This window comes from Hemitrygon akajei, chromosome 32, assembly GCF_048418815.1.
Source record: "Hemitrygon akajei chromosome 32, sHemAka1.3, whole genome shotgun sequence".
NCBI lineage: Eukaryota > Metazoa > Chordata > Chondrichthyes > Myliobatiformes > Dasyatidae > Hemitrygon > Hemitrygon akajei.
Window position 1 is genome coordinate 8,444,511 of NC_133155.1, and position 72,089 is coordinate 8,516,599.

General features: G+C 41.0%; 1 protein-coding gene across 4 annotated transcripts; it reads left to right on the forward strand.

Moving 5' to 3' along the window:
• The first annotated feature begins 3,521 nt into the window (after window positions 1-3,521).
• LOC140719699 (trafficking protein particle complex subunit 3) lies at window positions 3,522-37,864 on the forward strand. Of its 4 annotated transcripts, XM_073034502.1 has the most exons (6): window positions 5,482-5,547; window positions 18,595-18,642; window positions 24,020-24,117; window positions 28,098-28,197; window positions 29,915-30,097; window positions 32,825-37,864. In XM_073034502.1, the coding sequence occupies exons 1-6, from the start codon at window positions 5,494-5,496 to the stop codon at window positions 32,942-32,944; spliced, it is 603 nt and encodes a 200-aa protein (XP_072890603.1). In that variant the 5' UTR covers window positions 5,482-5,493; the 3' UTR covers window positions 32,945-37,864. The 4 variants fall into 4 exon arrangements, with proteins under 4 accessions (XP_072890605.1, XP_072890603.1, XP_072890604.1 ...); XM_073034504.1 differs by lacking the exons at window positions 5,482-5,547; window positions 18,595-18,642 and adding an exon at window positions 3,522-3,648; XM_073034503.1 differs by lacking the exons at window positions 5,482-5,547; window positions 18,595-18,642 and adding an exon at window positions 15,019-15,152.
• Window positions 37,865-72,089: the final 34,225 nt, after the last annotated feature.

A 72,089-nucleotide genomic window follows, 5' to 3' on the forward strand; every position in this document is an offset into this window, starting at 1 on the left:
GTTCTGTTCCAGCCAGGCACGTCGCACCGCACCTCGGAGGCTCCCTGCGCGCTGAGCGATCACTCTGACCCCCTCATTCCTGCAGCAGCACCAGCGGGGGGTTCAGCCCAGTCTTGGCTCTGCACAACGGTCCGGAGAGCAAGGGCTCATGTCCAGAGCCTGCAACGCGGTGCCAACATCTCCCCACTAACAACAGCCCCTTCCAGCATGATTTCATTAGTGCTCTCACTTCTGGCAACTCATCTTTAGCAATATACCAGTACCGAGTTGGGAACGTGCCTTAGATTGGAGGGAGGATATTAGAATTGCTGCGGTACTCTCCTTAGGATTTAAAAGAGTTGGATCCTTGTCCACTTTCAAGTTGATAAGAAGTTCCTAATTATTGCTCTGCTTGGCTACAGCATATTAATAATACTCACATGTAGAGGCTTAATAAACCAGTGTCATAATAATCCAATGTTTTAGATATATAAATAAACCCGAGAAAGTAGTCCAAATCCAAACCACAACATTTGGTTCTTTCAAATATGATTCTACTACTAAACTGCGTGCAACTGGAACCTGTAATTTATATCTTGGTGGTGTGTTTTTGGGCCGATTGAGCGATCTGGTGCTTTGCTGTCTCTGAGGGAGTTCAGTGAGGTTGGGAGCAGAGTATGAGGCTTAGAGGCCTAGAGGCCTGAAAGCCTGGAGGCGGTACACGAGCCAATGACCGCCTCCATTTCTTTCTCTGATTGAGGCGTCAAAGGTGTAAATCCATGATCGACTCCATTGATATTCTCAGATTGAGGTGTCGAGCAGGTTGAAGTCGACAAGGATGAGAGCAGAGCTCAGTCTGGTGTTCAGTGCCATCTGCCTCATTTGACCGGCCTTCTTCGCCCTCTCGCTAGTGTCGGAGTCTAGGAGTCCACATTACAAGGATCGATTGGAGAGGCTGGGGACTTGCTTTGGGGTACTTTGGGGTTCATGTCGCACGTGGTTCCGGATCCTGGTTACTCTAGTGTTTTTGCTGTTTTTGAACAGTTTGATTGGAGTGATCTGTGCAGTCTGCACAGAATGCATTGCTCTGGAGCCTGAGGGGGCTAGTCGCGCGATGCTCAACTGAACTAAACTGAATACTATTGGACTCCTGGCTTGAAGCTTGATATTGGACATGTTGTCCACTTGCTACTTGTACTTTTTTTGCGTGTTGGGTGCTTGATGTTTTCTTGAACAGGTTTCACGGCGTTTCTTTGTTTTGTGGCTGCCCGCGGCAGGAGGAATCTCAGAGCTCTGCTTTGTGTACACACCTTGATAATGGATGTACTTTGAATCTTTGGGGAGTTCAATAAATAAACTGGAATTTAAAACCAAATAAAACAAAATATATGTCCTTACAGAATGTCCTAAAGTGACTTACAGTAAATGAAGCATGTGTAGTTGCTGAGCATGACGGTGAATCAGTAAAGAGTTTGAGGCCTAGTGTTCATGGTCCCAGTCATCAGAGAGCCTGGCGTTTGAGCATGGTGGTCATGCTATGTTGGCCCTGGAATGCGGGCTGCCCTCAGCACATTCATAGACTGCTCTCGTTGTTACACAAGCGACACATTTCACTGTCTGTTTCAATGTGCGTGTGATAAATAAACGAATCTGAGTCTAATTTTGGGCCAAGTTCCTTCTTCAGAAATAATTCTCCTGTTCTTCTTACCCGGCCACCAGGGCACTTGAGAATTTTGTTAAATACCTCAAATGAGAATGGTATCAATAAAACTGAAGCTTGCCACTAATATAAGTTTTTTGAATCAGTAGAAAAAATTGGACTCCTAGCTTACAGTAAACCCTATACCAGCTGAGAGAGATGTGCTTTTTTTTTAAAGACATACTTATTTAAATTATCCAGATGGCATTCTACCAACGCTTAAATTGTGTAATTGGTAACAAACCTACCTTAGTAATGCAATGCTTTAAAAGATTGCTTCATATCCTGACAGCAATTGAAGTGGGAGTGATAATGGGCTTTGGGATAGAAGAAGATGAGAATTCCTCAGCCTCTCAGACTGGAGCCCTCCGTTGATTACAACGGGATTTTGTTTCTGAAAACTGTAACTCCAACAGTTCATGTGTCAGAAATGAGGCTGTGAACCAAGTTCTCATACTGCCTGCAGCCCCACAGTCCCCAGAATAACCATCTCACGGGTCTCTGAAATGCCTGCTTATGTATACAGGCTGTAAATAAATCAGATGTTTGTAATTTGGGGAGTGCAATAGTGGAGTAAAGTGCAGTTTTGTGTGACCTAAAAACAGGGAGCAATGAAATTTAGTACTTAGCACTCATCTAAAGTGATTCCTCAGTCTTTGCTGGTGTAAGTCATAGCAATAGTATTCACAATAATGAAGGAACGGATTATCTGCGTGTGGCTTTACACGACAACCATTTAGTGATCAGAATAAGTCTCTAATAACATTTAATTTTGTGAGTTTTCTTAGGGAGCTTTTTAAAAAAATGTTGAACACAATAAAATTGAATAGCATAGGTATTTGAAAAATCAGCAGGAGGTAAATGCATAGTTAATTGTACTTTGTGTAACTTTTTTTAAAAACTGGACTAATGACTCCATGTCAAGAGTTATGACTAGAATAAATCATCTAGATCCCAAGATCTAAGTAATACAAGTAACCCCTGTGACAGGAATACAGGTAACCCCTGTGTGATGAATACAGGTAACCCCTGGTGGAGGAATACAGGTAACCCCTGTGGGGGGGAATACAGGTAATCCCTGTGTGAGGAATACAGGTAACCCCTGTGTGATGAATACAGGTAACCCCTGGGTGAGGAATTCAGGTAACCCCTGGTGGAGGAATACAGGTAACCCCTGTGGGGGGAATACAGGTAACCCCTGTGTGAGAAATACAGGTAACCCCTGTGGGGGGAATACAGGTAACCCCTGTGGAAGGAGGAAATTCTATTACTGGGTATACACAACCATCCTTTGATTCCCTTAGCCCTGGGTCTGTGGGTGCATGCTGACATTAGATCTCCTTGACCTCAGGCCCAGGTGTACTTCCATGACTGCAGGCCCAAGTAACTCAGAGACTGTGTGTGTCCACTTAATTGTGGATTTACCGGGACTCTGGGCACATTACCTTAAGATCACTTTATAGCCCCTTTTGAGTAAAGTCACTCAGCAACTCCCAGCAATGTCAATTTAACTAGTACCCGGCCATGGGACAATTTACAATTTAACCTTCCCGGTTCATCATTGAATTGTGGGAGGAAACTGGAGCATCTGGAGAAACCCCTCGTGGTACGCACAGGCTCCTTACAGAGGATGCCAGGATTGAACTCCAAACTGCGTTGCCCCGAGCTGTAATAACTGCTCCGCCTACCCTGCCCTGGGCACAGCTGGGAATGTGGCGTTCAATGAAAAGGCAGCGTGACGGTACCTCGGGCTTCGAAAGCTGCAGGCTCCATCTAGTGTTGCAGGGAATGCATCGCTGCGAGGAAGAACAGGAATCGAGAGCTATCGGAATAGAATCAGAATCAGAGTTAACGTCAACAGCATACGCTGTGAAATGTGTTGTTTTGCGGCAGCAGTACACAGTAATAAAAGCTCTGAATTACTATAGATCTTAAACAAGTAGAGCAAGAAGAGAGGAAAAAATACTGAGGTAATATTCGTGGTTCGTTGTCCTTTCAGATATCTGAGAGATGAGGGAAGAAGCTTTTAATTCTGATATTGAAACTAACTGTTCTTTTTATGGTTTACATCCAGGGGATTTATTTCATCTGTTTTGGGATTGTGAATATGTTAAAACATTGTGGGTTGATGTTTGTCAATTTATAGATCAATATATTAATGTGGATTTTACTTTTTGTTTTGAAAATGTCTTATCTGGGTTTACTAATAATACCAAATCTCACAGGGATCATTTCTTTATCATAAATCTTTTGTTAATTTACAGCAAATTTTATATCCATAAATGCAAATACAGCGATAAGAAACCTTCATTTATATTTTATATGTCAGACTTCAAACTATGCCAGAGAGTAGTGGTGGATAACTGTTTGTCAGGTTGGAGGCCGGTGACTAGTGGTGTGACTCAGGGATCTGTACTGGGTCCAATGTTGTTTGTCATATACATTAATGATCTGGATGATGGGGTGGTAAATTGGATTAGTAAGTATGCAGATAATACTAAGGTAGGTGGTGTTGTGGATAATGAAGTAGGTTTTCAAAGCTTGCAGAGAGATTTAGGCCAGTTAGAAGAGTGGGCTGAAAGATGGCAGATGGAGTTTAATGCTGAAAAGTGTGAGGTGCTACATTTTGGTAAGAATAATCAAAATAGGACATACATGGTAAATGGTAGGACATTGAAGAAGGCAGTAGAACAGAGTGATCTAGGAGTAATGGTGCATAGATCCCTGAAGGTGGAATCTCATGTGGATAGGGCGGTGAAGAAAGCTTTTGGTATGCTGGCCTTTATAAATCAGAGCATTGAGTATAGGAGTTGGGATGTAATGTTAAAATTGTACAAGGCATTGGTAAGGCCGAATTTGGAGTATTGTGTACAGTTCTGGTCACCAAATTATAGGAAAGATGTCAACAAAATAGAGAGAGTACAGAGAAGATTTACTAGAATGTTACCTGGGTTTCAGTACCTAAGTTACAGAGAAAGGTTGAACAAGTTAGGTCTTCATTCTTTGGAGGGTAGAAGGTTGAGGGGGGACTTGATAGAGGTATTTAAAATAATGAGGCGGATAGATAGAGTTGACGTGGATAGGCTTTTTCCATTGAGAGTAGAGGAGATTCAAACAAGAGGACATGAGTTGAGAGTTAAGGGGAAAACGTTTAGGGGTAACACGAGAGGGAACTGCTTTACTCAGAGAGTGGTAGCTATGTGGAACGAGCTTCCAGTAGAAGTGGAGAAGTGGTAGAGGCAGGTTCGATATTGTCATTTAAAAAAAAATTGGATAGGTATATGGACAGGAAAGGAATGGAGGGTTATGGGCTGAGTGCAGGCCAGTGGGACTAGGTGAGTGTAAGCGTCAGCATGGACTAGAAGGGCCGAGATGGCCTGTTTCCGTGCTGTAGTTGTTATATGGTTATACGTTAATACTCTGAAAACTTCCCATAACCAGAAAGCTGCAAAGACTGTACAAATTTGTCAATGTTTCGGGTTATCTCTGTAAATGTTTCTGTTTTGTGAATCCTTTTAGATATAGTTCCTTCCGTCCAACTGTATTCAGACTGGATTTTCTTGTTTATTTGCATATTTAAAGTTAATAGTTATATATTTGTTGCTGCTTATGTGTGATTCCCTGGCTTTGTTAGCATATGTTCAGTGTTTCTGTTTTTGTTTGTGTTCAATAAAAATAAAAAAAAGTGGGAAAAAAAAGAAAGAGGAGGGAAGAAGCTGTTCCTGAAACACTGAGTGTGCCTCTACAGGCTCCCGTCCCTCCTCCTTGATGACAGCAATGAGGAGAGGGCATGTCCTGGGTGGAGGGGTTCCTTAATGATGGATGATGCCTTCTTGAGATATCGACTTCTGAAGCTGCCCTGGATGCAAGTACAGTAAGCTATTTTGTATAATTGATCGGTGTCGCTCACTAATGCACAATATTCTGTATAGAAAAGATATATTGTGCCTCTTGGGGGCACATAGCCCGGCATCTGAAAATGAAAACTGCAAATCTGGTTTTTAATATGAGCCCTGGGAGCATGAGGCAACAGTGCATCATCTGCCCCGGGGGCAGATGCAAGCTGCAGGCTAAACGGTCTTGGGGCAAGTACAGTGGGAGAGGTTTCTGGTGTCACAGTGTTCTCCACCGGAGCCGCTGCTTCATCGGGGCCTGCTCAGCGCGTGTGGTTGTTCACAGGAAGAATCTTTTTGCTCGAGCTTGCATTCCTCAGTTCCATTTAGTGGCCAAGTTGGCCTCTACTAAAACAGACTCCAGATGTAGTCGGCACAGGTGGTTTCCAGCAAAGTGAACGTAGTGCGTCTATTACCAGGATTCTGGACTTTGATTCCATGATGTTCTAAAAGTTAAGGAACCATGGTAGGGTATCGGTTAGCCTAACGTTGTTACAGCTTGGGTTGTCGAGGTTCGGAGTTGATTTCCAGCGTCCTGTGTAAGAAAGTTAGTTCGTTCTTTCCGTGTGCACGTCGGTTTCTTCCCACATTTCAAAGATGTACCGGTTAGTAGGTTAATTGGCCATTGTAAATTGTTATGTGATTAGGTAAGGGTTAAATAGACGGGTTGCTGGGCACTACAGCTCGAAGGGCCGGAAGAGTCTATTTCAAGCTGTATCGCTAAATAAATGAATTAAAATTTAAACATGATCACATTGCTTTTTAATTACTTTTGGTTTGAATCAAGAGTTGAACTCTAATGTGAGCATTGCGATCTGCTACATCCAATTTGTTCCTAAATTATAGGATACTGTAATTCCTAATACTGTATTTGAGTTTCAATACAAAAACTTTATTACCATGATTTGAGAATGTCATTATAAAGCTAGATTAGCTTTATTTGTCACGTTTACATTGAAGCATACAGTGTAATAGGTTTTCTGGTAAGATGCTGGTGTGCTTGGACACTGCTGCCTCTACAGGGCCAACCAAAGGTGTTATTGTCTTTTTTAAACATTTTTTATTATCATAAGACCCTGCTGGAGATGAATAACTTGAAGTACTGCAGGTCTACCCATTAGCAGTAGAGTTGCTAATCGGTGGAGAAACTGAAGGAGCTGGACTTGGTGCAGACCGTGATGCTGCCTGCAGGGAGGCTCTGGAGTCAGTGCGTGAAGGAGGTGTGCAGTCTAACAGCGAGTTATCATCTCAGTCGCTTCTCTTGTGACTGCAAGGCCCTGCTGGATGTTGGTAATGTGGAATGCTATAAGTCCAACTCACTGATTTATAGGCGGATGGCAGGGGAGCAGCATGGCCTCGATTGTAGCGAGGTCAAGGCCTCAAGCCGCGGCGTTGCCTGTTTGCAGGCACCCAGGGGAGGGCATCAGAGTTGGGCGCTCCACCGGCGTGCTGAAGGTGGTGTGGTGTAGTGTCCATGATGGAGTCAGTGCTGCCCCCAGTGTTCGTTCTGCAGAAGACAACTGTATTGTGTTCGACTGCAGACTGCTGCAACGTTCATGGACTCAGGGACTAGGGCTACATTTTTAGCGACTGTATTTTACTGCCGTATGTGCTTGCTATCTTATATGTGCTATTTGTGCTTTGTGCTGTGTGTGACTGTTGGGACTGTGTTTTGCACTTTGCCCTTGGAGAAACGCTGTTTCATTTGGCTGTATTCATGGATATTCACATACAGTATGGTTGAATGACAATTAAACTCGAACTTGAGTCAAATCAAATCAGTGGGGATTGTGCTGGGCATGCAAGTGTTCCCATGCTTCTGGTGCCAACATAGAATGCCCACAACTCAGTAACCCTAACTATATGCCTTTGGAATGTGGGAGGAAACCGGGGCACCTGGAGGAAACCCACTCAACCATAGGGAGAACATAGAAACTCCTTATAGCTTCTAACGCTACATAACTGTGCTGCCCATCATAATCGTAGTAATATCATAAGCAAAATAGTACTGTGAGTGTAAGAGAGCAGTTCCTTTGCTTTGAGCCCATGATGTAAGTTGGTAAATTGGGTTATTACTGCCATCGCCAAGGCACTTTGAAAAACTTGTCTTGCATATCGTCTGACAGATCAATTCATTACAATGGTGCATCGAGGTTGTACGAGGTACGGGTGTCCCCCGCTTTATGAATGTTTGCTTTATGCCACTTCGCTTTTACAAAAGACCTGTTTTCGCATTACAAAGAGGATTTTCGCTTTTACGAAAAATTTTCCCATATAAATTAATGGTTCTTCGCTTTACACCATTTAGGCCTAAGAAAGGTTTCATAGGAACACTCTACCTTCGTAAAGGGGGGACACCTGTGAAACAATAAAAAAAGTGCAGAATAAAGATACAGTTACAGAGAAAAGTGCAATAATGTGCAAGGTTATAATGAGCTAGATTGTGAGATCACTCAGGAAACATTGAATAGTCTTATAATGGCCCAGGTAGAAACTGTCCCTGTGTTTGGTGGTATGATCTGTCAGTCTTTTGTGTCTTCTGTGCGATGTGTGTGTGGGGGGGGGGGGAACAAGAGAGAATGCCCGGGCTGGGTGGGATCTTTGGTTACGTTGGATGATTTAGTGAGGTTGTGAGGAGTGTAACAAAGTCCATGGAGGGGAGACTGCTTTCCATTATGTACTGAGCCCTGTCCTCAGCTCTCCGTAGTTTCTTGTAATCACAGATTGGCTGTTGCCGTAACAAGCTGTGATGCATCTGGACAGGATGCTTTCTGTGGTGCGCTGTCAAAAATTGTTGAGTGTCTAAGGAGTCACGCCACATTTCTTTAACCTCCTGAGGGAGGATAGGCACTTTTCACGGCGTCAGGGGACTTCCTTGGTTGAGGCATCAAAGTTCAAAGTATGTTTATTATCAAAGTTCAGTATGTGTACAGTATTCATCTTCTCGCAGACAGCCACAAAACAAAGAAACACAAATAGAACCCATTTAAAGACCCCCCCCCACACACAACAAGACCATCAGACACGTGGGAAAAAAGAGAACAAATCATGCAAACAGCAAAAAGAGAACGGATAACACACACAAAAAAATTAAACATCAAACCGCAGAGCTCCTAAAGGTCAGTCCACCGCCTCAAGCCTCCGAGGCGAGTAAAGCCAGTCCAGGAGCTGATGGCCGTAGCCACAGCCTCCGAATCAGTCAGTTCAGCGCTGTGTCGATAGCTGCAGACGTCGATCAAATTGCGTAAATAGCAAGGTGCGTTCAGCTCTGGGGACATTAAACATCAAACTGCGGCTGATAGTGGGTCCACAGCCAGCGTGGTTGTATCGGGCAGGCTATTGATGATGTCTAACTCTCTTGACCTCAGCACTATTGATGTAAATGGGGGGGGGGGGGTGACAATCACCTCCCTCCTTCCTGAAGTCAATGATTAGCTCTTATATTCTGCTGATACTGAGGGAAAAATCACCACACACTAGTCCTCACTGAGAGGTCAGACATGGGAAGGGTGAGCAGCTTCAAGTTCCTGGGCATGAACATCTCAGAGGATCTATCCTGGGCCCAACATATTGATGTAATCATGAAGAACGCACGCCAGCGGCTATACTTCATTAGAAGTTTGAGGAGTTTTGGTATGTCACCAAAGACTGTTGCAGATTTCTGTACATATACGGTGGAGAGAATTCTGACCGGTTGCACCGCAGTTTGGCATGGAGCCTCCAATGCACAGGATTGAAAGAGGCTGAAGAAGATTAGAGACCCAGCCAATTCCATCACCCTTTCCCACCATTGAAAGCATCTTCAAGAGGTGGTGCCTCAAGAAAACAACATCCACTATTAAAGACCCTCACCTTCCAGGACATGACCTCTTTGTATTTTATTATTAAGGAAGTGGTTCAAGAGCTTGAGGATCAACAGTCAGTGAATAAGAACAGCTTCTTCCCCTCATCCACCAGATTTTTGAAGGGTCCATCAACTATGAACCTTATTTTGTTATTCATCTTTTGCATTATTTATCTATTTTGTAACTTATAGTCATTTTCATGTACTGCTGTTGCAAAACAACAATTTTATAGACAATAGACAGTAGGTGCAGGAGTAGGCCATTCAGCTCTTCTAGCCAGCACCGCCATTCACTGTGATCATGGCTGATCATACACAATCAGTATCCCGTTCCTGCCCTCTCCCCATATCCCTTGACCCTGCTATCTATCAGAGCTCTATCTAACTCTCTCTTGAATGCATCCAGAGACTTGGCCTCCACTGCCTTCTGGGGCAGAGCATTCCACATATCCACCACTCTCTGGGTGAAAAAGTTTTTCCGCATCTCTGTTCTAAATGGCCCACCCCTTATTCTTAAACTGTGGCCTCTAGTTCTGGACTCACCCATCAGCGGGAACATGCTTCCTGCCTCCAGCGTGTCCAATCCCTTAATAATCTTATATGTTTCAATAAGATCCCCTCTCATCCTTCTAAATTCCAGTGTATACAAGCCCAGTCGCTCCAATCTTTCAACATATGAAAGTCCCGCCATTCAGGGAATTAACCTTGTGAACCTACGCTGCACTCCCTCAATAGCAAGAATGTCCTTCCTCAAATTTGGAGACCAAAACTGTACACAATACTCCAGGTGGGGTCTCACCAGGGCCCTGTACAGCTGCAGAAGGACCTCTTTACTCCTATACTCAATTCCTCTTGTTATAAAGGCCAGCATGCCATTAGCTTTCTTCACTGCCTGCGGTACCTGCATGCTTGCTTTCATTGCCTGATGTACAAGAACACCTTTATCTCTTTGTACTTCCCCTTTTCCTAACTTGACTCCATTTAGATAGTAATCTGCCTTCCTGTTCTTGCCACCAAAGTGGATAACCTCACATTTATCCACATTAAACTGCATCTGCCATACATTTGCCCACTCACCCAACCTGTCCAAGTCACCCTGCATTCTCATAATATCCTCCTGACATTTCACACTGCCACCCAGCTTTGTGTCATTGGCAAATTTGCTAATGTTACTTTTAATCCCTTCATCTAAATCATTAATGTATATTGTAAACAGCTGCGGTCCCAGCACCAAACCTTGCGGTACCCCACTGGTCACAGCCTGTCATTCCGAAAGGGACCTGTTAATTTCTACTCTTTGTTTCCTGTCAGCCAGCCAATTTTCAATCTATGTCAGTACTCTGCCCCCAATACCATGTGCCCTAATTTTGCCCACTAATCTCCTATGTGGGACTTTATCAAAAGCTTTCTGGAAGTTCAGGTACACTACGTCCACTGGCTCTCCCTTGTCCATTTTCATAGTTACATCCTCAAAAAACTCCAGAAGATTAGTCAAGCATGATTTTCCCTTCATAAATCCATGCTAACTCAGACTGATCCTTCTACTGCTAACCAAATGTGTCGTAATTTCCTCTTTTATAATTGACTCCAGCATCTTTCCCACCACTGACGTCAGGCTAACCGGTCTATAATTCCGTGTTTTCTCTCTCCCTCCTTTCTTGAAAAGTGGGACAACATTAGCCACCCTCCAATCAGCAGGAACTGTTCCTGAATCTATAGAACATTGGAAAATGATTACCAATGCGTCCACAATTTCTAGAGCCACATCTTTAAGTACCCTGGGATGCAGACCATCAGGTCCCGGGGACTTATCAGCCTTCAGACTCAACAGTCTATCCAACACCGTTTCTTGCCTAATATAAATTTACTTCAGTTCATCCTTTACCCTATTTCCTTTGGCCACTATTACATCTGGGAGATTGTTTGTGTCTTCCCTAGTGAAGACAGATCCAAAGTACCTGTTCAACTCATCTGCCATTTCCTTGTTCCCCATAATAAATTCACCCGTTTCTGTCTTCAATGGCCCAATTTTGGTCTTAACTTTTTTTTTGCTATTCACATACCTAAAGAAGCTTTTACTATCCTCCTTTATATTCTTGGCTAGTTTACCTTCGTACCTCATTTTTTCTTGGTGTATTGCCTTTTTTGTTATCTTCTGTTGCTCTTTAAAAGCTTCCCAGTCCTCCGGTTTCCCGCTCATCTTTGCTATGTTATACTTCTTCTCTTTTATTTTTATACTGCCCTTTACTTCCCTCGTCAGCCACGACCGCCCCTTACTCCCCTTAGGATCTTTCTTCCTCTGGAATGAACCGATCCTGCACCTTCTGCATTATTCCCAGAAATACCTGCCATTGTTGTTCCGCTGTCTTCCCTGTTCCATTGAACTTTGGCCAGCTCCTCCCTCATAGCTCCATAGTTCTCTTTGTTCAACTGTAATACTGACACATCCAATTTTCCCTTCTCCTTCTCAAATTGTAGGTTAAAACATATCATATTATGGTCACTACCTCCTAATGGTTCTTTTACCTCGAGGTCCCTGATCAAATCCAGTTCATTGCACAACACTAAATCTAGAATTGCCTTCTCCCTGGTAGGCTCCAGTACAAGTTGTTCTAAGAATCCATCTCGGAGGCACTCCACAAACTCCCTTTCTTGGGGTCCAGTACCATTCTGATTCTCCCAGTCTACCTGCATGTTGAAATCCCCCATGACAACTGTATCATTACCTTTGCGACATGCCAATTTTAACTCTTCATTCAACTTACACCCTACATCCAGACTGCTGTTTGGGGGCATGTAGATAACTCCCATTTGGTTCTTTCTACCCTTAGAATTTCTCAGTTCTATCCATACTGACTCTACATCCCCTGTTTCTATGTCCCCCCTTGCAAGGGACTGAATATCATTCCTCACCAACAGAGCCACCCCACCCCCTCTGCCAGTCAGTCTGTCCTTTCGATAAGATGTATATCCTTAAATATTCATTTCCCAGGCCCTGTCCGCTTGAAGCCATGTCTCTGTTATTCCCACAACATCGTACTTGCCAATTTCCAACTGAGCCTCAAGCTCATCTACTTTATTCCTTATACTTTGTGCATTCATATATAATACTTTTAATTCGTTACTCCCCTCTCCTTTCATATCAATTCCTATTTCATTTGGCCATACTGTATGATCTCTTCTTGAGCTTTCTACTCCATTAATTCTGTTGTCCTTTTTAACTTTTCTTATTTTCACTTTCCCTTCAACTCCATCCTTATATTTCCAGTTCATCCCCTCCCCCCCACTACTTAGTTTAAACACATCCATGTTGCAGTGGCAAACCTGTCTGCCAGAATGCTGGTCCCCCGTCTATTAAGGTGCAACCCATCCCTTTTGTACAATTTATCCCTACCCCAAAACAGATCCCAGTGGTCCAAGTATGTAAACCCTTGCTTCCTGCACCAGTTCCTCAGCCACACATTCAGATCCATTATCTCCCTGTTCCTGCCCTCTCCAGCACGAGGAACTGGAAGCAACCCGGAGATAACCACCCTGGAAGTCCTGCTTTTCAGCCTTCTTCCGAGTTCTCTGAAGTCCCGCTGCAGAATGTCCTTCCTCTTCTTCCTGATGTCATTTGTGCCGACATGCACTACCACTTCCAGCTGTTCACCTTCACCCTTGAGGATTCCCTGCAATCGGTCCGTGATGTCCTGGATCCTAGCACCAGGGAGGCAACACACCATCCTTAAATCTCGCCTGTTGCCGCAGAAACCCCTTTCCGTACTTCTTACTATGGAGTCCCCTACTACCACGGCTCTTCCTGATGTCTGACTCCTCGGCTCTGCTTCTGCACCAATTTTCAGCTCGCAGACCTGTCCGCCTCTCAGACTGGCAGTATCTTCTGTCCTGACAGCTTCCAAGAAGGTGAACCTGTTTACGAGAGGTACATCCCCTGGGGTCTCCTGTAATTCAAGCATCCTTTCCTTCCTCATCGTCACCCCCTTTCTCTCTTCCGGTATCCTCGGTGTAACGACCTCACTGTAGGTCCTCTCCAGAAAACGCTCGTTTTCACGGATAAACCTGAGGTCATCCAGTTCTTTCTTCAGTGCTGCAACATGCTCCTTCAGAAGCTGAATCTGGACACACTTTCCACAGCTGTAGCAGCCGGGGGCACCATCAGTGTCCCTGACCTCCCACATCATGCACATAGCACACTGAATCAGCTTAGCGGTCATGTCTTCACCCTGTCCAATTGTGCCTGGCGTAGTCTCCTCCTTCAGCCTCCTCGCCGAAGACTCTCGAGCCAAAGACTAGCACTTTTCACACCAGGCACTTCCCTCGACCAGGCCGCCTCCCAGCATGTTACTTATAAACCTGATTTTAATTCTGTTGTCATGAAACCATGTCAGTAGACTCTCTGTTTCCTTCCTGTATTTCAACTCCACAGCATTTGATATACGGCCCACTATCATTTGCAAATCTGTAGACGACGTTAGAGAAGAAACTGACCACACAGCCAATAGGGGGCTAAGGCCAGAGTCTGGAGGGGCATCGAGGATAACTGATGGGAAACTAGGGAAGTGGCCCCAAGTTAAGGAGTTTGGAGATGAGTTTGCTTTGAATTATTACTGAAGGTGGATTTGTAGTCAATAATCAATCATCTGATGTAGATGTCCAGGAAGATCAGAATCCAAGGGAATTTCATGACCCTGAAAGGCCAAGTGTACTGTTCACCGCCAGGCGACCGAAGTATATGGGCAGTTCAAAACATGAATACTAAATGCCTCTTTTAAAAGGTGTTGAAGCATTCAGAATCTATCCACCACACCTTTTAATCTGTTAGCTTGAAATGGACCATCAATGAAATGAAGACATTGTTTATGATCAGAGGTTCCTGATCAGGGGTCTGTGGACACCTTGCTTAATGGTGTAAAAAAGGTTTGGAAGCCCTTGTTTTGGTGAATTTGGCAACTCACTTCCCAGTGGTAAAACCATCTGGGGAAGAAAATTCTGGGGACCGCTTCCCTAGTTTCCAAACACACACCTCTTCCCCACTTCAAGACAGACAACTTTATTCCTTAATCAAAATCACCATAAAAATTATTTTGCGTCCAGTATTATTATCTGCAGTCTTCTTTTACACTTTGGTTGTTTGTCGATCTTTGTGTGTAATTTTTCACTGATTCTGTTGTATTTCTTTGTTTTATTGTGGATGTCTGCAAAGAAATGAATCTCAAGGCGACATATACGTACTTTGATAATAAATTTACTTTGAACTTTGATGTCTTTCTCCCTTTCACAGCTACAACCATCTCTGACAATTTCAATTCTAATAAATTTTCGACCAACTTTAAATTCATTTCTCTCCTACAGATAACTTCTCAACTTTTTCTCTCTATAGTCTTTTAGTTTCAACTTTCCAGTTTTTAGAAGTCACTTATTTACCGCCCAACCCAGGACTTCAGCAGACAAGTTCGGTACCGGTGAGAATTCTGGGTGCTGTAGTTCAATAATTACGTCATGAGTGATGCCAGGAAGGATTCTGGTTGTTGTAGTCCACGTCCCTCCCACTCTCTGGGAGCGAGGTACTACCGGGACTACAGTGATCAGTGAATGGGCGAAGGTTGTGCGCATGCGTGTTTCGTGTTCCTTTCGCTTCCAGTGGACAGGTCTCTTTGGACGAAACGGTTGGAAATTCTGAATTGGCAGGAAAATGTCTCGACAGACGAACCGAGGTACCGAGAACAAGAAAATGGTAATTCATTGTTTGGAAGTTAAACTGTTATTGAGGCTAGAAGGGATAAGAATATTGCTGTGTTTGATCTTTCAGTACTGGGCCGAAGCCAGTTCGGGGCCCACCTTCTTTCTGAGTTGGCCCTGAACCGAAAGCTGGTGTGTTTCCCAGCGGCTGACAGGTAGCGGTAAACTGGCATGTAGTGTTGCAAGACAGCCCGCCTCGTTTAAGTGTTTTGGTGCCCAATTCAGTCTCTCGGGCTGATCCAGATGACTGAACCTCAATGAAGTTGGTGGTGATTTTTTGTCACTTTTGACTTAAGCTTTGTATACTTCTGAAAGTCTATGATTGCATACAAGTTTCAAAGACATTGTGAATCGGCTGGTGTGTGAACGATCAAGTATTGCTAGAATGGTCCACGTTTTCCCACTAGGAGCTGGAATTCTAATAGTACGGGTCACGAGATTGGACTAACATTTCAGTTACCTGGTTGTGATGATCATTATGCGCTGTGTCATATGACATGGGCGATCGTGGTCTTGATCATGATGGTTCTTGACAATTTTTTCCTTCAGATGTGGTTTCCCATGTCTTCTGGGCAGTGTCTTTACAAGATGGGTGACCCCAGCCAATATCAAAACTCTTCAGAGATTGCCTGCCTGGCGCCAGTGGTCGCATAGCCAGGGCTTGTGATATGCACCAGTTAGTACTCCTATGGCTTCATGTGACCCTGATCTGGGGGCTAAGCAGGTGCTACACCTTGCTCAAGGGTGGCCTGAGGCCAAGTGGAGGGAAGGAGCGCCTTACACCTCCTTTGGTAGAGACGTATCTCCACCCTGCCACTTTGGTTTGGAATCAGATTTAGACAAAAAATATTTGGCCATTGCCTGGATATAATGTGAATATTCAAGCCAGTATGATTTTTGACAGTCTAAGTGGGTATCAAAATAATAAAGACAAAACTAATCTTGTGTATTTATTTCTAAAGCCCAATTTGATGCTGCTTGAAAAAAAAGTGTGTCATTTCCATCTCCCCTGGGACATTTTCTTAATTCCCCTGGAACATCAATGGTTTTCTTGTAATAAAAAAAAGGTCAAGAATGTCAACTCTGGTGTTCATCAGATTTTGGACTGTTTGTGATTAACACTAACTTTGCAATATTTAAAATTGAGGATAGGTGATATTGAAGGGATAAAATTGAAACCTAAATTGAACAAATATCAGAAAGAATTCATAAGAATTGCATTGGCAGTAGCCAAAAAGGCTATTGCAGTTACTTGGAAATCGGATTCGTACTTAAGTATGGATCGTTGAAAGAATGAAATTTTTAGCTGCATTCCACTTGAAAAAATTACTTATAATTTAAGAAATAAATATGACATATTTCTGAAAATTTGGTGCCCCTATTTACAAAAGATAGGATTAAATATATAGGTGCTCCGAAGATAAAGTTATTAGTCATCTGGGGAAATAAATAAATACATATATTAAAGCTATTTTGAATTCCACGGAGCATGTGGGGATCTTCCGATATCCAGGCAGTCTTTCTTTTTTCTTTCTTTTTTTTCTCTTTTTTTCAGATAGGGATATGTTAGGGGGGAGGGGAGAGGGCTGATATTATTCTATTCTACTCTATGTAACCATTTGAAAATCAATAAAAAAATTTTTAAAAAGGAGAATAAATCCAAAACAAAAACACACAGCATTAAAAAGAGAAATTAAGTTGTTAATTTTTTATTAAGGAGAATGTAATGGAAGAACTAAAGCCTGTTAATCTTTTATGATATAAGAACCACCCAGTACATTTGAAGATTTGGATTTCAGCATCAGTATAGCTGTGGAACGCCTAACCGGTAAAACAGGCTTTTATCTGCACTGAGCATAGTTTGCAAGCCAGCAGTCTTCACAAGGGTGGGGTGGGGGGGTTAGTGAGAAACCACTTCAAACTTGTAACTAGGATCTTTCTAGGATAAACAGCAAATAGAAAGCCCTGATTACCGATACCAAATCTTATATGCTGGCAACATTTGTGCAGTCTCTGCAAAAGTTAAACACTAATGGGGTGCTACTGGTCAGTTCCTATTTCTGACTGAATCTGTGGTGAAAATTCAACTTGTGGTGTAACTTCCAATTTCTGACTGAGTTTGTAGTGAAAACAGGACGTTTTAATGGAAATGTCACATGCAGCATACCAGTCACCTTACAGCTAATAGACCAAAAAAAACCAACTTTGTGTAAATTTTGTACTTATGTAGGTCTGTGTCACACCTTTTGGATAGTAGGGTCAATCAGACAAGCAAGACAAATAATTCCTTTTTTTGATGCTGATGAAATCTAACTTAGTTTTACTTTTATTTATTTATTGAGGTACAGTGTGGTATAGGCTCTTTGAACTGTGCCGCCCAGCTATCCCCTGATTTAATCCCAGCCTAATCACGGGACAATTCACAATGACTAATTGACCTGATACATATCTGGACTGTGGGAGGAAACCGAAGCACCCGGAGGAAACCCACTTAGTCATGAGGAGAGCGTGCAAACTCCTTACAGGAGGGGGCGGGAGTTGAACCAGGGTTGCTTGTACTGTAAAGCATTGTGTAAACCACTACGTCACCGTGCTGCAGAATCAAATCAAATAATGAATTGATTGTTTGGATTATAAAGTAGTTTATTAAGAATGTATTCTGCTTGATTATTTTGACAGTTTGGATTTTTCATGTCAAGACCTACTGCTGCTTTTGGAATTGTTTTACAGCATCTTTTAAGCATTGATTTCCCGTTTGAATCTCTTTCAGCAGAAAAAGTATGCAGAAATCAAAGGAAAGGAACAAATTCAAGTTCTATGTGGGTTATTGCAGATTATTGTCTTTATACAATATTCGTCATTCTGCCACAGAAATAGGTTTATTATCACTCTGTGATGTGAACTTTGTTGTTTTGTGGCAGCTCTGCAATGCAAAAGCATGAAATTACATTGCAAAATAGATGGTGCAAAAAGCAAAGGAATAATGAGCTGGTGTTCACGGACTATTCAGAAATCTGTTGGCCTGTACAGATAATTAAAATTCCACCAACAAATGGCTTCAGGATTTTTTCCAAATCAGAGAAAACCTCTATCAACACAGTTTAAATTGTATAATCAAAATGTTTAAGTTTTGTATGTACTTGTAGCCTTATCCATTTAAGGTAAGCTATTACTATGTTTTGATGATGTTTCAATTCAGGAAAGGCAGATAAAGTTCTCCAAACATTCTTAATATATTATCAAAAATTAACCATGACTTAGTTTGCTGACTGTACACTACTGTGAAGTCTCGGCTTCTGTCATGTTATATTTCATCTAGGTAATGCATCCTTTTTGTGTGTTCTTCATTGTATACAAAATTCAGTTTGTATGTATTGTCACTAAATCTCAATTCTGTCTTTTTCCTGTCTCTTTTGCCTAACGCACTCATTCTGTAGTACTGGTATTTGCCATTCATTTCACCTTCTGCATCTCTGCATCTCATGGTAGGTGCTAGGAATATTAATTTCTTTGAGAATGCCACAATGCATGTTTCACTTTGCTTTCTTATTTACTCCATTGTTATTTTTGTGCAACTTGATGTTTCATCTTGGGTTATTAAATATAAAGTACAACTTTATAAAACTCTGGTTAGGCCACATCTGGAGTATTGCATACAGTTCTGGTTGCCCAACTATAGGAAGGATGTTGAGGCTTTGGAGAGGGGTGTAGAAGAGGGTTTACCAGGATGCTGCTTGGTTTAGAGGCTGGATACACTTGGATTGTTTTCTCTGGAGCGTCAGAGGCTGAGGGGAGATCTGACAAGAGGTTTACAAGATTATGAGAGGCACAGATAGAGTAGACAGGGAGTATCTGTTTCTCAGGGTTGAAATATCTAATACCAGAGGGCATGCACTGAAGGTGAAAGGGGCTAGGTTCAGAGGGGATGTGTGGGTAAGTATTTTTACTCAGAGTGGTTGATGCCTGGAATGCTCTGCCTGGTATGGTAGTAGAGGCAAATACATTAGAGACCTTTAAGAGATGTTAGGATAGGCACATGGATGTAAGGAAGATGGAGGGATATGGACATGGTGTAGGAAGGCGGGATTCGTGCTTGGGTATTTCTTGATTTGCTTTTTAGCAGGTTTGTCACAACATTGTGGGTCAATTGGCCTGTTCCTGCATTGTTTTCCCCGATTTGCTAAGTTAGCTGGAACTATTGTAGGAAATGACAAACTCTTGTAATGTGAATGAGGTGATGCCTTTGCTTAATTTAAATTGAGTTTTCTGCACCAGATCTGAAGGACTGTAGGCCTGTCTAGTCTGAATGTGGGGTGAGGTGGGGATGAAACCAGCAGAGTGCTCATTACTGATCAGTGTCCTTATGGAATGGATTTTTCCTTTTAGAGATGGTGATGACCCTCAATTTTCTGCTTCTGTTTCCCCATGCTGAAACTATTACATTGCCTTTGAATATTTACATCTGTGAAGAACATCTGGTTAGAAGAGATGATGGAGCCTGATATCCACCTGTAAAATCCAGAGATTTAAACTATGGAAGATGGTTGATAGCAGGAGGTGATGCTTTCCTCCACTGAAAGGCCAGAAACATAGAACCGAATGAAGTTTGGGAAAAAGGAACCCGTGTTAGTTATACAGCGTGACTCCATAAGATATAGGGGCAGAATATGGCCATTTGGCCCATTGAGTGTGCTCTGCCATTTCATCATGGCTGATCCATTTTCCCTCTCAGTCCCAGTCTCTTGCCTTCTCCCCATATGCCTTCGTGCCCTGACTAATCAAGAATCTATCAACCTCTGCCTTAAATATACCTGTGGCAATGAATTCCACAGATTCACCATCCGTGGTTAAAGAGATTCCACCTCATCTCCTTTCTAAATGGGCTTCCCTCTTTTCTGAGGCTGTGTCCTCTGGTCTTAAACTCCCCCACCATGGGAAACATCCTCTCCAAATCTACTCTTATCGAGCTGTTTCAACATTCAATAGGTTTCAATGAGACCCCCTCCTCATTCTTCTGAATTCCAGTGAGTACAGGCCCACAGCCATCAAATGCTCCTCACATGATAAGCCTTTCGATCCTGGAGTCATTTATGTGAACCTCCAATGATTTGTTTGATTTTGGTGGGGGAGAAATTGTTCACATCTTGTCTAAAATTGATATACTGTATTGTTGACATTAGATGTTACATATTAATGGTTGAAGAGAACACTTCAGACACGGCGGAAATGGATAAGCTTCATATTCATCTTGTTTTTTTTTGTATTTGAGGTGGGAACTGACAGCAGAGTTTGAGAGTGGTTTGGAGACAGAAATTTAGTGGAATATATAGTCTTTGTATTAAGGCTTCCCAATGTTTTCTGCTGTCAGCTACCAAAATAAGCTTCTGTGAGTTTGAGTTCAAAAGCAGTCCTTGAAGAATTGGGATTCCGGTCTATGTGAGGTTGATGTTCTGTATTCATGTCTTAGTGTTTTTGGTTTTGGCAATTATGTCTTATGGCCTTATGCAGGGTATCAAAGATTATGGGGAAACAGAAGGAGAATGGGGTTGAGAGGAATAATAAATCAGCCATGACTCGATAGGTTGAATGGCCTAATTCTGCTTCTATGTCTTATGGTATTAAGTGGGTTTGAAAAGAAAGTACACAATTATTTCCAGCTGTGGGAACATTTTTTACTACTGATGATGTAGATGAGGGAGATTTCTAATTAACTTTAGTTTATTATATTTGCCAATTCCAGGTCGTATAGTATTTTTAATGCTCCTTTTGATATTAATATTCAATTTTAAAATCTGTATTATCTAATATTTGCTCCTTGACTGTTGATAACATGACAATAGAACATTATTTACATAATGCATGAATATTTTTTATATTTAGTTTAAGTAAAGTATTAATGCATCCTTGTTATGTAGTTTGAACATTAAGTTTCAGAGGTTTGTACTGTGGGTAATATATTGCAAAGAAGACACAAGAGACTATACATGCTGGAGTTTGGACAACTGGAGGAGCTCAGAGTTGGGCAGAATCTGCTTCCAGCATCCTAACAGATGCTGTCTGCCTGCTGAGTTCCTCCGGCACATTTTATGCTATTTTTAGTCCGTTCTCCCAAAATCTCCTTAGATTTCAATGTATTAACTAAATTCTGTTCAGTTTTGAGCATTTTTCCTGATGAAAGACATCCACTATTATAATGTTGTTTACCTGTAAAACTTGAATAATTTCTACTGTACATTAGGGATCCAAAGTTGATTGATATTGTTGAGTTAAGATGTATACCTGTACATAGGGGCAGTATCATCTGCTTGAAGCTTCAAAAGCCTATGATATTTCCTTAGTTGCATTAATTTTGCCTCCATGTGCAATGTCACAATAATAACCAGCAGCTGACAAATTTTTCCTCTTACAAGAATTTCTCAAAATGCATGCAGTTTTGGCAGTAGTTTGATTGGCAAAGCAATTGGTGCATTTTTCTCTTTATTCCTTCCTCCCTTGATACTGAGTTGTGTTCTACACCACAACTAGTTTAACAAAATTGTATGCTACCTTGGATTGCTTCTGATTGAAACATTTTCCATTCCTTCCAAGTTTGATTACCGGTATTTCAAAGCCCCTGACAATCTTTTGTTATATATTGTCCATCAACTCAAAGTGATCCAGAGTGTTTGTTGGGCTATAGTCACTTTGTGTTTAGCTTAGAGTTTTACCATCTCTCCTATTCATAAGAACATCTGTACGAACTGACTATAAAAATGTAATATTGATAACAAAGAAACATTGCAAGTCCACAAAATTAATATTTGAGAAGTAGGGTGGGATTGCGAAGGGGTAGTGAAATTCAGCTTACTAGAAAAACATGTTTGTTACTTTTGGCCCATAATGTATTCATGATAAACTTTAAATTTGTGTAGGATTTTGGGTTCAGACCAATTGAAGTAGGCGCATTGTGACTTGGCTGACTGCATGAAAATAGTTTTATCTGGCATCACTTTTGATAGGCTGTAGTCTGAAAATTGGCCTGGGACTGGAGAGGGAGAATAGTGCCCACCAGCAAGGCCACCTGATTATGCTGGTTCAAATCAAATCATTATTGCTGATAATTGCCAGAACTGCAAAGTAAATTGATTTGTTCTTGCAGATAGCAAAATGTTCAGGTCAAATAATTTGAATTAATCAAAAGATTAAAATCTGCAGATACCTTATGGTGCTCATAAATCATGCGCATGTTTTCGTTATTAAAGTGTTTGATGATTCAGATAAACACACAAGTAGGAGTTTGTTCAGTGTTCTAATGCATGGAGGTACTGATCTAGGTTAGGCTATGAAATCTTAGCATAATTTAAGTCTCCTGCTATAAACATATGATTTGGGAGTAGGAGCCCCTTAAGCCTACTCTAACATTTAATACAATAACAATTGATTTGATTTTTAACTTCAATTCTGCATTTCTGTTTGTTATTCAAGTACCTTTGCTTTAGATATACTCAGACCCTGTTTCCACCCTTTGAGGAAGATGTTTTCAGAGTCCAAAGCCCCCCAGAGAGAGTGTTTTACTTCATCTGTCTTAAATGTACAAACCGTACTTCTGAAAGAAGGTTGGTTAAGCCCATCACCTTTACTGGGGCAGTGCCAGCCGACAACAGCTTGTCAGAGTCCTCGATTCTGAACCAGTCTTTCAGGTTGCCCCAGGTGCTGCCCATCTTTGAAGATCCTTCCTCTCCCAGGGATGAGTTCCTTGGAGCTTCTATTGGTGTTTCTGTAGCTCTGAGTTTTAATGGGGTGGGGTTGCTAGCCCCATGCCCAATTCTCCTCCTTTTGTGATGGGCTTGGGACCATCCATGGTGGAGTTCCTTCCAAAACAGGAAACATCCTGTACTACCCACTTTGTCAAGAAACTTTGGGATCTTGTGTGCGTCTTTAAGTAACCTCTCGTTCCTTTAAGCTATAGTGGGTAGACAAACCCAGTCTGTTCAACCTTCCATGATAAGAACGGCTTATCCATCCCAAGTTTGTTGAACTGTTTCAATGTACTTACAAGCTGCAGTTTTAAAACTGAATGCACTTCTCCATTTCTGTCTTATCAGTCAAACCGAAATATAATCTTTCAACTTTTATTTTCATTTCCTTTATTATGAAATGGCACTCCGTTACATTTTAAATTATTTTCAAAACGCTAGAATGCATGTCCTATCTCATGTGACCTCTTACCATGCGGATGATCTTTTTGTACAATTAATACGTTGAAACTTCTCTACATTGATCTTTTCCCATTCATTTATCATAACTATAGTCCCTACCTACTTTTGTGTCATCAGCAAATTAAGTAACTCTACTTTTATTGCGCTCATCTGAGTAATTGCTAAATTGTAAGAAGTTGAGGCCCTAGCTCTGAGTCCTGCTGCAGATCACTCATTACATCTTGCCACTCAGGGAGATGTTCTGTCCATTGCCTGTACATTACCTCCAAAAGTATAAACGCTTATGTTTTCCAATAACATTGTGACATCTTCAAGTGCTTACAGGACACTTGAGTGCTTCCATTGGTTCCCTCTTCTTCCCAACACATGTTGCTTTAAAAAGGCGAAGAAATTGGTCAGGTGCAATATCCTTTTCACAAAACGTAATTGCCTGATTATCTTAATTTTCTTTTAGTGCCAAGCAATAATATATTTTAAACAGCTTTGAATATTTTCCTCTTGAGAGATGTTCACCAAACTAGCTTGTTTTAGGTCACCAGCCCCTCCCTCCCCTCTCCCCTCCCCCCCCAGAGAATCAAACTTGTTAACAAAATTATTTGGGGTATTCTTTGGTAAGATTTGTAGAGTTCTTGGAGATGCTAAACTTCCATCTTTTTCTTAACAGAACTCGGAGCTTTTCACACTGACCTATGGAGCTCTGGTCACACAGTTATGTAAAGATTATGAAAATGATGAAGATGTCAATAAGCAACTAGATAAAATGTGAGTATTTTACTCAACATGTTGGGACTTGCTATAATTTTTAAAGTATAGTTGCAATTTTTCTCTTGTAAGTTGGAATGGATTTAAGAATTAGAAGGATGACAAAGACATTTTCTTCCCTGCTGTGAGGGTGGAAGGGATCTGGGACTCACTAAAGAGATGGATGATAGATGCTGAAAACCTCATCACACTTATAGTGTGTAAATTTGAAACCACATGATTTTCAGAGCTGGATGCTTGATCTCAAAGTTTTGAAGTACATTTATTATTGAAATATGTATACTATATATAACCTTGAGATTTGTCTCTTTTCAGGCAGTCGTAAAGCAAAGAAACTCAGTAGAACCCATTAAAGAAATGGCTAGCACGAGAGGGTACAGTTTTAAGCTGCTTGGAAGTAGGTACAGAGCAGATGTCAGGGGTAGGTGTTTTTACTCAGAGAGTGGTGAGTGCAGGGAATGGGCTGCCGGCGATGGTGGTGGAGGCAGATACGATAGGGTCTTTTATGGGACTCCTGGACAGGTACATGGAGCTCAGAAAAACAGAGGGCTGTGGGTAACCCTAGGTAATTTCTAAGGTAAGGACATGTTTGGAACAGCCTTGTGGGCCGAAGGACCTGTATTGTGCTGTAGGTTTTCTATGTTTCTATAAAAGAAGACCATCAAACACCCAATGTGCAAAAAAAGAACAAATTGTGCAAACGATAAAGAGTAAGCAAATAATATTCAGAGCTGAAGTTCATGAAAATGAGGAAGCCAGTCATGACAGCAGCCATTCCAGGGTCCTGTTAGTTGCAGGCCACAACCTCGATGAGTAAACTTCTCTGAGCAGTGAGCTGAACGCTGGCCTTCTAATTGGAAGGGACACAATAAACCAAGTTGTAGCTTCCGCTGTTGTAAATGTTTTATTTCTATGAACTTCTGTCATGAAAATCTAAAATTTAAAATGTTAAGTAGATTTAGTTAAGAATGTGGGATTTGGTGGAGGTTCTATTACATAAATTTTGTGGATAAGTACCTTTTTGCGGTTTATAGGCAGCTTCAGAGGTTGTGTGAAATTGCCATCGTACAACAAAAAGCATGATCCTTGATGTGCTGCTCAGCCTTATCGTCTCTTTGTTATGAAGTGGTTAAAAGAAACTAGACGCTGATTTCCATGTAAATTTAAATTAATGTCAACCCAGGGGAGGGATAAATAAAAAAAAAACTTGCTGCAATTTGAGAAAAATTTAGTATGATGAATTAAGTTAGCTATTTTTGAGAAATTGCAGTTAAAATGGGTGAGGTAGTCGTCAAATTTCCTGGCAATGATGCATTACACCATCGGGAAAAAAATGCAAAATTTGTATCCTTGGTTCTTGATTGATATACCAAGGTGAAATTTAAAAGGGTGGATTATGAAACAGTAAGTTTGAAGTGAGTAAAGAAGACAAATTAGGGGTATTATAAATTAAACTAGGGAATGGTGGGGGTGGGGGGTGCAGGAAACTCAGAACAGGCAAGGCTCAGCTGTTTGAACACCTTATTGGAAAATAGCATATTAGGATATAAACCGATTATAGGCTTCAAAAATATAAAAAAGGTTTGGAACAGGATAAAAAACATTAGTAATAGACTATGGATCATCTGTATAAATGCAAGAAGCATTAAGAATAAAATAAACGAGCTGGAATTATATGCAAGTGCACATGTATTATAAAGCAAAAACTGTAACCTGGCTGCCCTCAAAAGATGGTGATGAATATAGAATTAAAGGATATACTTGGGAAAGGTAAACAATTTGTAAAGCTGGCTGAGTATCCATATAAATAAAAGAGAATTTAAACATGAGGCTGCTTATGCTAGGAGATGAATCGAGACTTAGTGAAGATATCTCGGTGAGAAATTAATAAATCTCCAGGGCCAGACAACATCTATCCAAGGGTACTTAAAGGGGCCTGTGATTATGTATACAAATCCCTAACATGTATTTTTCAAAAGTCATTTAAAACTGGTGAAATCCCTAAGGACTGGAAATGGACTAACGTTGGGTGACTGCACTGACCCTGGTAACTATAGACCAGTAAGCTCAATGTGTATCGTTGGTAAGATAACGGAAGCAATAATAAAGAACGAGATGGAAAAGCAGCGGATAAGAACAGGCATGTTTGCAGAAAACAAGCATGGGTTCAGAAAGGGACAATTGTGTTTTACTATATGCTGGAATTCTATGAAGGGGCAACTAAAATTTATGATAACAATAGAGTGCTTGATATTTATTTGGACTTCCAGAAGGCTTTTGACGAGGTACCCCACAAGAGGTTAATAATCAAGTTACAGGAGGTAGGGATTCGGGGTAAGCTGTGTGAGTGGGTGCAGAATTGGCTCAAAAACAGAACGAGTTGTGGTGAGTGGATCATCCTCACACCTAAAAGATGTTAGGTGGGGTCCTGCGGAGTTTTGGGGCAGCTGCCGTTTGTAATTTACATTAATGATTTGGATAAGCACATAACAAATAAACTAGTAAAGTTTGCAGATGACTCAATTAGGGGGATGGGCTGATTACATTCAGGCATCTGAATCAATACAGTTAATTCTAAACAAAATCCAAGTGTGGGCAGATAAATGGCAGATGAAATTTAATGTAAGTTAATGTAAAGTATTACATATAGGAAGTAGAAATATTAGATATAAATATACAATGGGGGGGGGGGTTCTTGAGTTAGAAAGTGCACTGTAAGGATTTGGGTGTCCTGGTAGACTCATCACTATCAATATCTAGACAATGCACAGAAGCGATTAGGAAGGCCAATAGAATGTTGGACTATATAATGCACTCAGTGGAGTTCAAGTCCAGAGACATTCTCCTTAAGCTGTACAATGCACTTGTGAGCTCACACCTTGAGTACTGTGTATCATTTTGGTCTCCATATTGTGTGAAGGCACTGGAGAGAGTCCAGAGAAGGGTAACTAGACTCATTCCAGGACTGCAGGGTAGGAGCTATAAAGAAAGATTGAAAGAATTAAAGCTCTTTAGCCTAAGTAGACGTAGAATGAGAGAAGACAAGATATGAGTTTTTAAAATCATTGAGTGTGTAAGTAAGGTGGATGCCAGCTGCTGCTTCAAAATTAATCGATCATTAAGGATACGGAGCCATAAATAGAGACTGGTTAAAGGGAGATTTCAGGAAGCATTTCTTTACGCAGCGAGTTGTGGACACATGGAACAAACTACCTAGCTGTGTAGTTGAGAGTAGTACCTTAGAGAGTTTCAAATCTAAATTCAATGGTTATTTCAACACACTGTGTGAACAGGAATTTGGCGAGCTTTGTTGGGTTGAACAGCTTGTTCTTGTCAAAAACTTTGTAATGGTATTATGTTCTAAAGCATAGAAAGAAAGATAATTTGAACACAGTTTGCATTTACATTAAAAAAAACTTATAAGCCATTCTGAATACCTTACTGTCCGATGAGAAATGTACAGTAGATTTGACCTTATTTCAGTACTTTCCAAGGTGGAAACCAGTTTTTTAAACTTGTAATTTTTAACAAACTTGCATTTTTCATACTCACTGGCAGAAAGCGGTATAGCGGCTAAACTAACGGTTTATCACCTTTCTCATTTTTCTTTGGCTAAGTATTAGCACATTACCTGTGTGATGTAATAGTTTTAATTATGTAACCTCTTACCTTTAAAAATGATAGATTTTTCAGAAGTGCCATCTTTATTTATTTGTCTTGTTCATTTTTCTCCTCTTAGCATTGTTTTCCAGCTCTTTATTTGGTTTACTTAGTATTTGTATGCCTGTACTCTAAAATAAACTGAAATCTTAGAATTAAGATTACTGTCATTCCAGACTCCTGTAAGAACCCTAAGGATCGGAAAGTAAACAGAGATCTAACAAAGGGAAAGACAAATCTGATAAAAATGTACATTAGTTTTCCAAAACAGGATTACTTTCTGCTAAATTTTATTTGATTTACCTTGTGTTTCAATGTAGGGGATACAACATTGGTGTTAGGCTAATAGAAGACTTTTTAGCGCGTTCTAATGTTGGAAGATGTCATGATTTCCGTGAAACTGCAGATGTTATTGCAAAGGTAAATGGCAATCTGGTACAAATTGCTGTAAAAATTATGTAACACTGTTTTTAATTATGTGATATCTATTTTAACAGTAACTTAATAGAATGTCTATGAACACAGTTGTTGAAAGCTATGAGGAGTATAGAATACTTTAGGATTTACCTATATTTGTCTGTGTATTGGTGTTTGAGCTATTTTGAAGATTTGTCCAGGGGTTAATGGAATTATTATAACATCACATAATAACCTGTTGTGGATGGAATCTACTTCACTTCTATATCAACCAAAATGTTAAATTGTCTTGTTTGGCCTAATTTTGTTCACTATAATTATTGAAGTAATTTTCAAGTTGAATTTCTAATTTGCAGTGTACCGTGATGCAAGTCTTGTTCAAATCTTTGGCTTGCAGTTTATTCAGTAGACATCTATCTAAAGCAATTTGTTATATAGCCAACACTTGAGGGTTGGTTTAGAGGCAAAGCAATTGGAATGGTTTCACAAAACGCTTTCCCACATGACCCAAATATGTTCATTTTCCAGATTTATTTTCTTGCCAACAGCTATTAAGATAGAGAGGTTGTGATTATGGTCACTCACTTGCTTGATCTTTTGCTAATTATTCTTGTAAAACTATTTGCCTGGATATATGTGGTCAGCAGCAAAAAATGGTGTTGTCCACAAAACCTTTCAGCATTTTGATTTCAAACTTGCTAGAAATCAATGAGGCACCTCCACAGGATATCTTTGACCTCTGTGTAGGTAAAGTACCAAGGAGTTCTTTAACTAGTCAGTTGGAAGAATCCTCTCAGAAATTTGTGCATCTTTTATTTATTTAAAGATACGGCATGGTAAATGAACCCAGGTCGCTGGCTCTGTTATAGAATTATGCTAAGCACTTCACTAGTGTGCCATGCCAACAAAACAATTTAGATTTATGTGCGGAGAGCAAAGTAAAGCTGGAATATGGAGTGAGAAATAAAACATTAAAGCAAAAGTGTTTTTTTTAATGTCTTTGGCTTTAACCAATTTCTGAAGGATCATTGTCACTTCTGGAACTAAATTTCCTGGGCCAGAAAGGTTATTTTACAATCTAACTTTACAAAGCATAATTTGCTGCAGAATGCACCAATCCCCTTTTTTTGAACTAGCATATTTTCTTAGTAATATTTATGGTCCAACAGCTTCAAGCTCTTGCATTTATGTCACTGCTAATCCATTTGTGGTGAGATGTGACTGTTAAAGTGTGCTGATAGAGGGACAGAATCTAGAATCAGAATTGAATTTCGTTTAGATGTATAGCGCGGAATAGGCTCTCTGGCCCTTCAAGCTGTGCAGCCCCAGCACCCTCCAACAACACTATTTAACCCTAACCTAATCACAGGACAATTTACAATGACCAGTTAGCCAACTTGGTACGTGTTTAGACTGGGGGCAGAAACCAGAACACCCGGAGAAAGGGGGAATGTAGTAGACAGAGATTTTGTACAGAGGACCCTGAGATTAAACTCCGCCCCGAACTAAATTAGCTTCTTCGCACTAACCACTATGCTTCGGTGGTGCCCATTGTATTTCCTAGTATAATTTCTGCATTTCTAAGTTTAACTGAACAGTTACTTATGTCTATAATCTTTCTTGTTATTAATGATTTGTGTTATTGAAAGAAAGGTGTTGGATATTTAAATAGAAACTTAAGATTTTCCTTTCAATGCAATTTATTATTTTTTGTACACAGGTTGCATTTAAAATGTACCTGGGTATAACTCCTAGTGTGACCAACTGGAGCCCAGCAGGAGATGAGTTTTCATTGATCCTGGAAAATAATCCTCTTGTGGATTTTGTGGAATTGCCTGACAACCACTCCAGTTTGATCTATTCGAATCTGCTGTGTGGATTGCTGAGAGGAGCATTGGAAATGGTGAGAAATGAAATAGTTGTAGTTTTGGCATTTAATATTTTGATGTTCAACCAGCTAAATCAGTTCAAATATTGGTTCAAATAATACAAATGTACTTGTGCATTTTTTGAAGTTGATTATTTTTAAAAGCTTGTGTACAAAGCTGTGGTAATCCCAATGCTCCTGTATGCATCAGAAACCTGGACAACATACCGATGACATCTGAAAGCACTTGAAAAGTTCCATCAATGCCGTCTTCGAAACATCTTAAATATCAGCTGGGAAAATAGAAGAACCAACGTCAGCGTGCTAAATGAAGTGAGAACAACAAGCATTGAAGCCTACGTCATCAAGAACCAACTAAGATGGAGCAGTCATGTTGTTCGGATGAAAGACTGAAACAAATCTTCTACTCCCAGCTTAAAGAAAACAAACGTAAAAGAGGCGGACAACAGAAGAGATTCAAAGATGTCTTAAAAGCCAACATGAAGAAATGTAACGTCGACATCAACAATTGGGAAACCAATGCCAAGGACAGGAAACTCTGGCATCCATCATCCGAGAAGGAACAGCAACTTTCGAAGCCAACAGATGTGCAGAATTAGAAGAAAAGAGAAGAAAATGGAAAAAGAGGCAGCAACAACCAAAGCCCGATCTGCCATCTGGAACTACCTGTCCTGAATGCGGAAGAACTTTCAAAGCCAAGATTGGACTCATAAGCCACATGAGAGCCCATAAGTAAATCAGCAGAATGAAGACCATCATCCTCGACCTCGAGGGATTGCCACGACGACGATTTAAATTTAAACACACCTATTTCAACCAAAATTTCTTCCTTCCAAACTGAATGCAAATTCAGTTGTTGTTTGAATGCTACTTCCTAAGGGATCTTTTCCATTGAGGGCTTTCATTAAACCTGCCTTATTATCCACATCCAACTTGGCCTGTTCACTGGGCAGCTTTAAATTCGATTATCTTAGCAAATGATTGTGAACGTAATCTGAATTTATTCTTGTTGCTATTTTTTTCAACCTTGATTAACCCAAACACACAGGTTAGTCTAACTGCTCTTTTTGTATGTTCCTTTTACCGATTTGATCTATACTCTTTCAAACAAGGTGGCTACTTTTTGGGGATTTCAAAGTACATTTATTACCAAAGTATGTATAAATTATACAACCTTGGGATTTGTCTGCTTACAGGCAGCCGCAAAGCAAGAAACCTGAAAGAAATTTTAAAAAATTAAAAAACAACACCCAATCCGCAGCGAAAGAGATAAAACATATCCTGCAAACAATAGAAGTGAGCAACAACATTCCGAGCCAAATTGAGTCCTTGGATCTGAATACCCGGAGCAGCCTGGAATAGGCCCAAAGCCTTGTACTCAGTTCATCACATTTGCGATGTATATCATGGCGAAGCCCGCTGACACGAAGCACAGCAGTCAGGGCAGTCTCTCAGCATGGTATAGGCTGTGCCCTCTCCTCTAGTCCCACTACCCTGCCTTTCTAATCACAAACGAAAGAAAATCTGCAGGTGCTGGAAATCCAAGCACACAAAATGCTAGAGGAACTCAGCAAGCCAGGCAGCATCGAGTACAGTCGATGTTTTGGGCTGACACCCTTCCTCAGGAGTGCAGAAAAAAGACAACATCCTCTTCATTGTTTTTGGTGATAGTTTACCACAATCTACTTCCGAAAAGATATCATTAATAATGTTTTTAGTCAAATTTCTTGACTTTTGAACTACTGGTAAGCTGTCGCTCAACTTCAGTAGCTTCATCTTAAACCGGTTGCTTCACTCCGACTGCTGTCTTTATTCACTGTGGCTTCTTACCCCATACTTCCTTCTACAAGCCTAAAACCTGTTATTGCCTATTGTGAGTTGTAGTGGACTTCACAACATATTATTTTCCCTGAAGAAGTGTCTCAGTCTGAAACGACTATCTATTCATTTTCATTGATGTTGCCTGACCTTTTGAGTTCCTCCAGCATTTTCTGTGTGTTGAGTTGGATTTCCAGCAACTGTAAAATCCTTTGTTTTTTAAAAATTCCCTTTTTAGTCCTTGCCCTTTAGCATCATACTTAAAACTAGCTTTTAGAAAAGAAGATTTTGTCATTTCATTCAGTATTGTTTTGAGTTTGATATCTTTTTTTTTGCCCATTTGGTACTTTTCTGTGAAAGATTGTGGAATTTTATTTTGAACAATGTAATCCTTGTTTACCGACAAGTTGTTAATTTTCTCATTGGTTTCCATTATAGATAACCAGGAATTGCTGCCGCCTTTCACACATTGTAGTCTTCCTGTCATTTCTTTGATTAAAATTGAATATTGCAATCAATTATTTGGTTAATATTTGCATCTGATCTTGAACAGCAAATTAAAAGCTTAATTAAAAGGGATATATGTGCTTGTGCGTTTTTTTAAATGGCAAAAAAACAGGTTTAATCTAGAATCAAAATCAACCTTGAAATCTTTTGAGGATTGTTAATATTGTCCAACTGTATTCCATTCTCTTTTTGCTCTGTCAACAGGATTGTCTATTGCTTTTGCTGTTGCAGATTTCAAATTCCAGGATCTATCACAGAAGAGAACCAAATAGGCCAAAAAATAGATATCAAACTCAAAATAATACTGAGGATGACCCATGTTTAACTGATCTTGCTCTGAAACAATAACTATTCTGACCCACTGTCTCAAGAATGCTGATGGAATTTATAATACCATGTATTCTCTTGTATTGTCAGGTTCAAATGGCCATCGACGTGAAGTTTGTCCAAGACACACTCAAGGGTGACAATGTGACAGAAATCCGAATGAAATTCCTTAAAAGGATTGAAGAAAATCTCCCAGCAGGAGAAGAATAGCATTTCAGTCTTTTCCTGGACAGTAAGAAGCTGAAGATAGTCTGTTAATGTAGATTGTTGCAAGGTTACTTTATTTAAAACATTTGATTGTTAAAGTGCAGGAATGGAAAACAATTTATAGTCATGAATGGACCCCTTTGACTGAAGTTCAATACCTCTGCACTTTCACTTATTTGAGCCCTGAGTCTGTGGTTTGTTTTTTTTGTTTTGTAATTATTTGCGTCTCTTCTAATTATCAAAATCATTTGACCATCAATTATTTTTTTCCTCATGGCCCTCTGTATTTATGATCTAAAAGCTAGTGTTGGGTGCCTTCTCGCCTCTCACTCCTCTGCTTTCTTTCCAGCGGTTGTTACCGTCAAAGCTGCTCTGAGTGGCTGAGCGGTCACGTCACTGATGTAATTCTGATGAGGATCATTTAGTTTGTGTGATTTAGTACATTAACTTCATTGGCACTGAAGTCATGCTTGTATGGCACTTAATGTACTGTAGGAAAACTCACAAAATGGGGAAAATCGAAATTACTGTGTATGTATTACAAATACTCAAGCACCTGCTAAAACAAAAAGCTGTCGTTTCTGGCAGTTTTGGACAAAACCACTGAGATGTTCATTTTTTTTTCAACATTTTCAGACGACTAATGCAATGATTGAAGATGCTAAGCTGCCTGCATCCTTATAATTTGATTCTACTTGTGCACAGTTACTTACAATTGATTTTGGTCCATACGCTTCAGTATAAGTCTTCCTTCGATCTGTTTCTGTGGACTGTGCAATGAATTGCTTTTGTGGTATTACTCCAGAGAGCGAGCATTAGAGATGGCTTCACCTCGTCTTTCTAGAAATGGGTCATGAATTCCAGTGCATTCTTGTGATTTGATCTTGATGGGATTGTAATGAAGTCACGAAATTATACTTCTAAGAACTAGCTGCAGATTTGTAGGTGTTACGTACGACTGATTCAACATTGTTCTGAAGAGCTACAGTGAAATTGTAGGTGGGCAGACTTGAAAATATCTACTGCTTTGTTTTTAACCATTTGAATTGGTTATGTTAGCATTCCAACTAATAGATGCTTGATGGGTTCTCATTTTCATCTACTTCCTAGTACTACATCTGTAAGCTTTGTTTTTACTTGCACTACTGGAGTCCTGAAAAGGCTTAAATGCATTGCTACAGCTTTAGTTTTATTTTGATGTATTTAACTCGGATTTTTTTTTGTTTCTCCTGACTTTGCTCATCTGGAACATTTACAATATAGTTTTCTGTACACATTGGAAAATAACGCTGATGTCCTAATCCGCCCTCAGTGTTTCTAACTAAGAATCTCATTTTCCAGCAGCTCTCCTGTCAGTATGACAGTGTTGATTCTGGTATTTTCTGATGAAAAACATATGTATGTTTACTTATTCCTTGTAGTAACTGGTAATCCATGACTGCTGCACCAACAACAGATGTCTGGCAGTACTGATGTTTTTTTTAATGAAAGCACATTAAAGGTTCTCTAAAGGAGGAAAAAGAAGATGTATTCTATTTTCAAGAGAAAAGTTAATCCTTTCCACTCCAGAAATTATTCTGCTTAATAGCTAAACATCCCGTTTATGCCTCCTTTCAACTGCAGCTTTGCCTGAATGTTAATTTGATGTGCTGAGGACTCGAGAGCTGTAGGGAAGATATAGATATGATTTGGTAACAGTAACTGACACACATATGGTGTTTGTTTCTTGTTGCAGCCTACTTTTTATTTTCAAAATTCCATTTGTGCTATTACTTGAATAATATTTTGCGCTTGTAATTTAAAATGAAAAGAATGGTCATCACGGTTCTTTGCCATGTCCGCACTGATTTCATACTGGTTTTAGCTAGGCTTCTCCTGTTTAGCTGCACTGTTGCAGGTTCTGAGTGCGCTATCATTGATCAAAAACTGAAGATAATTTATTTACCCTTGGGTAAGAATGAAGGTTATGATTTTATATCAGTAGAAATCTGAATTCTTCCTTCTCAAAGTGGCTTTAAAGCTGGTAACAATTCAAATTAAAAGCAGTGAAAGGTGAGGGTGCCTGTGTATAGGAGACATATCAGTGGAAGTGCTCACATGAGTTTCAAATATAGAAAATTTATGGATTGCACTATTATAAGATAAAGGTTGTATTAGAGAACCTTGTTTAAAGCCAAAATTTCCAATATGAACTAAACTAAAAAGTAAAAAGTAGCAGTGACCCAGATGAAAAGCATATATAATGGATCATAATTTATTTTTAATCCAAGAACCCTGCAAATATAAAGCAAACCCACGCAAACTTACTGATTTGTATATTAAATTAAAATTTCTGTTTGACACACAATTTTATTTTTGATCACCTCTTATATTGAAGACCAAATCCTAGTTTGTCATGGAAATAAAGTCTGGCACCTAATCATCTCCTTTTATATGGTTTCCTCTTAATTCCAATTCCAGGTATATTAAAATTTTATGTACAGTTTTTGCTTTTGTGCTTATACTTAAGGAGAAGAGGAAAATTGTTATGGTGAGCTTGCAGTAAAAACCCTTGGCACTTGCTTCAGTTGTATAGGAGCAAAGTAAGGGTAGTCATAGACTCAGAAAAGTACAGCACAGAAACAGGCCAGCCAAGGATCTGCACTGAGAAAATTGTCATGCTCAGATCATCCTGTTTACACAAGATGCAAACAATTACAGGTGACCTTGGTGTCATGATGTTCAGTTAACAGGAATCCACTCTTACAAAAGTCAAAAATAGCTTTTCAAATCGGAGAAATGGAATAAAATTAATTCATAGAATTTATGTGGGTTTGGGGGGGGAGAAGAAAAAGATAACTAAACACTTTTTTTCCAGTCATGTTTGTTGCATGCATAGTGATGCAGTTCCACGTTGTGAAAAATTTCAATAGGGACCATTTTCACATGAGATGATTTTTCTTTCGGCCCCTGAATTTTCCATCCATTGGCACCAGATTAGTAGTTTCTGGGTTGGTGCCTGTGGAAAGAGGTAAGATTTGGTTTATAAAGTTGACTCTTTGTTTATTAAAAAAAAGGCCACGACCCAATGTATTTAAGATCTATTTTGGCCTGCCTCCCTTCCAAGTACATGTTTTGAGGCTTCTGGGAGGTGAAATGAGATGGGAGAAAAGGAAAATAACTTTGTTGTTTAAATTGCTTTTGAAATTTAATACAATAGTTGCAAGCCATGTTCCAAATTCTATAGGAGCTGGATAGATTTAACTATTGTTGAAAATAAGTCTTGCTCCTGCACCAATTTTCTTGTTCTTCACTGATTTTGTATCTCCCCAAATAAAAAGACCATATTAAAACCCGATGCAACTATTAAATTGGATTTCTGTGCATTCCATACTGAGCTATAAATTTTTCCAAACATTTAGGAAAAGTGGAAGTGCTTCTGTTTGGGAATGTGGATCATATTCACCCATCAGTTGATTGGAATAAGGAAGGCAAAAGTAAAAGCTAAATCATTTCCGAATATAATAGTGGTTTGGGTTAGAGTTAGGAGCTCTATCACAATTCTAATTTTGTATCTCAGAAATACAGTCTTTAATACAGACTTGGCTTTCATCCTTGTGGAAAACAGAGAACCCATTCAAAAACATTCACTTGTCCGTGAAGATGTTTTAATTACAAATTAAGTAGAAAGAACTTCACACATTCTACTTGTTTTAACCTGTGGCCATTTGTGGTAAATTGTAAAATTTGATTTATAGTGTGACTCAGCCCACACTATTTTGTTTGCAGTTGTGATTGGCAGACACCAGATGCCTGTCTCCTCTTGAAACAACAAATGATGTAAAATATTTGTGTTGATTGACAACTACAGACCCAAGCAGGGGAAGTTATTTTCCATGCCTACTACAACTCAATTTTGAAGAGTTCTGAAGTACCAGAGAAGTGAACCTGGTAATTCAGTAAACACCATGTTTAAATTCTGTGTGGATGCTGGTTTATTGCCTCTATTATTACAGATAAGAAAACATCATAGCATATCACTTTGCACGTCAGGTGGAAGTTAAAAATTCTGTAAGCAAATCTGTAATTTTCTGTCACTGTTTACCTTCGCATTTAATAAAAAACATTTGTAATTTATAGATAACTTACCAGGCTACAAGTTTCTTTTTCCACAGGCTGAAGAGTTAATTTGTTAAACTTTCCTGTCAAGCTGATCCACCTATTGGGAAATCTGCTGTTTCTGGGCAAAGCCTGTTTCAATCATTGACAGTAAGGCATTTTGTGATGTAAATCTGATATGTGGAGGTGCTGGAGCCAGAACCACCTACAAAACGTGTTTGAAAAAGTTTTTGACAGCAGGCAAAATCATGACTCTATATTAATAACAACAAATTATTTCAATCTCTGGCATTATGAAAAATGTAAAAACTGATAAAATGTAATACTTGTGACACTAAAGGCACTTGCAGGTTTCTACAGATGTACTGTGGACATCATTCTAACTGCATCAGTTTGGTATTGGGGGGTGTAGGTGGTACTACTAGCTGCAGAGAGTTGTAAACTTAGCTCCATCATGGACAGTAGCCTCCGTAGTATCCAGGACATCTTCAAGGAGCGATGCCTGAAAAAGGTGGTATCTGTTATTAGAGACCCTCATCACTCAGTTCATGCCTTGTTCTCATTGCTGCCATTGGGCAGGAGCTACAGATGTCTGAAGGCACACACTCAACGATTCAGGAACAGCTTCTCCTCTGCATCAGATTTCTGAATGGACATTGAACCCATGTTAACTACCTCACTTTTTAATTTTTTTTTATTCCTTTACTATTTTAATTTAACTTTTTTTGTAATTCACGTTTTTTCTATTATGTATTGCATTGTACTGCTGTTGCAAAGAACAAATTTCATGACATATGCTGATGATATTAAAGCTGATTCAGATTATTACAATTATTAATGATTAAACTCAATTAAAAGTACAGCTAAATTTGAATAAGTAGCTGAGATTTACTTCGGCCCCTTTCAAGAAAGGATTTTTCAGTATTTTTTTTTCTTCATTCATTGCCTCACTTGTAATATTTGTTGTTTAGTTTGGGCAGTGGCTGATTGAATTACTGGAGCACCATGCGAGGAATCTATATGGTAGCAGGAAGCCATGAGATTGCTGCTGAGATATAAGTTTGCTTTGGTCAGAAACTTCCCAGTGGAAACTTGCACATCATGAGGGGCGGCAGTAATTTGTTGAATTGCCTGACTTTCATACAAGATCTATTTTTATTTCCTGAGCAATGTTATATTTGCTGATACTCTTTATGAATGGCATTACATTTCATTAGACACTAATTACACTTTTTTTGTTTTGGTATAACATAAGAAAGCAATGAAGCCTGAAACAATGATGAAGTTAAATCTCAAAGTTCAAAGTAAATTTATTATTGGAGTACATTAATGTCATCATATAGGTACAACCCTGAGATTTGTTTTCAGTAAGTACAAGAAACACAATAGAATCAGTGAAAGGCGGCACCCAACAAGATGGCGAAACACCAGTGTGCAAATGAACAAACTGCAAGTACAAAAGAAATAATAAATAAGCAATATTGAGAACATGAGATGAAGAGTCCTTGAAGCTGAGCCCATAGGTTGTGGGAAGAGTCCAGTGATGGGATGAGTGAAGTTGAATTGTCACGTGTGCAAATGCAATAGAAAAGTTGAAGCAGCATCCCGGGCACATGGCATCAGATACACAGCATTCAAAAGAAAAAAGGTTAAAAAATTGTACAAGAAAGAGCACAATTAGAGCAAGAAGTCCATTGTCCAAAGTGGTTGTAATGTTGCTATACTGAGATAATTATGGTTGTGCAGGTGGGCTCAGGAACCAGATTATTGAAGGGAAGTAGCTGGTACTGTGTGTGAAATAAATGTTCTAGCAGTTCCCTGGTGATCACTACAAGGGCATAGCATGCTGGAGATCTTCGGTAGATGTTGCCTCAAATACATACTATTGATGGTGTGGGGGGGGGGGGCAAATGTTTCTGTGAAATACTGGGCAGAGTCCACTGGATCACGATGTGGCACGCTACTTTCAATGGTATATCTGCAGAGTATTGGCAGGGGGATGGGAACCAGAGTGATGGGTCAGATGACAGAGCAGTTGGTGTAATGGTAGATACAATTTGTAGAGACTGGGAAGGAAAGGGCAGTGGAAAGGCTTAAATACAATCAGTTGGATGAGTGCAGAAAAGATGTACATAAGGTTGAAAGAGTACAGAGAAAACTTACAAGGATGTTACTGGGTTCGGGGGACCTGAGTTATAAGGAAAGATTGAATAGGTTAGGACTTTTTTTCCTTCGAATGTAGAAGATTGAGAAGGGATTTGATAGAGGTATACAAAATGATGAGGGGTATAGATAAGGATTTTTCCACTGAGGTTGGGTTAAGGGTGAAAGATGAAATGTTTAAGGGGACATGAGGGGAAACGTATTCACTCAGAGGGTTGTGAGAGTATTGAATGAGCTACTGGCTCGAGTGGTGCATGTGAGCTTGATTACAATGTGTAAGAGAAGTTTGGATAGGTACATGGATGGTAGGGGTATGGAGGGCTACAGTCCCAGTGCAGCTCATTGGGTGTAGGCAGTTTAAATGGTTCAGCAAGGACTAGATGGGCCAAAGGGCCTGTTTCTGTGCTATATATTTCTATGATGATGACTCTAGGAAGTATTCTATAAATAGCCATCCCCAATACAAAGACTTTGAGCAGATTGGGAGGCTGATTTTTGAAAAGGTGCAAAAATAACAGGGTTGCTGTCTTGGGTCAACTTCCTAATATTGATTGGCTCCTCCTTAGTGCAAAGGGTTTCGAAGGGGTGGAATTTGTTAGGTGTGTCCAGGAAGCCTTCCTGACAGGCTGACTAGAGGAGGCCATACAGGATCTGGTGTTTGGCAATGTACTAGGTCGGGTGTCAGATTTCTCAGTGGGTGAGCATTTCAAAGATGGTGACTGAAGTTCCCTGACCTTTACCATAGCCTTGGAGAGGGATAGAAACAAACAATATTGGAAAATATTTAATTGGGGCAGAGAGAATTAAAATACTATTAGGCAGGAATGGGAGCATAAATTGGGAACAGATGTACTCAGAGAATTGCATAAGGGAAATATGGATGTTGTTAGGGAGCATCTGGATGGGTTTGTCCCATGGTAATGATGGTAGGGTGAAGGAAACATGGTTGATGAGAGGTGAGCAACATCTAGTGACAAGGAAGCAAGAACCTTACATAAGATTTGGGAAGCAAAGATCAGCTGGGATTCTGGAGAGTTACAAGCTAGCCAGGAAGGAGCTCAAGAATGGAGTTAGAAGAGCTAGAAGGGGGCAGGAGAATGCCTTGGTGAGTAGAATTAAGGAAAACCCCAAGACATTCTACACATATGTGAAGAAGAGAAGGATGACTAAAATGAAGATGGGACAGACGAGGGATAAATGTGCTGGAGGTAGAGAAGGTCCTTGATGAATACTTTCTTTCAGTATTCAGCAGTAAGAGAGACCTTGATGTTTGTGAGGACAATGTAAAGCACGTTAAATATGCTGGAATATGTTAACGTTGAATGAAGATGTACTGTAACTTTTGAAAAACCATTAGAATACGTATGGCCCTAGGTATACTCCAGGTTACTATGGGACATGAGGGAAGAGATTGCAGCACTGTTTGCGAGTGTCCTCACTGGCCACAGAAGCAGTACCAGAATATTGGAGGGCAGCAAATGTTATCCCTTTGTTCAAAAACAGTATCAGGCATAATTCTGGGAATAATAAACCAGTGAGTTTTACATCAGTGGTGAGCAACTATTAGAGAGAATTCTTAAGGACAGGATTTATGAGCATTTGGAGAAGCACAGTCTGATTAGAGATAGCATGGTTTTGTGAGGGACAGGTTTGTCGGGCAATATTTTATCATGTGCCTCTGAGTACTCTGAGACCTCATCCTAAATTATTGACTCCAACATCCTCCTAACCACTGAGGTCAGTAACCGGCATATAATTTCCTTTCTTCTGCCTCGCTCTCCCTTCTTGAAGAATGGAGTGGCATTTTCAATTTTCCAGTGTTCCAGAACCATTCTAGAATCTAGTGATTCTTTGAAGATCATTACTAATGGCTTAAAAGTCTCTTCATCCTCCTCTTTCAGAACCCTGGGGGTGTCCAGGTGACTTATCTACCTTCAGACCTTTCAGTTTCCCAAGAACCTTTTCCCTAGTGATGGTCACTTCACACACTTCATGACCCCTGACACCTGGAGCTTCCACCATACTGCTAGTGTCTTCCACAGTGAAGACTGATACAAAACACTTAACCAGTTCGTCCGCCGTTTCCTTGTCCCCTTTACTACCTCTCCAGCATCATTCTCCAGCAGTACAATATCCACTCTCACCTCTCTTTTACACTTTATATAACTGAAGAAACTTTCGGTATCCTCCTTTATATTATTGTCTAGCTTTATTCTTCTTTACCTTCTTGATGATGTTTTTAGTTGGCTTCTGTTGGTTTTTAAAAGCTTCCCAACCCTCTAACTTCTCACTAATTTTTGCTCTATTATATGCCCTCCCTTATGCTTTTATGTTGGGTTATGTTGGTTTATGGATTGAATCAGAGGTTGGTGTTTTTTTTACAGAGTAGTAAGTGCATGGAATGCACTGCTGGAGTTGGTGACAGAGGCACATACTTAAAATTTAAGAAACTTCAGGATAGGCACATGGATGAAAGAAAAAAGGAGAGCTCTGGGGAGGGAAGGGTTAGATTGATCTTGGAGTAGGTTAGAAAGTCACACAACAATGCGGGCCAAAGAGTCTGTGCTATGCTGTAATATTCTATGTGTTTGATAACACACTGAGTCTTCAAAGAAAGTTATGACAAAGCCTTTGATTCTGTCTATCAAAGGAACTTGTTTAGATATCCTAACACAATATTCATATTTATCAATAATTTGGCAAAGTAGAATAAATAGTCTGTATTCCTGGTTTCAAATATCAGTTTGATCATGTGCTATTGCTGAACTCATTGAATTCATTCTTATAAATAGAATAGTTTGGGTAAAAGACAAATGCCACTTTTACCACTAGATGGCAGCATTGTACCAAAAGATGAACTTCTTATAACTTCTCTGTATTTTCCTTAGGGCCATTCCTAAAAGTGTGAATGAGATAGCCTTAGTATAAAGCACAAGTTGAGAAGAATGAATGTCTATCAATTTTAACTGCACAAGAATTGTGATATGAAGTATTAAAAACTACACTGAGGCGTTATTGCGAAATGATAACGTGAGAGTTGCTGGACAGGGGGAACAACTGATATAAATTAAGGAATTCCAAATGCTGAATGAATGATAGGAAAGGCTGGGAATAAATAGAAAGTCAATGAACATCCTCAGGACAAAAGGGCCACCCATCACCCAGGACATGCCCTCTTCTCGTTGCTACCATCAGGGAGGAGGTACAGGAGCCTGAAGGCAAACACTCAGCGATTCAGGAACAGCTTCTTCCCCTCTGAAAGGGCAATGAACTCACAAACACTAGCTCATTTCTTTTTCTCTTTTTGCAATACATGTATATGATGGCATCCGTTAGTCTCGTGAGACTATGGATCTGCGCCTAGAAAGTCTTAAGAGTCCTCTCCAGGGCACAGGCCTGGGCAAGGTTGTATGGGGGACTTGCAGTTGCCCGAGCAGCAAGTCTCCTCTCTCCACGCCACCGATGTCCAAGGGAAGGGCACGGGCCAATACAGCTTGGCACCGGTGTTGTCGCAGGAGTTGTCAGCGAGCTTGAAGGCAACCTCGGACTGCCTTAAGGATTCCAGCTCTGGATTTGTCCTCAGGGTTCTCACTCACTCACTCACTCATTCACTCTCTCGCACGCGCACACACACACACACACACACACACACACACACACACACACACACACACACACACACACACACACACACACACACACACACACACAGTGTTGGCGCGTGGCCAAGTGGTTGAGGCGTTGGTCTAGTGATCTGAAGGTGGTTAGTTCGATCCTCAGCTGAAACAGCATGGTGTCCTTGAGCAAGGCACTTAACCACACATTGCTCAGCGGTAACACTGGTGCCAAGCTGTATTGGCCTAGTGCTCTTCCCTTGGACAACATCGGTGGCGTGGAGAGGGGAGATTTGCAGCTCGGGCAGCTGCCGGTCTTCCATACAACCTTGCCCAGGCCTCAGTCAACGTCGAAATCGATGGACAGCCGAAGGAAGATAATTACATTAAATAATATATACACACAGTAATTTAGTTTTATTATATATTGCAATCTACTACTGCCACTTAACAACAAATTTCATGACATACGCCTGTGAGGGAATACCCTAGCAGGGAAGACAATGGAACAAAAATGGCAGGTATTTCTGGGAATAATGCAGAAGGTGCAGGATCGGTTCATTCCAAAGAGGAAGAAAGATCCTAAGGGGAGTAAGGGGCGGCCGTGGCTGACGAGGGAAGTAAAGGGCAGTATGAAAATAAAAGAGAAGAAGTATAACATAGCAAAGATGAGCGGGAAACCAGAGGACTGGGAAGCTTTTAAAGAGCAACAGAAGATAACAAAAAAGGCAATACACCAAGAAAAAATGAGGTACGAAGGTAAACTAGCCAAGAATATAAAGGAGGATAGTAAAAGCTCCTTTAGGTATGTGAATAGCAAAAAAACAGTTAAGACCAAAATTGGGCCATTGAAGACAGAAACGGGTGAATTTATTATGGGGAACAAGGAAATGGCAGATGAGTTGAACAGGTACTTTGGATCTGTCTTCACTAGGGAAGACACAAACAATCTCCCAGATGTAATAGTGGCCAAAGGAACTAGGGTAAAGGATGAACTGAAGGAAATTTATATTAGGCAAGAAACAGTGTTGGATAGACTGTTGAGTCTGAAGGCTGATAAGTCCCCGGGACCTGATGGTCTGCATCCCAGGGTACTTAAAGAGGTGGCTCTAGAAATCGTGGATGCATTGGTAATCATTTTCCAATGTTCTATAGATTCAGGAACAGTTCCTGCTGATTGGAGGGTGGCTAATGTTGTGCCACTTTTCAAGAAAGGAGGGAGAGAGAAATCAGGGAATTATAGACCGGTTAGCCTGATGTCAGTGGTGGGAAAGATGCTGGAGTCAATTATAAAAGAGGAAATTATGACACATTTGGATAGCAGTAGAAGGATCAGTTCGAGTCAGCATGGATTTATGAAGGGAAAATCATGCTTGACTAATCTTCTGGAGTTTTTTGAGGATGTAACTATGAAAATGGACAAGGGAGAGCCAGTGGATGTAGTGTACCTGGACTTCCAGAAAACCTTTGATAAAGTCCCACATAGGAGATTAGTGGGCAAAATTAGGGCACATGGTATTGGGGGCAGAGTACTGACATGGATTGAAAATTGGCTGGCTGACAGGAAACAAAGAGTAGTGATTAACGGGTCCCTTTCGGAATGGCAGGCTGTGACCAGTGGGGTACCGCAAGGTTTGGTGCTGGGACCGCAGCTGTTTACAATATACATTAATGATTTAGATGAAGGGATTAAAAGTAACATTAGCAAATTTGCTGATGACTCAAAGCTGGATGGCAGTGTGAAATGTCAGGAGGATGTTATGAGAATGCAGGGTGACTTGGACAGGTTGGGTGCGTGGGCAAATGTATGGCAGATGCAGTTTAATATGGATAAATGTGAGGTTATCCACTTTGGTGGCAAGAACAGGAAGGCAGATTACTATCTAAATGGAGTCAAGTTAGGAAAAGGGGAAGTACAACAAGATCTAGGTGTTCTTGTACATCAGTCAATGAAAGCAAGCATGCAGGTACAGCAGGCAGTGAAGAAAGCTAATGGCATGCTGGCCTTTATAACAAGAGGAATTGAGTATAGGAGTAAAGAGATCCTTCTGCAGCTGAACAGGGCCCTGGTGAGACCCCACCTGGAGTATTGTGTGCAGTTTTGGTCTCCAAATTTGAGGAAGGACATTCTGCTATTGAGGGAGTGCAGCGTAGGTTCACAAGGTCAATTCCCGGGATGGCGGGACTGTCATATGTTGAAAGATTGGAGCGACTGGGCTTGTATACACTGGAATTTAGAAGGATGAGAGGGGATCTGATTGAAACATATAAGATTATTAAGGGATTGGACACACTGGAGGCAGGAAGCATGTTCCCGCTGATGGGTGAGTCCAGAACTAGAGGCCACAGTTTAAGAATAAGGGGTAGGCCATTTAGAACAGAGATGCGGAAAAACTTTTTCACCCAGAGAGTGGTGGATATGTGGAATGCTCTGCCCCAGAAGGCAGTGGAGGCCAAGTCTCTGGATGCATTCAAGAGGGAGTTAGATAGAGCTCTTATAGATAGCGAGGTCAAGGGATATGGGGAGAGGGCAGGAACGGGGTACTGATTGTGTATGATCAGCCATGATCACAGTGAATGGTGGTGCTGGCTAGAAGGGCTGAATGGCCTACTCCTGCACCTGCTGTCTATTGTCTGCCTACTGATATTAATCCTGATTCTGATAGTCATTTGTTACGTGCTGTGTCATATGATCTGGGCAATCATGATTTGATCTTGGCAAATTTTTCTGCAGAAATGGTTTGCCGTTGACTTCTTCTGGGCATTGTCTTTACAAGACAGGTGACCCCAGCCACCTCTTCAGAGATTGCCTGGCATCGATGGTCACGTAACCAGGACTTGTGATATGCACCAGCTGCTCATATGAGCATCCACCATGGGTTCATGTGACCCTGATTGGGGGCTAAGCAGGCACTACGCCTTGCCCAAGTGTGACCTGCTGTCTAGTGGAGGGAATGAGTGCCTTACACCTCCTCTGGTAGAGTGTTGGGGACAGACATTGCCAAGTTTTCTGATCATGTGAAGCTGAAGAACGTCTGTAGTATAGAAGTTAGCAAAAGGCTTCAAACAGATATGGACAAAATACACAGGCATATAACAGGGCAGGCAGAATGGTATGTTGTAAACTGCAAAGTTGTCCATTTGGGTTGGAAGACCAGAGGAGCTGAGCAAATTTTCTGTGGAAATACTGATGTTTAAAGGGATCTGGGTGTCCTTGTACACCAATCACCTACTGTTAACGTGCTGGATGTAGCATGTAAATGGCATGTTTGTCTTTATTGCTTCAGGATATCAGTACAAGAGTAAACATGTCTTACTGCAGTTATAGAGGGCGTACCTAAAATCATAGGTATAATTTGGGTCTCCTTGCTTAAAGCAGATGCTTGCTTTGATGGAGTACAATACAGAATGACCAGACCAGTTGAGGTATCTGGCAGGCTTGTCACATATGGGCATATTTAAATGGTTCTGTTTATTATCAGAGAATATATACAGTATACAACCTGAAATACTTGTATTTGCAGACATCCACAAAAAAACAGAACACCAAAAGAATGAACGACAGAAAAACATTAGAAACTCAAAGTCCCCTCTCCCCTCCTGTGCAAGCACCAACCTCCCCCTCTTCCCTTCAGCGAAAAGCCTCAGCAACAGCAAAAGACCCAAAGAGACACCAAGATCTGCAGTCAACAAAAACTATTGTTTGCCCGACAGTTCGACCTTCTCTCTCTCTCTCTCTCTCCCCCTCTCCCCCTCCCTCCCTCCCGCGAAAGGGGAGACTGACAGTCACTGTTGTGGTGTTACAGTCTGGCACATTACATTTTACCCCAAGAATCGGCAGGAAACTTGCCCCCCCACCCCACCACACATTGAGAGAGAGAGAGAGAGAGAGTTCAATCACAGGGATCTCCATCCATACATCAGCCACGTGAATCCTGATGTTGCTTCTCCTGCAGCGCCTCAGTCAGGAACACTGGCCTGGAACTGGTCATCCCAGAGCTGCGCAGGGCCGCATCACGGAGGCACCATCTTCGAAGCCGTGTCTGGAGAATGTTGGAGAACGGTTGGCTGATGAGCTCCAGGAATGGGAACAAACCCACCATAAAAAAAAACACGTTGAAATGCCACTAGCAGATCAGGAAATCAATAGAACCCCAACCACCTTGAAAATGGAAAAAGAACGAAACATTAAAGGGAGGAATTTAAGCTGTTTTCACAAATGAGATAGAAGAGGCAGCCTCTGGGTGCCATCTTAATTTCGCCCAATTCTACACATTTATTATGCTCAACCATGAATCCCTAGAGATCTGGAAAAATGAGACGAAGGAAGTTCTTAGGAGGAAGGTGTTTCTCCTGACTGAGAAGTCTAGAATGAGGGGTCATGATCTTAAAAATAAGGGTTAGACCACTTCAGATGGTGGTGAGTCGAATCTCTGGATTTGTCGACCTCAACGGGCTGCAGATGCTCAGAAGAGAGGTGGATAGGTGTTTGAATAGGCAATAAGCTGTGGGGGGGGGGGTAATGGAGGGCAGAAAATGGTAGTTTGAGGTAAAGGTTAAGCCATAAACTTTTTTGGAGTAGTGTGGAAGTAACCACAGCATTTCTTTATGGAGCCTGTACTAATACTAATGTTGGAGCCTGTTAATATCTTTGAAATTTAATCTATATATTTATAACATGAGGCTTTCAAGTGGACATCACGTTGCCTACTATATAAAAAAGATAACTTATTTCCTTAGGGAAGCCAGTAGGATTAATATAAGTAAGTTCAATAGGATATCTTAAGTGTGTGCTAATTTCTCTGGATGGAAGTAGCTAAGTTTTGTCTCGTTCTAGTTTTTCAAGCTATGCCTCATTCTTTGATATTGTTACAGAAAATATTTACTAAAATTTTAGGTGCGATTTTGTTTTTTTTAATTTTTTTTAATTAGTTTTTCAAAACATTTTACAAAATTAAAAACCCCAAATCCCAATGAGGAGCATTAATACAGAGCAAGATTAAGCATACAATATCAATATGCTACAGAGGAAGAGAATTTAACAAAAAAGCACTTAAATTAAAGACAAGTGAGCTTAGTGTCCTCCCCAAACCCCACAACACAAGAAAAAAAAACAACAATTCCAGACCAACCACCACACAATATAGAGAGTATAAGTCCGGACAGTCAAACTCCCAGACTGTGAATACGCTTAGCAACAGAGGATAATAATGCCTACTACCAGAAAAGAAAGGGAGCTGAAAGCAAGGGACCGAAAAGAAAAAAAAAACCCTAGTCAAGAGGAAGGTTATGAAAGTACTCGATAAAAGGCCCCCAGATCTTATGGAACTTTAAATCCGAATTGAGAACTGAATAATGAACGAATATGAGTTTCTTGGAGGAAAGCAATGTCAGCTTTGAGTTGTTTAATATGTGAGAATACCTTCCTCCTTTTAACAGGGTGGTTCAGTCCCTTTACATTCCAGCTCACAAATTTAAGTGCACTAGCCATTATCAATTACTAATGCATAAAAGGCAGCAGGCATATAAAAAATCAAGCGGTACAATAGCAGTCTGGGAGCAGAGATGTAAACATAGATTCGTAAGGTCAAAATATAAACATGTCCTAACCAATAAAGAAATGTTGGAACTGGAAAATCCACCCCACCCACACAACCCAAAACTAGACGGCTACCAAAACAAGTAGCTAGCTCTACCAAAGAAATTAACCCAAATACAACTTCCAGATCTGTGTCATTGACAGCAGTTCCGTATAAATGCTATAACAAACAGTAACTAGTTTATGCACTAGGAAACATAACTACAGATTAGAACACCTTCTGCCGAGATATACAACTTAATACAGAGAAAATCGGAAGAAAACCAAAACTAATCTACCCGCGAAATATTATAGAAGGATAAAGTAAGAGAAAGGGAAAAAAAAGGTAAGAAGGAAAAAGAAAAAAAAGAGGAAGGGGAAAATTGTAAATTCAAGACGAGTATTTATCAACCGTTTACCGAGAAGGGAGAAAAAAACATTCAGAGAATGGAAAAAAAAGGGGGTGAAGAAAAGAAAAAGATAAAATAAATAAGTATTTAAAACAGAGGAAATATAAATCAGCAGTTGAACTGTGAACCGACAAACAGGGAGGCCTTCACTAAAGACTTCAAACCTCCGAAACAAGTTAGATTTAGTTGTAGAACTCTGTAGGTAAAGTTATACAGAGGTGAAAATAGATTACACACACACCAAATCCCGGGAGAGATTGTCAACAGCCTTTAGAGTTTCAGTGAATAATGTCTGAGTGATTCAAGTGAATTCCGAGTCCAGAGAAAGCAATTTTACTACGAGGAGTACTTATCCACCATTTTAGGAGGTCCGATCAGATTCCGAAGATGACTGGATAGCCGGAAGACTTGCCACAAACGCTTCGGCTTCCCTCGCTGATTTGAACCACTTGAATTCCCCGGTATTAAACTTGATTCTTAGGTCAGCAAGATTACGAAAGGAAGGTTTGAAACCATGATCAAAAAGCACTTTCATTACGCCTTTATACTCAGCGCGCATCTTTAAAGTCTGGGGTGCAAAATCTTCCACAAAGCGAATGGTTGTATCCTGGAAAGAAAAAGAGCCTCTGCGACGTGCCTCCACAATCAGACTGTGTTTTACCTGGTATTGATGAAAACACAAGATTACTGGTCGCGGACGGGTGCCCAGAATTCCGGGGGGTACATTAACTCTGTGTGCCCGTTCGAGCTCGGGCGGGTTTGGAAGCAGATCCTTCCCGAATATCTCACAGAGAAACTCGGCGAAAAACTTCACAGTTGACCCCTTCTCAGTTGCCTCTGGTAATCCCAGAATCCTGATGTTGCAGCGTCTGCTGCGATTTTCGAGGTCCAGCATTTTGGAAAGAAGTTTATTAGATTTTTCCTCTAAGCTGGAACAGAGAGTCTCCAAGTATTGAACCCGACTTTCTAAAGCTTCAGAAGTCGAATCGATGTGAGATAAGTGTTCAGCATGTTTGTCCACTTTATCATTGATCCGATCCAGTTTGTCTTCTAACTGTTTGAAAGCGGTTTTAATTTCCTTTAAGATTTCGTCTCGGAGATTTGCAAGCGCCTCCATCGTCACGCCCGACGAAGTCGTAGTTTCTTTTCTCCCGGATTTAGAACTCTTGCTAGACATTGTAGGTTAGATATATTCACAGGCAAGTAAGAGATAACGAAATAATTCCTATCTAAGCTTTATAAAATGGAGACATTTAGTGCAAAGGTAGCGACAGTAACGGAACAAAAGTTTGGAGCAGCTAAGCAAACGCCATCTTACCGGAAGTCCCTCCGATTTTGTTTTAAATTTTTCACTCATCCCTCCTAATTCTTTTGTTGGGTTATGGTCTTGTGATTGACGGGTACTTTGCGGGATGTTTAGGGTCGCCACGGTAGCGTAGCGGTTAGTGCGATGTTAGTACAGCTTAGGGCATCAGAGAGCACTGTTCGATTCCGGCGTCCTCTGTAAGAAATTTGTATGCTCCTTCCCGTGTGCACCTGGGTTTCCTCTGGGTGCTCCAGTTTCCACCCACAGTCCAAAGGCATATCAGCTAGTAAGTCAGTTGGTCATTGTAAATTGTCCTGTGGTTAGGCTAGGGTTAAATCAGTGGTAACATGGCTTGATTTGCCAGAAGGACCTCTACTGCGCAGTATCTCAAAATAAATTAATATAGCTTTAATCAGCACAATCTTATTTTGACGTGGTATCTGCGTGTAACACTGTGCAGAAAAGAGGGGTAGGACCCCTTTGACATTTCCATTTGGTATTGGGTCCAATAATAATATCCATTTGTAATCTGGACAAAATCAGCTTCGAACATTGAACTGAACCAAGAATGTATGTGGTCTGTGTTGTGTTTTCAATTAAATTTGCTGTTCTGATTAAAGAGATTCCGAGAACCAATTTTACAATCTACTTAATTGATTGCCCAACTTGCATGCACATTATCATTTAATGAAGTTCTGATTATCTCAAATTTAATTGATAAGCTTCTTCAATGTAATCAGCTGCTTTTAAAAGAAGCAGCATATGGTGAATGGAGATTGTTTTAAAGCCTCATTTCATGCAAGGTATCAGGATATTTCTTGTGGATAACGCACTCGTTCTGAGTTTACATAGTGGCAGCAAACCTCAGTGGGTTAAGTGCACGATTAGGTCATTATTAAAAGCCACCTGCCTAATTCCAAAGAATTTCAAACTGTTATTTCAATGAAACCTCTAAGAAGACCAAAACCTGGTCGCTGGATTCGGAGGCTTGTGTGCCTCAGTGACCCAGAGATCTGTGTTGGACGGAGTCAGAATTTTATGCTTTGACTCTTGGTAGGGTCACCTGTGCCAAACAGGTCAAAAGGCAGAGGCTAAGAGTGGTCCACCGGTCCTCCAGATTCGGGGGGTTCAACTCAGGGCTAACAACCCTGACTGGTCAGAAGCAAAAATTTTTAGGGAAACAGCAATGACGAATCCTTCTACATCTGAGTGTGACTGTAATCTCGAGTCTCCACCCAGGACTTGCATGACTGACAGTAGTGAAAACTGAGAGGGAACTATTGACTTGATGAAGCAAGTCCTGAACATTGCCAGAAATGGAGGACCTGTATTGTTGCCCTAAATGCCAATGGCATAATGGGCAGTGAGTTATTTAAAAAAAAACACATGAAGAGGACCTAGAGAAAGTTCTGTTACTACTTATAACCATATAACAATTACAGCATGGAAACGGGCCATCGCGGCCCTTCTAGTCCGTGCTGAACGCTTACTCTCACCTAATCCCACCTACCTGCACTCAGCCCATAACCCTCCATTCCTTTCCTGTCCATATACCTATCCAATATTACTTTAAATGACAATACCAAACCTGCCTCTACCACTTCTACTGGAAGCTCGTTCCACACAGCTACCACTCTCTGAGTAAAGAAATTCCCCCTCGTGTTACCCTTAAACTTTTGCCCCCTAACTCTCAACTCATGTCCTCTTGTTTGAATCTCCCCTACTCTCAATGGAAAAAGCCTATCCATGTCAACTCTATCTATCCCCCTCATAATTTTAAATACCTCTATCAAGTCCCCTCCCAACCTTCTACGCTCCAAAGAATGAAGACCTAAACTTGTTCAATCTTTCCCTGTAACTTAGGTGCTGAAACCCAGGTAACATTCTAGTAAATCTCTTCTGTACTCTGTCTATTTTGTTGACATCTTTCCTATAATTCGGTGACCAGAACTGTACACAATACTCCAAATTCGGCCTTACCAATACCTTGTACAATTTTAACATTACATCCCAACTGCTATACTCAATACTTAGGAGATCTATTTACGGGAGTGATAAATAATTGTAATAAACTGAAAAACTGCAGCAACAAATGCTGTGGAATTAATTTTGAAGTACAGCAGATAGAGCATTGATGACATTTTAAATATACTTATTAGAGTTTGCACTTACTAGGCTTTGCCAGGAGCCTCTTGCCAACCAGGAAAGTATTAAATATCCACGACCTGTCATTAATAAGTGGCAAATCATGGGAAGAAAATTGTCATTAAAAGTTCACAATGGCAGGAAACTTCTTGATTCAGCTAAGTTCGCTTGGGGTGGTACAGCTTGGACCTTACAGCGCCAACTGTCCAGGTTTGATCCAGATTCAGATTGATTTATTCCATGTACATTGAACCATACAGTGAAAAGTTCTGTCCTCTTTAACAACCAACACACTGGAGGACGTACCGAGGGTAGCCCGCAGGTATTGCCACACATTCCCGCGCCAGTGTAGCGTGCCCATAATGTTCGGTAGAACAACACAGAACACAACAAGCAACAAAATAACAACAGCAAAACAAACCCTGTTCCGTTCCTCCCCCCGCCTCCCTCACTCACATACACAGTTCTCCAACCCCAGTACCGGCCGTCTTCAACCCCCATCCTCCAGTGGGCTTGGCCTTGCAGACGATGGGCCTTTGACTTCCCCAGTGGACTTGCAGGGGTTCGCAGACATGTCACCGTCCCTCTGGCCCCGATTTCCAGGCTTCTGATTGATCTTCGGGTCCCAACCCCAGGACTTGCCAGTGACAATGAGTGAGGACGTTAAACACTAGGCCTTGAATGCTGGGCTTGCTGACGATAGGGGACCCGAATGCCAGATTCTTTGATAACCAGAACCCCGAATACTAGGCCTTGAAGACTGGTCTTGCCGATTTGCGTACCTGGAGGGTCACCGACCCTCATTCCTCCCGCCTACGTGGAACTCTGATCCCTCTGGCTGCCAACAACTTGCTGACAGCTGGCGGAGGGGGCACCTGCTCTTGCCCTCACCGGTCTGCTGGTTTGATCCCGACTTCCGATGTAACTTGTGTGGAGTTTGTCCCTGTAACAGTGTAGGTTTCCTTCATTCTGCCTTCCTCCCATATCTCAAAAGGCTTGTGGGTTGGTCATTGGAAAGTGACCACATTTATGTGATGCGAGAGGGTGTCTGGGGGGCTGTAAAGCATTGAATGGAATGTGGGAAGAATTAAATGGGACTAGTGTAGGTGGATACACTAACATTTCATGGTCTCATTAGGCTGAAGGGTTTGTTATTAATTTACTGCTTAATTGACCTATCACTATGCTATTTCAGTAAGTTCTGTAGATTTACAAGTACAACCTTGTCATGGGGAAACCCCGTATTAGCGCCTTATCACCAAGTACCTCCACTCCGCCCGCCAAAAGTGGAATTTCCCACTGGCCAACCATTTCAAGTCCAATCCCCATTCGCATTCTGACATGACTGTCCATGACCTCCTCATCTGCCGAGATGAGGCCACACTCAGGATGAAGGAGCAACCCCTCATATTCCACCTGGGTAGCCTCCAGCCCGATGGCATGAACTTCGATTTTTCCTTCTGGTCCTGGTAATTGTTTCCCTCCCCATCTCTCTTGCCTCTTCTTTTATTTCCCCCTCTGGCATCTTACTTCTTCTCCTGACATGCCTATCATCTCCCCCGGGTGCTCCCCCTCTTTCCCTTTCCCCCCATGGTCCACTCTCCTCTCCTATTAGATACCTTCTTCTCCAGCCATTTACCTTTTCCACCCACCTGACTTCACCTATCACCTTCTAGCTTGTCCTCTTTCTGCTCCCCCCACCATTTTATTCTGGCATCTTCCTCCTCCTTTTCCAGTCCTGATGAAAGGTCTCAGCTTGAAACATTGACTGTTTATTCATTTTTATCGATGCTGCCTGACCTCCCGAGTTCCTCCAGCATCTTGTGTTTGTTACAAAGTGAATCTGTTCCTTGGACCTGTCTCATTAGGCAGGCGATAGGTGTTAAACCAGCTGCCTCTCAAAACGTGAAATAGCACCCTTGGATGCAGTACTTGGAACTGAGAAAGAAAAGCCTTCATACCAAAGAGAATTGATCTCAGTTTGGACATTTCCTTGAAAGATGCATTTTGAGTTGCTCGTGTTCTCCTTTTATCATGGATAGTTAGGAAGTTGCACAATGTTAGGATGTGACAGACCTTGCAAGTACCGGCAGACTTAATAAATCATATTGAAGGAATCGGTACTTGATATTTGCAAACTATTTTTGCTCTATTTGGTTGACCTGGTATGAATTCACAGATAGTTCAGTATGCGTCCTGTATACTTCATGAAATTATTCTCAAAATTTATAATTTTTATTATGGATAACTGTTGTGTTAATCTTTCTTTCTTTCTTTATCAATCTTTTTATTAATTCAAAAAAAGTACATGTATATAAACAAGAGGAGAATTAGCTCAAATATCTATATCGATAACAATTCATATAAAAGGTAAAATAAACATTATCAAGATCATACATAGTATTAATCTAATAGTATATAATAAAAACAAGAAAATCAACTCTCCTCATATCATTCCATGAAAAGAAGAAAAAAGATAAAGAAACTTGTATAATTTTTATATACATAAAAACCCCACTAAACAAAAAAAAAGAAAAAGATGAAAAAAAGGGACTGGGCAGCTCACACTGAGAGTAAAGACAAGAAAAAAGAGAAACTTTCTGATCAAATTCAAAGTTTCGAGAAAGTAACTGGAAGAGCGATAAATCAAACCATATGAAAATATTGAATAAAAGGTCAGCAGGTTTCTTCAAATTTAAAGGATGTATCTAATGTCCAACTTCTTATTTTCTCTAAACCTGGACAGGACATAATGGAAGTAAGCCAATAAAAAACAGTAGGTGGATTAGTGTGTTAATTATTTTCAGCTCACTTTGGTTGGCTCATAGCTTTTGGGGGACTCTATGGTTTGATGTTTAATGTTTTGTTGAAAATTTTTTTCAAAGTTCAAAGTACATTTATTATTGAAATATGCATGCTATATACAATCTTGAAATTCATCTTCTTGCAGACAGCGCAGAAACCCAATGGAACCTGTTGAAAGAACATGTGTTATTTAATCGCTCCTTGCTGTTTGCGCAATTTGTTCTTTTTTCACACATCTGATGGTCTTATTGCTTGGGGGGTAGGGGTTTCTTTGTTTCATGGCTGTCTGTAAGAAGATGAATCTCAGGGCTGTACTCTGTAACATACCCTGATAATAAATGTACTTTGAACTTTGAAAATCAACCTTTTAACAATTCATTTTATATCAAAAACTACCAGTTTTCACCAAAAAGCTTGCCTTTTTAGTAACAGGATAGATGGAATAATGTATTGTAAACTGTGATGCAAACATGGTTTGAATTAGACTATAATGTTCACAAAAGGAATATTTGACTTAAGCGAAACTCAATCTGACAAAGAATCTTTGATCTGCAACATTAACTATTTTTCTCGTCCCTTCTGATTATTTTCTGTTTTTATTATTAATATTAGACTTAAATTGTGACTCTAATGGAAAAATCAACATTCTTAAGATTACTCAATATTATTAATAAATTAACATCATGACCTTTGTGCAGTGAAGGTTTGTTTAAGTAAAAATTATGTTGAAATCTATGGGAAAGCTAGGACTAAGAAATAAGTAAAAACATTGTCTAGAATGCTAAGAAAATATCAATGCTTGTGTAAAATCAAACCTATTTGGCTTTGCGCAGATTAAAATAGTTTTATGTACTTAGAGCATTTTTATTTGTCACGAGGAATAAGTGCCGTTATGAATCACTCTTTGCTACTTTTGACCTTCAGCACAATACAATGTGGTGTTTTACATTTGCATCAGTCGAGGGAAAGAGGCAGAGCCAGTCTTTAAGACTTTCCAAAGGCAAGGTGAATTGCTCTTGGGCTTCATTCACACGGAAAATAAACCATCAATAAATTTAAGAAGGATAGCTTTCCTTTGCACTCAATGGCACAGGTTATTACTATTCCCTAGTTCAAAAGCAGTTGCTGTGTTAATGTATTTCCTCCAGATCTAGTGTTTTGCATTCAGTCCTTGTCCTACGGTCTTCTGTGCATTGAAGAAATCAAACGTAGATTAGATGACTGCTTTGGAGAGTATTGCTGTTCACTCTGCAGATGCGACCTGGTGTTTTCAGTTGCGTGTAACTTTAATTCTCCATCCTAGGCCTACTCTGGCCCACTGGTTTGCAGCCTCCTGCACTGTTCCAATAATGGAAGCCCGAGGAACAGCAACTCATCTCCTGTTAGGGCATGTTGTGGTCTTCTGGATTCAATACTGAATACAACAATTTCAGATAACTCTCCTTCTTTAATTATTTATGGTTTTATATTGCTATATTTCTTCGCTATTCCTGGTGCGGCTGTAATGAAACCCAATTTCCCTTGGGATCAATAAAGTATGTCTGTCTATCTGTCTGTTCTTTATTTGTATCAGAACTAGCCAATTCTGTTGCAAATTCAACCATTTATAACATTAACTCAGTTTTTCTGTCTCTGCAGACGTTTCTGGATGTTTCTGACATTGCCCTTTGACAAATAGGGTTTCAGTAACAATGTTGACACATTCCTTTGATTTTTGTTACTAACCACCTTGATAAATCTATTAGCCAAAAAGCTCTGTGAAAATCGGGATTATGTCAGCACCTGTGGTCTCATCTATCAGAGATTGTCATGAGTCCTGTGGGCGTCTACGGCGAACCATGGAGCACTGGGCTTCTAGATTGCTTGAGCACTTGTATTTACAAATTGCTGTTTTAACTAGAGTCAGGACAGAAGATCAAGGGGCCCTGCAGAGGTATTACAGCAGCTTGGACAGGCGAGTGTGCCTTCTACACACTCAGTTCATGTCCTGTGTCTGCATTCTGAGTGTCCTGAGTCTATATTCTAAGCTTCTCCAGTCTACTTTAAATTTTAATTTCAACGTGCTCAGGGTCGACAAGGTTTGTTGGGTTTCCCACGGTATTTAATGTTTCCCAGTTATATATGCAATGTCCTTGCATATTCCAGTCCTGTCCTGAGAATATCAGGTTTGTTTCGAGTTTTCCAGTCCTGTTTTGAGAACATAAGGTCTGTTTTGAGTTTTCCAGCCTGTTTTGAGAACATCAGGTCTGTTTCGAGCTTTCCAGTCCTGTCTTGAGTTCCCCAGGGTTCCCTGGGCAGTCAGGTGCTGGCCTTAGGGAGGGAGGTACTGTCATGTGCCTTACGGCCCTCTACGGTGAACCGTTGCGCATTGGGCTTCTAGGTTTCTCCAGCACCTGTATTTACTATTTGCTGTCTTAATTAGAGTCATTAAGCCCCTTGCGCTTTCTGTTTTATCTTGTCATGTGACTGGCACGGGTTTTCTGCATTCTGTGATTATTCAATGTGAACCCCCATTCAACACTCATCACGGGGTCCTTGTGCTGAGAATGATTTGTCTTGTGGCGTCACTTGGTCGTGCCGCCAATGTTTTGTTGGAATTCCTAAGTATAACCTCTTGTCTCCGTCTCAACGTGGTAGTCCGCCATTCCTCCGCACCTGGGTTCAGTTGTTGCCGGTGTACACATGACAGCGACTTTCCCTTTGAACTATCCTTCCCTCCCCCACCCGCCTTAAAACTTAAAATTGACTTGTGTTCCCCAATTCTGATATAGAGTCTTTGACTCTTTTTTTTCCGCAAATGCTACCTGGCCAACTGAGTGGTTCCAATTTTCTTTGCCTTTGGCAAATAAGAAGTTTGATAGTTTTGGCTTTTCTTTGAAAACGAATTTCCCTTTCAGCTTTAGAGAGCTGCCAAAGAGAGTTTTTAAACTTCCACCTGCTTAAAGGACAAGAACATAAAGACAAGTTGGTGTCATCCATTGGGCCCCTCAAGTCTGCCCTGACACTCAATAAGCTCACAGCTGCTCCTGTGGGACCCATGTTCTAACAATGCTGGTTTTAGTTCTAAATGCCTTAGCTACAGACAACAGTCCCCTTGCATCCTCGACATCTCAGTAGGTTCATCTCACATTCTTTTAAACTGATTTTTACCAGACTCAAGTTCAAGTCAGACATTTTAAGAACATTGGGCATAGAACAGTGCAGCACAGTACAGATTCTTCAGCCCACAACATTGTACCAATCTTTTAACCTACTCCAAGATCAATCTAAGCCTTCCTTCCCACATAGCGCTCCATTTTTCTATTATTATGTGCCTATCCAAGAGTCTCTTAAATGTCCCTAATGTACCTGCCTCTACCATCACCCTCGCAGTGAGCTGCATCCACTTACTCTGCTTACTGAAGCCCAGCATCCCATCTGGGGCATAAGCTGCTGACAGCAACTTGCCAGAGTCCTCTGTCCTGGGCCAGTCTTTCAAGTTATCCCCAGGTGTAGCCCGTCTTCTTAGTGTATCCTTGCTCTCCCAGGGATTTGGAGCTTCTGTTGATGTTTCTGTAGCTCTGGGTTTTATGGGATGGGGTTGAAAGTCCCACGCCCAACCCTCCTCCTTCTGCAGCAGGTCATGGGACCATCCGTGGAGTTCTACATTTACCACTCTCTGTATAAAAGCCTACTTTGATACTCCCCCCATACTTCCCTCCAATCAAGTTAAAAATATGTCCTCTCAAATGTGTCACTGTTGCCCAATTTTAAACTGGAAGTCATCTAGTTTTAACTTGAGAGTGAAATTGAGGGCAACCTCGGTTTCTACAATTTTAATATCCTTTAGCAGGCGTTTCCTGAACTACCAAGCAAATATGCGACTTGTTGTTGATGAGTGAGAATTCCGTGGGAGCGAAAGAAGACTGCACTTCCAAATAATTAACTTTAGTCAAGGAGGGTGAAACATTAAATTGTACTTGCTGCAGGCAAGGGAGGCAGCATTTACAGAGCAAATACAATGGGAAGTCCAAAGACATACCAGGCGATAGGTTAACTGGTCATTAAAAATTGTCCCATAATCAGGCTAGGATTAAATTTCGGGATTGCTGAGTGGTGTGATTCGAAGGGCCAGAAGGACCTACTCCGCATTGCGTGTCAATAAAAAAAATAAATATCCATGCAATGGAACTAATATATATGTATATTTACATTGCATATATTTTATAAAAATTATTTTAAAATTTCTGTTTTTGCACATTAAAAAAATCTATTCAATATATGTAATTGATTTACTTGTTTATTTATTATGTTTTATTTTATTTATTATTATTTGTTTTCTCTGCTAGATTATGTATTGCATTGAACTGCTGCTGCTAAGTTAACAAATTTCACGTCACATGCCGGTGATAATAAACCTGATTCTGATTCTGATTTATGTAATGCAGATACGAGTGCCAAGCGATGGCGAATTTATTCAAGAAAGTTGGTTGTTTTTCCAGACATGAGTAAAATTAGATTGTCATTCATAAATGGTTGAGTAGACTGTTCATTTAAACTAAGTTTAAGATACAGTATTCACAAAACAAAATGTAATGAACACAAGAGATGCTGGAAATCCACAAGACGCTGGAGGAACTCAGCAGGTCAGGCAGCATACATGGAAATGAATAAACAGTCAATGTTTCGGGCCGAGGCCATCGATGAGTGTTGGAAAAGAAAGGGAGAAGACACCAGAATAAGCTAGAAAGTGATAGGTGAGGCCAGGCAGATGGGCAAGGTAAAGGGCTGGAGAGGAAGGAATCTGACAAGAGAGGAGAGTAGATGACAGAGGAAAGGGAAGGAGGACGGGACCCAGCGGGAGGTGATAGGCAGGTGAGAAGAGGTAATACAATAGCCCAATAAGTTTGGATAGTTCTCAAGACTTGTGATTTCTGCTCAGAACTTTCTTAACAGATGTAAAAACAAGAAACAATCCATTCCTGGAGCCCAGATACAGCTGGTCACCAAGGGTTGAGATGTCGAGGTTTCTGTTGGGAATTCCGATTTAGGAGCACAATGATGGACCAGACAGTTGGAAAATGTCAATGAAGAATGACTCAATACATTGCAGAATAATTTTAACAGGAATGTTGTAACTGCTGCTATCTCCTGTATTGCAAATAATAATTTATATATAGATATTGCAAATGGTTTGCATTGATCACTGAGTTATTATTGTCTCTTTATTGATGCTGCTTTGGATTAATGTTAGTGAATCATTCAGCACAATGAATCATTTGAAAATGGGGTCTGAGAGTGTATATTTTTAAAGGTCATGGGAGACTTTCATACAGGAACATATGAGAGAACTTAACAATAAATATCCCTCACAATGAGGTTTTCTCTGTGGATCCTGCCCTTAATCAGATTGGGAAAATAATTACCTTGGAGACGTACACAAAATGTTGAAGGAACTCAGCAGGCCAGGCATCATCAATGGAAGAGTGAACAGTTGATATTTCAGGCCGAGACGCTTCATCAGGACAGATGGAGGTTCTCGGCCTGAAAAGTCGACTGCTTGCTCTTGTCTACAGATGCTGCCTGACCTGCTGAGTTCCTTCAGCATTTTGTGTATGTTGCTTCCTACTTCCAGCATCTCCAGACTTCTCGTGCTTGTGAATAACCTTAGTGAGGTAGGTACACATGGACCTAAAGCCAAACAGAAAATACAACAGAAAGTGATGATTTTTTGTTTGCAGTTATAGCAGGTCAAATTCTTTTAGTCAAAGAGCTTTTATTCCTAAGATAGCTCATTTTCATTCAAAAGGAATATTTGGCAAAACATAAAAGTCAGCAGTTTTGAGCAATATTATGCAGTTTAATGTTTGCAACCCAAGTTTTACCATTTATAAGTTTGTCTTTCAACGGCATGCGGGCCAACATTTGTTTCTAGTAAACACCAAATGGGAGGATTTAAAAATTTTTCAGATTCCTTTTCTTAAACCGGTGTAGAAAAGGGTTATTATTGGATATTGATTGACCTTGTTAGTAATTCTCTCACGTAGTGCAATGCCCTCAAGCTTAGCACAGCTTTAAATAGTACTAAATAAACTTTTTTTTATTGCTATTAAGTTTTCTCTGGAACAGTGGATTTATTCTTCAACTCAGCTGAGTCTTGCCCAGTTTTCTTCAGACCCGTCTCCTCTAATCAATCATTTAAATAATGCTTGCTTTTGCTCCGTTGACATTAGCTTTTATCTTCAGTCGTTTTTGTACTTACATTGGCAAACAGGATGCCTATTCATCATCACTGGGAGGATGAGATGAAAAAACTATTTAAAGTTCTTTCATGTGACGGGTGTTTCTGCTGCTTTAAATTGTCATACACCTTACGGCAGGTTTTCCGCTATTCAGGCAATCAGTTTCAGTCATAGTCACTCATCCGGGACGTCTTTGTGAAGACATAATTATTACTCCGTGTGGACTAACACTGGAAGGCTTACTAAAGGAAGAATTGTACTTCCTGTCTGCGCCGACCAAAGTTCAAGTTCAAAGTGCATTTATTATCAAAGTTTGTATGCAGAATGCACGCCTGAGCTGCGTCTTCCCCAAAACTATTAAAAGTGAGGTAGCCATCAGCTATTCATCATCATCATTATGTGCCATGTCGTATGACGTGGGAAATCATGGTCTTTCCGTGACCATGACTGTTCTTGGCAAATGTTTCTCTAGAAGTGGTTTGCCATTGCTGCCTTCTGGGCAGTGTCTTCACATGACTGGTTACCCCAATCAATACCAATTGTCTGCCTGGTGTCAGTAGTCCCATGACCAGGGCTTGTGATTTACACTAGCTCTTATATAACCTTCCACCACCTGCTCTCATGGCTTGATGTGACCTAATCGGATTGGCTAAGCAGGTGCTACACCTTGCACAAAGATAACCTGCAGGATAGCAGAGGGAAGGAGCACCTTACACCTCCTTTGTTCCATTTGAAGTGGAGGCATTACTAAATTATGTGGTTATGTAGGGTCTTTGTGCCAGGGTGTTACTGAATGATGTGACTGTAGGGTCTTTGTGCCAGGGTGTTACTGAATGATGTGACTGTAGGGTCTTTGTGCCAGGGTGTTACTGAATGATGTGGTTACGTAGGGTCTTTGTGCCAGGATGTTACTGAATGATGTGACTGTAGGGTCTTTGTGCTATGGGGTTACTGAATGATGTGGTTATGTAGGGTCTTTGTGCCAGGGTGTTACTGAATGATGTGGTTACGTAGGGTCTTTGTGCCAGGGTGTTACTGAATGATGTGGTTATTTAGGGTCTTTGTGCCAGGGTGTTACTGAATGATGTGGTTACGTAGGGTCTTTGTGCCAGGGTGTTACTGAATGATGTGGTTATGTAGGGTCTTTGTGCCAGGGTGTTACTGAATGATGTGGTTATGTAGGATCTTTGTGCTAGGGTGTTACTGAATGATGTGACTGTAGGGTCTTTGTGCTAGGGTGTTACTGAATGATGTGACTGTAGGGTCTTTGTGCCAGGGTATTACTGAATGATGTGGTTATGTAGGGTCTTTGTGCCAGGATGTTACTGAATGATGTGACTGTAGGGTCTTTGTGCTAGGGTGTTACTGAATGATGTGACTGTAGGGTCTTTGTGTCAGGGTGTTACTGAATGATGTGGTTATGTAGGGTCTTTGTGCCAGGGTGTTACTGAATGATGTAGTTACGTAGGGTCTTTGTGCCAGGGTGTTACTGAATGATGTGGTTATGTAGGGTCTTTGTGCCAGGGTGTTACTGAATGATGTGACTGTAGGGTCTTTGTGCTAGGGTGTTACTGAATGATGTGACTGTAAGGTCTTTGTGCTAGGGTGTTACTGAATGATGTGACTGTAGGGTCTTTATGACCTTTCAATGGATGGCATAGATCTGCAACTGAAAGGTCTGCACATGCATGGCATCTATTGTGATTTCAGAATATATGTCCATGTGCATTTAAAACCCAAATGCTGCTTGCTAATTTAAGTATTAAACACTGCAAAATGGGACATGTAGCAGTCAATTTGTCCAAAGCACACTTGCATATTTGGGAATGTGAACATTAGCAGATAAGCCACTTATAGTGGTAGTGATTAATGGATATATATTGGGCAGCTACCTACAGATAACTTCCTTACTCATATTCAAAACAGAGTTTGAGAACAGCTGAGGTCTCCGTTTAACCTCAGCAGGCATCTCTGATAATGCAGCAGGTTCTTTGGGGAGTTGGCCTAGATGTACTGTTGGTGTTTGGATTGAGACTTGAACCTGGAACTGCCTAACTCATCTGAGAATCCTACCAAGTGAATTCTGTGGTTCTGTACCATTGTGTAGTCTCTGACTTGTATTCTTGCCAAAGTGTATTCAGCTGGAGCTCTGATGTGGTTGAGATGACGTTTGACAGTACAATGTGTACAATGTGATTTGTACTTCTTTTTGTAAGATTCAGGCACTTCAAAACGAGGCCAACTGTAGTATTATCTCAGAAGCTGCAAATACCCTTTTGCTTTGAGGTATCTATGAGAATCTGAACTCCTACTTACCAGCTATTAATACTGAATGAATTCCTATTGATCAGCTTTGTTGCCTGACAATTAGGTGAACCAAATTGTAAAATTATTGTCGATAACCACGACCATGCAAGGAGAATATCTACTAGAGTTCCCACTGAAATCTGAACCCTGAATACGATGAGAATCTCGTTCAGTGAAGCTTGCTCCCATTTGATGATTGAGCCCGAGAGAACGTTACTTCAGAGTCTTAGCAATGGAGTGCAGATTCAATGTCAGTAGATGCATGGGGAAGCCCGCATCCAAGGATTAGGACCATAGGGAGCTGTGGGCAATTGTCCCTAGATGTCTGGTAAACAGATGGAAAAGGTGGGATTGTGGTCAAGATGCACTCCTTGTCTTTCTCTCCGACAATTAAACCTTTGAGAAATGAAGACTATGCCCAATGTCTGAATCTATGAGTCTGCTTGAGGCTGAAGATGGCCTGTCCTGGGCTGGAGGACTGTGTACGTCTGTGGGTGGGTGGGAGGGAGGCATGGTGCTTGTTTCGCTGCTGTTTTGCTACTTGTGTTGTTTTTTTTGAGGGAAGTCTCAAATCTGCTGAAATGTGGTGTGGTGAACTACATATACCTGTCTGGACACGCCCCCCCCCCCCCCCCCCCCCCCCGGCTGACTGCTCCTGTGGCTCCTCCCACAGACTGTGACTCCTCCCACAGACCCTGGTATAAAGGCGATTGGAGGCACAGCCCCTTCCTCAGTCTCCAGGATGTTGTGTGGTGGTCATTTGCTGCTTGTGCTTTCTTCCAGCCAATAAAAGTCTACCTTAACTCACGTCTCAGAGTTATTGATGGTGCATCATGTGGTTTTTGAGAAGGATGATGAAAGTATCGTGGAAGGACAGAGTGACAACACATGGACTCTTTTGATTCTCACCATGTTACAGAAAGAGGTGACTAAATTCATAAGATATGGCAAATCCTTAAAATCACAATAAGATTTAGGGAGCAAAGCTGAAAATCTGCACCCCAGATATTCCCTGATCTAGTATATTTACTATACTTGGATCTAAGAAGTACTGTTGACAATTGCCCACAACTTTAATCCATAAAAAAGCATGAGTAACACATCTGTTGGCCCATCAGCCTCTACCCAATCATGTGTAAAGTGATGAAAGGCTCTATCATTAGCAAGTATTGCATACTTGCCAACAGCTTGCATGCTGACTAACTCTTGGCTTCAAATCTAATCACACCCCTGCTTCAGAGCTGGAAGGCCGAGCTGAGTGCCAGGGACAGGGCAGTGAGAGTCACTGCCCCCAGAGACGGGTGGGATTACTTGGATGGCAGAATTGATGGCTGTGTTGCAAAGTTTGCAAATGATATGAAGGTAGGTGGAGGAGCAGGGTGTTTTGAGGAAGCAGAGAGGCTACAGAAGGGCTTAAACAGCTTAGGAGAATGGGCAAATAAATGGCAGATGTAATACAGTATTGGGGAGTGTACGGTCATGCACTTTAATAGAAGAAATGAAAGAGTAGACTATTTTCTAAGTGGAGAGAATATTCAAAAATCTGAGGTGCAAAGGGATTTGGGAGTCCTTGTGCAGGTTAAGTTGCAAGTTGAGTCCGTGGTGAGGAGGGCAAATACGCTGTTGGCGTTCATTTCAAGAGGACTGGAATATAAGAGCAAGGATATCATGTTGAGACGTTATAAAGCACTGGAGAGGCCTCACCTGGAGTATTGTGAGCAAGTCTGGGTGCTTATCTTAGAAAGGATGTTCTGAAAGTGGGGAGGGTTCAAAGGAAGTTCACAAAAATGATTCCGGGATTGAACGGCTTGTCATATGAAGAGCGTTTGATGGCCCTGGGCCTGTATTCACTAGAGTTCAGAAGAATGAGGGAGTGACCAAATTGAAACCTATCTAATGGTGAAAGGCCTTGATAGAGTGGATGTGGAGAGGATGTTTCCTATGGTGGGAGAGTTTAGGACCAGAGGACACAGATAGAGTGGATGTGGAGAGGATGTTTCCTATGGTGGGAGAGTTTAGGACCAGAGGACACAGTTTCAGATTAAAGGGCATCCTTTTCGAATGGAGATGAGGAGGAATTTCTTTAGCCAAAGAGAAGTATATCTGAGGACTTTGCCACAGGCAGCTGTAGAGGATAGATTCTTTATTGGTCATGGTATGAAGAGATATGGGGAGAGGGCAGGAAAATGGGACAGAGAGGGAAAATAGATCAGTTTTTGTTAGTTGGGATGAGTTGCCATTGTAATTGTGTAACTCTGCAAAGTTATCTGACTATATTCGAATTGTATTATAGTTAGTTGTTCATTATTATCTTTGTGTTTAAAAAAACATTGTGTCAGGAGTGTGAGATTTTCTTAGACTTTATCTCCAGAAGATCTGCTGTGTGAATAAAGACTTTTATACTTCCCAGTCGCAGCTACTGTGTGGCTCAGTTTTAGTCAGTTGCAACAGATACGTCACAGCTGGGAATGGCAGCTGTTCCACCCAAGACCACAAGGTGGCATGGTAGCGTAGTGGTTAGCATAACGCCATACAGTGCAGGTGACCCAGGTTCAGTTCCCGCTGCTGCCTGACCGCGGATGCTCCAGTTTCCTCCCAATTTAATTGGTCATTGTAAATTGTCCTGTGATAGCTTCAGATTAAATTAAGCTGTGTGCATCAAAGGTCCAGGAAGATCCTTCCCACCCTTCACCCTTTGCCCATCAAGTACAAGATACAAAAAAGTGAAAGCAGAGTTTCCAAGGACAGCTTCAATTGCTCAGTTTTCATACTCTTGACTTGACCTCACATAATACTTACATACTTATTGTCCGTTACGCTTCTGGCATTTAGGACATCAATGAAGGTCCTCCATCTCCGATGGTGTTCAGAGCTTTCTTCATTGCTGCTTCTGTAACAGTTTTGTTTTACCAGTCAGAGTTGATAGCCCTGAGCTGAAACCCCAAACCTGGAGGACCAGTGGACCGCTCTTCGTCTGGCCTCTACCCTTTGACCTGTTTGGCCTGGGCGAACCTACTAAGAGTCAAAGCATGAAGCCCTGTTAGCTGCCAGCATAGATCTCTGATTATTGAGGCACGCAGACCTCCAAGCCCTACGATAAGGTGTGGTTCTCTTTGAGGAGCCTCACACAGGCCAAAGGTGAACTCTTGATCTCCTAATCTTCTTCACCGTAGCCTGTTTTATAGCCTTTATCCGTATTGCACTCTCCTGGAACTTCAACAGCGAATTCTGCATTCTGTTTTCTTCTTACTACCTTGATGTTCTTACATCTAGTTTGTTCTGATTGGATGGCATGCAAACAAAACTTCTCTCTGTATCTCAGAACATCTGATAATAGTAAGCCAACACAACTACTATTACTTTGTAAGGAGGTGCTTAGTTGAAGCTTTGAAAGAGGAGAAACACAACAAATGTGTTTTTCTTTTTCTGACTAAATGGTGTTTCTGGTCCTTCACTGCCACATTGTTCAGCTCTGTTCAAACCCAAATTATTTCAGAAATTAAAAAAATAGTGAGGTAGTGTTCATGGATTCAATGTCCATTTAGAACTCTGATGGCAGAGGAGAAGAAGCTGTTCCTGAAATGTTGCGTGTGCACCTTTGGGCTTCTGTACCTCCTTCCTGATATTTCAATATCTAAATATAACAAACTCTCAATTGAAAAGGATCAGTGAGAAATCCGATCTTATTAAGTATTTGAACAGTCTGTGAACTATGACACTACCTCATTATTCCTTCTTTTTGCACAGTGTACTTACTTTTGCAAGTTTTGGTCATTTTTATGTCTTTGAACTTTGTCTTTCTACTGCTAGTGCAAAACAACACATTTCTCATCATTTAGCTTAGTAACAATAAATAGGATTCTGATTCTATTGTTTGCAATGGCAAAGAGTTGGTGATTAGCCAGTATTTTTAACATAATTAATGAAAATGCTTGAATCGTTATCTTTTTTACAAGAAAATCCTGTGGCCTGATGGATGAGAACCAAAAGTTAGTCCAGGCCTTTGAAAGAAGCTGAAGGGTTTGTGTAATTCAGCAATGCAGAAGTGTCATAAATATGACATAAAGAGGATCATCATCATCATCATTATGTGCCGTGTTGTATGACATCATCATTATGTGCCTTGTCATATGACGTGGCCGACCATGGTCTTTCCATGACCCTGATAGTTCTTGGCAAATTTTCTTGTGATATGCTCCAGTTGCTCATACAACCATCCACCACCTGCTCTCAAGGCTTCATGTGACCCTGATTGGTGTGGGGGTGAGGGCTAAGAAGGTGCTACACCTTCCCAGGGGTGACCTGCTGGCTAGAGGAGGGAAGGAGCACCTTACACCTCCTTTTAAGTTGATGCATGCAGTTGAACATCTGGACTGCAACAGAAGTGAACTCAGTAAAGTTGATTAATATGGATGCCCTTTCCAATAAGAATGTAATGCTCTCCTCAGTTATAAGCACTCAGGTTAAATTACAACCAAAACAAATGGGACACAATGCTGAATTAACGCAAGTTGCTGAGAAATTCAGTCCAAGCCATCACTCTGGGTGTTTTAGTATCAGGGACGGTAAAGTCGATGCAAAGAAAGTAATTGCAACATGGCTGTTATGGAATGCCTGACTGGGAGTGCAGGCCCTGTTCGCATTTTGCGTTGGCTTGCGAACACATTAATTGCCTGTGTCTGCTAGAGGGCTTACATAGCTTACATAGAATCCATGCATTGTTCTCATTCCATTAAAGCACAGAATTCACAAAAAAATGTACAATGCTCTGGAATTTCACTTAGATTTTCTCAAACATTTAGAATAGAGCAAGGCAGGTTCCATCACCGAACAGACACTGAGCAGGTCAAAAAAGAAAGCAACACACATAAAATGCTGGAGGAATTCAGCAGGCCAGGTAGCAACTATGGAAAGAAGTACAGACGACATTTTGGGCCAGAACCCTTCAGCAGGACTAGTTATAAAAAGGAGTAATCTGCACCACCTTTATTAAAAATTCAAAAATTTTCAGTCTGAAACATCAACTGTACCTTTTTCCATAGATGCTTCCTGACCTGCTAAGTTCTTCCAACATTTTGTGTTGCTTGAATTTCCAGCATCTGCAGATTTGCTTCTGTTTGAGTAAAAAAAAAGTCTTGGTGTTGGTTTATTAATGTCACACGTACCGAGATACAGTGAAAAACTTGTCCATCAAATCCCGCCACAGTACATCAAGCTAGAATAAGATCTAATTTACACCACCTTTATTAAAAAAATCAGAAATTTAAAGTTATGAATTAAATATATTTTGATGACATTCTATTATTGATCAGAAAATTATGTAAGACATTGAACAAAACTGGGGTAAGATGGATAGAAAACAAAATTATTACTTTGTTCATCTCTTATGCTGGAACAAAGGCTGCCATTTCTTGCTCATTCTTAATCACCCTAAAATTGAGCGGTTTGCAGGGTGATTTCAGAAGGCTCATTAGTCTGAGATCATAAACTTAGTGTCCACTTTATTAGGTAATGAAGTGTGGCCGATAAAGTGGCCACTGAGGATATTTCTATGTTTGTGGTCTTCTGCTACTGTAGCTCATTCCCTACAGGGTTCAACGTGTTGTGCATTCGTGGATGCTCTTCTGCCTCTTTTGGTTATTTGAGTCACTGTTGCCTTCTTGTCAGCTTGAATCAGTCTGGCCATTCTCCTCTGACCTCTCATCAACAAGACATTTCCGTCCACAAAGGTTCTGCTGACTTGATTTATATTGTTTATTGCACCATTCTCTGTAAAGTCGAGAGACAGTTCTGCATGAAAATCCCAGGAGATCAGCAGTTTCTGAGATACACGAACCACCCCATCTGGCACCAATTTCCATGGTCACACTCACTTAGATCACATTTCTTCCCCATTCTGCTGTTTGGACTGAAGAACAACTGAACCTCTTAATCATGTCAGCGTGTTTTTAATGCATTGAGTTGCTGCCACACGATTGGCTGATTGGATATTTGCATTAACGAGCTGGTGTACAGATGCACCCAATGAAGTGGCCACTGAGTGTCCATAGGCCAAACTTGCTCAGGATGAAATAAATATCGATCTCTGTTACAGATTAAAATAAATGATCATGACCATAATATAGCAATAAGAATATAAAAATGGCAGCATTGGGGTTGGCATGGTAGCACAGTGGTTAGCATAAAGCTTTACAGTACCAGCGACCCAGGTTCAATTCCCGCTGTTGCCTATAAGGAGTTTGTACATTCTCCCCGCGACTGCGCGCATTTCTTCCAGGTGATATTAGATTTATAAGTTTGATTTATATATGTTCAGTTTTGGGAAAAAGAAACATTTTGTTTAGATAAAGGAAAGTGGTGATGTCTCTATTTTATTGTACCATCAGTTATTGAAAGCTGACAGCCTCATGTAGAAGTAATTTCCTGTTTGAAAATGTGGCTACAGACAGACAATGAACATGCATACCCAATCCATTTCAAATTTTGTAAGCATGTCAGTGGTTTCCAAGTATGCTGAGAACAGAGTCTAGTAGAAAGTAAAGAATCCACTTGATTTTGCTTGTACATATCCTTCTTTTTCTATACAGATCTATACAATGTGTATACAATAGAATTGTATACATTCTATACAATGTGGATCGATTGAGCATCTCAGCATCTCCATACCTTCCGTCCAGGCTTGTGATGATGCCATTGTCCTTCGAGACCGACGCTGCCAACCACCACAGTGTGGATCACCAGTAAGTTATGGTTGTCATGTCCGACCGTGACAGGAAACCTGTGCAGGAGAGTTTTTAAAGTGGAGAAGTTCTACCCTCTCGACCTCGGAAGTCCGGTTTCAGAGTTGTGAACAAGTTGGGGTCTTCCTTGTTTGCTGTGGATGACCATGACGTCTCCTGTGCCTTGTCAAGCCCTTCGCTCTCCGCGGAGCATTGCAGTGTCGCCTTCCTAGCCATAGGTTCTCACTGATAGTACGTATCATCCATCCAATCTGCCAAAGATGACTTTGTGTGCTAGGACAGGCACGTTCCTAGCTCACCTGGTACGAGGCCCGCCGGCTACCCTCATCTGTCGAAGCGGTGTACTGGGGGTGGTCGCTGTCACTTGCTGGGACAGGTACGTCCCTAGTTCACCTGGTACGAGGCCCGCCGGCTACCCTCACCTGGTTTAGCCCACCTGTCGAAGCGGTGTACTGGGGGTGGTGGCTGACACATGCTGGGACAGGTACGTCCCTAGTTCACCTGGTATGAGGCCCGCCGGCTACCCTCACCTGTCAAAGTGGTGTACCGGGGGTGGTCGCTGTCACTTGCTAATTGAAGCCTCAGGTGGGAGGTGGGTGTCCGGTGGGGACCAAAGGTGGGTGAGCTGCCCTGGAATGGACACGACAAGCCCCTTCACCAGAGATGCTACCCCTCCCTGGTCACCAGTATACCCCAATCAGCAAGTAGATTAATTAAAATATAGCAAAAATTTAAGTATTTCTTTCTTGACCTTATCATTATTGAAGAACAGGACTTTCAGAATACAATTAATACTTGTGATTCAGTTTACTGTTCTGCAGGTCCTGTGACCTTTTGCATTGTGTTGCTGCTTTTCTTTATTCATTCACAGGGTGCACTTCACAAATTGCACAGCAAAGTTCAAAGTAAATTTATTATCAAAGTACCTGCATGTCACCATATACAACCCTGAGATTCATTTTCCTGTGACATTCCCAATAAATCCATAATAGAATAATAACCATAACAGAATCAATGAAAGCCGCACCAACTTGGGTGTTCAACCAGTGTGCAGAAGACAACAAACTGTGTAAATACAAAATGAAAGAAATAATAATAAATAAACAATAAGCGTTGAGAACATGCGATGAAAAAAAACACAAGTTGCTGGAAGAACTCGGCAGGTCAGGCAGCAACTCTGGAGATGATATAAACGTTTCGGGCCAAGACCTTTTTTCAGGACTGGAAAGGAAGGGGGGAGGGCACCAGAATAAAATGCTGAGGGGAGGGGAAGGGGGATAGCTAGAAGGGGATAGGTGAAGCCAAGTGGGTGAGAAAGGTAAAGGGCTGGAGAGGAAGGAATCTGATAGGAGAGGAGAGTGGACCATAGGAGAAAGGGAAGAAGGAGGGGACCCAGATGGAAGTGATCGGCAGGTGAGAAGAAGTGAAGGCCAGAGTGGGGAATAGATAAAGAGGGGAGGAGGAGGAATCGATAGTCATGCCATCATGTTGGAGGCTCCCTGGATGGAATAGATTGTGTTAAGAAGAGGCCATGGACTGACATGTTGGAACAGGATTGGGAATTGGAATTAAAATGTTTAGCCACTGGGAGGTTCCTGCTTGTGGCAGGTGGAGTGTAGGTGCCTGAAAAAATGGTTCCTCAATTTGCGACAGGTCTCACCAATGTTGAGGAGGCAGCATCGGGAGGGCACTGGACACCAGAGACGATCCCAGAAGATTTGTAGGTGAAGTGTTGCCTCACCTGAAAGGACTGTCTGGGGC

Excerpts from the sequence above, each read along its gene's own strand:
- LOC140719699 (XM_073034502.1), top strand. The coding sequence starts at position 5,494 with ATGATGGATGATGCCTTCTTGAGATATCGACTTCTGAAGCTGCCCTGG. Across the intron at positions 18,643-24,019 it reads CTGCATCTCTGCATCTCATG|AACTCGGAGCTTTTCACACT; the intron begins GTAGGTGCTAGG and ends TTTTCTTAACAG. Across the intron at positions 30,098-32,824 it reads TGAGAGGAGCATTGGAAATG|GTTCAAATGGCCATCGACGT; the intron begins GTGAGAAATGAA and ends TTGTATTGTCAG.